Source organism: Castor canadensis, chromosome 3 (assembly GCF_047511655.1).
Source record: "Castor canadensis chromosome 3, mCasCan1.hap1v2, whole genome shotgun sequence".
Classification (NCBI taxonomy): domain Eukaryota; kingdom Metazoa; phylum Chordata; class Mammalia; order Rodentia; family Castoridae; genus Castor; species Castor canadensis.
The window spans coordinates 17405160-17476125 of NC_133388.1; the positions used below are offsets into that span (position 1 = coordinate 17405160).

The following is a 70966-nucleotide window of genomic DNA, read 5'->3' on the forward strand; positions in this document are numbered from 1 at the left end:
GAAGAAACACCACCCCTTTCTGGCTCAGGTAGGAAATGCAACAGAAGTATAGAGCCCTTTGGTTCCAAAACAGTTGATTCAAGGATCCTTAGAAATGTGTATAATCTTAGAATTTCAGTTAGTATACATTTTGACTAAGTGATCAAATAAAAGGTATGGGGCTGGTCACTGATATTTGAGTCACTCTGGCAATCTGTAATAAGGAAGGCCCTCGGTGTATTCTCCCTACAGCGACCATTGCTAACATTTCAGAGATAATATGCTCAGTGTCCGTTACATCTTCTGTTTGTTTGTTTATTCTTGTTTTGAGAAGGAGTCTCCTATGTTGCCCAGGCTGGTCTCAAACTCCTGGACTTCAGGATCATCCCACCTCAGCTTCCCAAGTAGCTGAGATCACAGGCACACACCACCATACACCCACCATTCCTGGCATTATTTATTTTTGAGTGGAAGGCGTATTGAACACTCTTTTTTTTTTTTTTTTTTTTTTTAGCAACTGCATATGAGAAGAGAAAATGTCACACTGGGTTTAAGAAGGAGACGCTTGGGCTGAGGCCTGGTTCAAGTGGTAGAGCACCTGCCCAGCCATCGTGAGGCCCTGAATGAAGGCCTGGTGCTCACGGCTCACAGCTGTAATCCTAGCTACTTGAAAGGTTAGATTGGGAGAATTGTAGTTTGAGGCTAGCCCAGGCAAATAGTTTGTGAGACCCCCATCTCCAAAGTAACCAGAGCAAAAAGGACTGGATATGTGGCTCAAGCAGTAGAGGGCCTCAAAACCCTGAGTTCAAACCCAAGTCCCACCAAAAAAAAAAAAGAGTCAGAAAAATAAAAACATTTTCAGACAAATAGAAACTAAAAGAGTATTCTGGTAGTGTGTTCTCACTATAGAAAGTTATAAAAGATCCATTTCAGGCAGAAGGAAAATGATTCCAGATGAAGAGTCTGAGTTGGAAGAAAAATAATGAAGGGTAAAAATATAATAAATGGGTGAGTAACTTTAAATGTCTTGTAGGGTTTTAAATAGACATTTCATGCAAATATTAATTGAGATAGTTGATTTGGCCCCAAATAGACATGACCAGAAAAGAACCTCTCCACATCACATTATAGTTAAAATGTAATAACAGAATAAAGAATCCTGAAAGTTGCAAGAGAAAAGTGCCAAGTTATATGCACAGGCAAACTCATCAGAGTAACAGCAGACTTCTTAGAAACCTCAAAGACCAGGACATCACAGAATGATGTATTTCAAGTCATCAGAAAATAATTGCCAACCAAGATTATTATATCCAGCAGTTATCCTTTAAAATTAAAGGAAAAATAAGGACCCTCAAAGATAAGCATAAATTAAAGCAATTAGCCAGCATTGCAGAAAATACTTTAAAGGAATACTACACGCAAAAGAAGAAGGACATATCCAGTCATGAGAGCTTGGGAAAGAATAATTCTCACTAGAATAGAAAAACAAAGGAGAATTAGAAAAGAATAAAACATTACTAACCCAGTCAACCAGCAAAACTCTAACATGAATGAAAGAGAAATGAAACAACCAGAAAAAAGAAAAAAAAAAAAAAGGAAAAAAAGAAAAAAAGAGAGGAAAAAAAACCATTAAGAAGAAAAGGTAACAGGAATTAGTCCATACCTGTCAATAATGACCTACAAGTAAATGGTTAACTCTCCAACAGAAAGACACAGATTGGCTACTTGGATTTAAAAAAAAGAAAAAGAAAACAAGACTCATCCTGGCACCTGGCACTGGTGCTCACGCCTAGGAAGCTGTGATCAGGAGGATGAAAGTTTAAGGCTAGCCAAGGCAAATAGTTCATGAGACCCCCATCTCCAAAATAACCAGAGCAAAATGGACTGGAGGTGTAGCTCAAGAGGTAGAGCTCCTGCTTTACAAAGACAAAGCCCTGAGTTCAAACCCCAGTTCCACCCCCAAAAAAAAAAAATCAACTCAAAATGATCAAAGACCTTAATGTAGGAGTTGAAGCTACTAGAGAACACAGGAGAGATACTTCAAGATGTAAGCATAGCATGTGTAAATATGGCAATATATCCCCCTTTACAACTATTATATGCTAATAAATTATAATAATGACAAGTAATAAATGTTAGCATATTATATATTTTTTAAAAGATGTAGCATAGGCAGCAACTTTCTGAATAGCTCCTGTATAGCTCCAAGAGCTCAGGAAACAATAGTGAGGTTTGACAACAAGTTCGTATCAAATTAAAAAGCTTCTGCACAGCAAAGGGAACAGCAGAATGGAGAGAAAGCATGCAGCATGGGAGAAAATCCTTGCCAGATACTCTTGTGATAGGGGATTAATATAAAATATATAAAGAGGACTAGCAGAGTGGCTCAAGTGGTAGAGCACCTGCCTAGCAAGTGTGAGGCCCTGAGTTCAAACCCCAGTGCCACCAAAAAAAATATATATGTGTGTGTGTGTGTGTGTGTGTGTGTGTGTATGTCTATACATATATATGTACTGAAAACAATTAAGTATTAAAAGAACAAACAATAAAATAAGACAATCAATAAGTGGACAAATGAGCTAAGCAGACACTTTTCAAGACAAGAAGTACAAATTGTCAATAAACACACGAGGAACAAGCAAATGAAACTACAGTGAGTTTCCTTCTCTCCCCAATCAGAATGGTAGTCATCAAGAAAATGAACAACAACAATGCTGGTGAGGATTCACAGAAAATGGAGCCCTCATTGAGGAAGTCAGCATGGAGAAGAAACTGAAAATAGAGTGGGCGGAGTGGGTCAAGCTGTAAGAGCACCTGCCTAGCAAGCATGAGACCCTGAGTTCAAACCCCAGTGCCACCAAAAGGAAGGAAGGGAGGGAGGAAGGGAGGGAAGGAAGGGAAAATAGAACTACCAGATGATCCTGCTATACCACTCCTGGGTGTATACTGAAGGAATCAAAGTTAGCCAATTATAGAGATACCTGGACACCCATGTTTATTGCGGTACTGTTCACAATAGCCAAGTTGTGGGAGTAGCCTAGGCGCCCATCAATGGGTTGATGGATAAAGAAAATGTTTTATATATGGAGGCGGCCATGTCACACCTCCCCTGTGTCTTCTCCTTTCCCCATCTTATGCTACATGCACTAGTGGGAAGGCTAAAACTGCCATTTGGACAGTACATGTTCCCATCAGTACCAAGACACTATAAAACCTGACATATTGGGAATAAGATAGCACACAGGATGGCTCTGGGACCCTATATCACACCTGTGATTGCCTCACTGTGACTCACGGGAGGAAAGCCAGAGGGAGAAGGGACCACCTTGAGACACATGTGGTAGGAGCTGGCACATGAGCCCTGGATTCACAGCAGTGGGCTGTGTGGAAAACACCCATGCCAGAGGCGTGGCTCTCCTGTCTCAGAATTGTCTGGGTTCCATCTCCTAGGCTTCTGCTGTTGACTACAGCAAGGCATTCTCCTGCTTGGCCCTGGTCTTTCTTCGTGGCCTCCCAGGTCAGACTTGGCTGAGGATCAGCCTCTTGGACCATGAACTCTCTCCTTTCCCACACTAATCTTACAAGCCCCCACTCTCAGCTTTAATTAGCCTTGCACAGAGGCTGGAGAAAATACTACTGACCTTTAACTGCTGCGCCAACAAAACACAGTGTTCCCATTTAGTTACAGATCAAAAGAAGGTCCTAGGCTCCTTTTTCTTCTTCTTCTTCTTCTTTTTTTTTAACCTCTTGAGACAGGGTCTTGCTGTGTAGCCCAGGCCACTCTCAAACTCACGATCCTCCCGCCTCCACTTCCCAAGAGAAAAAAAAAAAAGCTCCCACAGTTTCCAATATAAGGAAGTACACGTGTGGTTCAGTAACATCTGATCTCTCTTTTACCCAATCAAATCTTGGAGCCAGAGATCTAGACTGTGCTCAAACATCTATCGCTTATAGTCATTGTATTTCTTAAAAGTTTTATCAGAGATATGAGATATGTCAGAAGTTTTTTGAAAATACAAACTATTGGGGGCCAGGGATGTAGCTCAGAGGCAGAATGCTTGCCTGGCACTGGGGTTTAGTCTCCCAGTACCATAAATAATAAAATACAGACTATTTCATCTCATCCATCTTTGAAAAAAATGTACTCCTACCCACATCTTTTTGAGATTACAATCAGTTACCCAAGGGAAGAATGTTCTAATTACTATGCTGTGTAATAAATTACCTCCAAATTTAGTGATCAAAAGCAGACATTTTATTTTGCAACCCTTGCATGGGTCAGGGGTTGAGGAGGCGTTTGGCCGGGCAGTTGTGGTTTGAGGTCTGTCCTGCAGTGCAGTCAGATGTCACCTGGGCTTCTGAGGATGTCTGAGATGGGACATTCGCCTGGTTGCCAGCTAGGAGCTCAGCCAGGACTCTGCCAGAGCCTCTACGAGTGGCCTTTGTTGGAGAGCACCGAACCTCTTATTTGGCGGCTGGTTTCCCACAGAAAGCACCCAAGACAGTTGCCTGCCTTTCCCAACCTAGCCACTGGTGTCATGTGGCATTACTTCTGCTTCATTCTATTGAGTACAAATGAGTCACTGAGACCAGCCCAGATTTAAGAAAAGGGGAGAGACTCCATTTTTAAAATTTTTTTGGTGGTACTGGGGTTTGAACTCAGGGCCTCATGATTGCTAGGCCACTTGAGCCACTTCGCCAGCTCTGTTTTGTGTTGGATGTTTTTCAGGTAGGGTCTCACAAACTATTTGCATGAGCTGGCCTTGAGCCATGATCCTCCTGATCTCTGCCTCCTGAATATCTAGGATTACAGGCATGAGCCACCAGGCACCTGGCGAAATTAGAATTCTTATGAAAGGACAAAGTAGCTGAGTGCTGGTACCTAGCAAGCATGAGGCCTTGAGTTCAAACTTCAGCACTACCACCAAGAAAAAAAAAAGAGTGATTTGTTAGAGAGGCGAAAGTCCACCTTGGCATGTGAGGTGGGCAGTTGAATTTAAAAGCCAAAAACACCTAGCCTTCTTTCTTTGCATAGCTAACCTGATGCCTGACATTCAGTTTTTCAAATCTAAACAGCATATTGTTTAGAAATTCATACATTGGTCAAGCATGGTGGTAAAGACCCATAATCTCAGGACTTGGGAGGCAGAGGCAGGAAGTTCTCAAGACTGAGGCCAGCACAGGCTATATGGCCAGTTGGAGGGGTCTTGGGAGGAATTTAAGTCACTCTGAAGTTAGGTCACTAGCCTGAGCTAAGTAATAAGACCCTGTCTGGAAAAAAAAAAAAAAGAAGGGGAGGAATAGGGGAGAGGAGGGAAAAGAGGGGAAGGAAATGAAAGGGGAGGAAGGTGGTTCTCCTGAGGGAAGATGAAAGAGGACGGTGACACAGGTGTTCCTCAGATACTCAGGTAATGGCCGATTGTAGATGGCAATTCAGAGATGCTCATTTTAGCCAGGCATGGTGGCACATGGCTGTCATCTGAGCACTCTGGAGACTGAGCCAGGAGGATAGAGAGTTCAAGGCTAGCTTGAGCAACATAGGGAGTTCAAGGTCAGTCTGTGTTACACAGCAAAGACCATTTCAAAGAACCAAACCAAACACAAAAAAAGCGCTCATTTTATTGTTACTCAATAAACTGTGCGTCGTGTTTTTGTTTATGTATTGTTTATGTATTATGTATGTTTATGTTTTTGTGTATGTATAACACATTTCTTAATTTGAAACGGATAGACTTTAGCCTTATCTGATAAACAACTCTCTTGTACCTTGGATCTCAAAATGTTTAGGGAAGCTGGCCGCTAGTGGCTCACGCCTGTAATCCTAGCTACTCAGGAGGCAGAGACCAGGAGGATGCAGTTCGAAGCCAGCCTGGGTAAATAGTTAACGAGACTCCATCTTGAAAAAACCCATCACAAAAAAGGTCTGGCAGTGTAGTTCAACTGGTAGAAACGAGCATCTGCCTAGCAAGTATGAGGCCCTGAGTTCAAACACCAAACTGCCAAAAAGAAAAAAGAAAGAAAAAAAAGAAGAAACTTAGAGAAAGAAACAACAAAACATGGCAAAATGCAGTCTGAATTCAGAACTGCTCTTTGCCCCACTAGGGAACTTTGGTACTGCAAATAATCCAGGACACAAAGAGTTGACTAAGCTGCACCTAGATCAAAAGTCAAACGATTGCTTCACAGTCATTTAATCAAAACCATTACTTCTTTTTTTTTTTTCATAGTACTGGAGCTTAAACTCAGGGCCTGCACCTTGAGCCACTCCACCAGCCTTTGCTGGTGATGGGTTTTTTTCGAGATAGTGTCATACAAACTCTTTGCAGGGGGCTGGCTTCAAACTGTAATCCTCCTGATCTCTGCCTCCTCAGAAGCTAGGATTATAGGTCTGAGCTACCGGTGCCCCAATGCTCTGGTTATTTAGGAAATGGGGTCTCATGAACTATTCGCCCAGACTGGCCTGAACCGCCATCCTCCCATTTTTACCCTCCTCCCAATTATCTAGGATTATAGATGTAAGCCACTAGCTTCCAGCTATGTTTTGGCAGCCTTGGGGTTGGAACTCAGGGCCTCACATTTGCTAGGCAGGCCCTCTACCACTTAAGCCATTCCACCAGCCCAGCTATGTTTTGCTTTTGAGATGATCTCACCATTACCTTTGTCTAGGCTAGCCTAGCCTTGAACTCTTTTTTTTTTTTTTTTGACAGTACTGGGGTTTGAACTTAGGGCTTCATGCTTGCTAAGTAGGTGCTCTACCACTTATTTCACTCTGCCAGGCCTGTTTTGTATTAGGTATTTTTGGAATAGGGTCTCTCAAGAACTATTTGGCTGGGGCTGGCTTTGAACTGTGATCCTCCTGATCTCTGCCTCCTGAGTAGCAAACACCACCAGGCCCAGCTAAAATACAATTTTTATATCTATTTTTATAGTCAGCTCTAGGTCTAACAGACATATTTTCAACTGCTATCTACCCTTGCTGCTGGTAGCTGTGGGAACCTAGACCAAGACCTGGTCCTTTTTTTTTTTTTCTTTTTCTGGCTAGCATCTGTTCTAGCTCAATAAACCCTTTGATTTCAGAGATCACCCTGTCTTGCAGGCTTTGATCGAACACCATATTTAACAAGTATCATGATCATTTTTTCTTTAAGAATTTTGTCACCAATATCACATAGTACTTTACATATTTCTGTAACTTATGAAAATAATTTAGAATAAAAAAGGAGGGGGGCTGGCAGAATGGTTCAAGTGGTAGAGTGCCTGCCTAGCAAGTGGGAAGCTCGGAGTTCAAACCCCAGCCCCACCAAAAAAAAAAAAAAAATCATGTTGTCTAGAAGGGGGCATAGCTCCTAGCAACTGCAACACCCTGGGTTCAATCCCTAATACAAAAAAAAAGAAAAAATTTTTAAAAAATCTTGTCAGAGTGGGGCACCAGTGGCTCATACCTGTAACCCTAGCTTGGGAGGCTGAGATCAGGAGGATGGTGATTTGAGGCTAGACCAGGCAAACAGTTCTAGAGACCCAATCTCCAAATGGACTGGAGGTGTGGCTCAAGTGATAGAATGCCTGCTTTGCAAGCACGAAGCCCTGAATTCAAACCCTAGTCCCACTCAAAAAAATAAACAAATAAATAAATAAATAAAGCCAGCCTGAGCAAATATGTCACAAGACCCTAAATGGAAAAAAATCATCACCAAAAAAGGGCTGGAGTGGCTCAAGGTGTAGGCCCTGAGTTCAAGCCCCAGTACTGCTAAATAAATAACTAAAGCAAGCTTGTGGGGGCCCCTACCCTCACCTGATTCTGTCCTTCAGCCTACTTGTGGAGAGCTTGACATTTTATGAGAGGTGACTCAGAAAACCTCACAGAGTTGACATTTAAATTTTTTGGTGAAGTAAAAGCCACATAACATTTATTAGCTTAACCACTTTTTTTTTTTTTCAGTACTGGGGTTTGAATTCAGGGCCTACACCTTGAGCCACTCCACCAGCCCTTTTGGGGATGGGTTTTTCGAGGTAGGGTCTCATGAACTATTTGCCTGGGCTGGCTTTGAACCATGATCTTCCTGATCTCTGCCTCCTGAGTAGCTAGGATTATAGGCGTGAGCCACCGGTGACTGGCTGTTTAACCATTCTTACATGTATGATGTATGGTGGTTTTCATAGTGCTGTGCACCCCTCCCTATTGTCTATTCACAGAGCTCCTTTACCTCCCCCAACTGAAACTGTACCCGTAAAACTGTGACTCCCCTTACCCTCCTCCCAGTTCCTGTCAACCACCATTCTGTTTTCTGTGTCTATGATTTTAACTATTCTAGGAAACTCATGTAAGTGGAACTGTACAGTATTTGGGTTGGGTTTTTGTTTTTGCAATGCTGGGGATCTACTCAGGAACTTGTGCATACTAGGTAAGTGCTCTGGCACTGAGTCACACCCCTGCTTCCAGTATTTTTTTTTTTAATGACTGGGTTATTTCACTTAGAATATTTCCAAGGTTGTTACATCCTAAAGCTAAGTGAAGAAGTGAGCCAGGTGGCTGTCCAAGGGCTGGGAAGGGTGATACATGCTTATAATCCAAGCTACCAGGTAGGCAGAGGTCCGAGTCTAGCCTGGGCAAAAGTGTGAGACCCTATCTGAAAAACAAACAAAAACACAAGCATGGCTCAAGTGAAGAGTGCCTGCCTAGCAATCACAAAGCCCTGAGTTCAAAGCTCAGTACCACTACCACAAAAAAAAAAAAAAGTCAGTACAGTGGAGGAGAGTAATATCAGTAAGTATTGAGACAAGGTTTTGCCATGTAGCCCAGGCTGCCCTCAAACTCACAATCTTCCTGCTTCAGCCTCCCAAGTGCTGAGATTATAGGTGTGTGCCACCACACCAGCTGAAGAATCAAATCCTGCAGCATATTAGGACTTTCACTTTTACTCTCAGTGAGATAGGAAGCCATTGGAAGGCTTTGAGCAGAGGGGTGGTGGGATTGGACTTCAACTTATTTATTTTCTTTTTCTCCTTTTCTTGATGCTGGGGATTGAAGCCAGGGCCTGGCACATACCAAGCAAGTGCTCTACCTCTGAGCTACCCCCACCTTGCCCCAGCCTGACCTCCACATTTCTGCTGCACCTCCTTGTTGAAACAGGTTGGAGGGGAGCAAGCAAAGAACAGGGAGGCCAGTGAAGAGGCTATTGCTTCTCACATGGTCTGAAGGGCCAAAGAAGCCTTCCTGGGAAGGGACTTTCAATATGAGATGGGAAATTTGAATAGGAATTGACAAGGTGAGAGACTGTGTCTATGTGTTGGAAGGTGAGTGTGGATTTAAATGTTCCAGGTGAAGGGCACAGCTTATGTAATGGCCATGAAACTTGATTGGCAGGTGGGGCATGATAGCTAATATCTGTAATCCCATCTACTTAGGGGGCTGAGATAGGGAGGACCTGGTCTCAGGTCACCCTGGGGCAAAAAACTTGAGATCTGAAAAATAACTAAAGCAAAAAGAACTGGAGGTAAGGCTTAAGTGGTACAGCACCTGCCTACAAGTACAAGTCTTTGAGCTGGGCACAGGTGGCTCATGCCTGTAATCCAAGCTACTCAGGAGGCAGAGATCAGGATGATCACGGTTCAAAGCCAGCCCAGGGAAATAGTTCATGTGCCCCTATCTTGAAAGAACCCTTCACAAAAAAGGGCTGGTGGAGTGTCTCAAGGTGTAGGCCCTGAGTTCAAACCCCACTACCACAAAAAAAAAAAAAAAGAAAGAAAGAAAGAAAGAAAAGAAAACCCAATACACAGACAAAAAAAAAAAAATCCCACCTAGGGACCTCCTCAGTTTTTTTGCCTCTCTCCTATCTTCACTCTCACCCTTTTCCAGAGAAATTCTCAGGTCTCCTTCACCTAAAATGAAATAAGAAATTCCTCCATCCTGTTTTGTCTTCAACTGCTATTGTATCTTTCTCCTTCCCTTCACAGCCAAACTTCTAAAAATTAGTGTGGATTGCTTCTTGGCCTTTTGGCTAAGGTCAAGTAAAAAAATCAGTACTTTGTTATTACTTGGTGCTAGGGATTGAACCAAGGATCCTCTCCCACACTAAGCACTTGCTCTACAAGGAGTTATACCCCCAGTCTAAAATTCATTTTTAAAGAAAAATTATAAAAAGTTCATTGTCCATTTTCAAAATAAAAATCCAAAAAATATGTAAGATTCTTCTTAACTCTTACAGAAGCCAGCCCTAAGAAGAGCTTCTCATGTATCCATTTTTAAAAAAATAATTTTCTATGGATTTTAAAAACATGTACATGGCTATCCATTTTTCTTTTTTCTTTTTTTTGGCAGTACTGGCTTTGAACTCAGGGCCCTGCACTTGCTAGGCAGGTGCTCTACCACTTGAGCCACTCTACCAGCCCCAAATAACCACTGTTGTTTATTTTGTGTGGTACTGAGGTTTGAACTCAGGGTCTCATACTTGCTAGGCAGATGCTCTATTGCTTGAGCCATGTCTGCAGCCCTCCATTTTTCTTAATGTGTCCAATCTTGGATACATTTCCATTTCAGTACAGCTCTGCAGTGGTATTTATAATGTCTACATAACATCCCCAGGTGTGCCTGCTATAGTTACCTAGCCTTCTATTGATGAGCCTGGAAGTTCCTTCCACTTAAGCTGTCTATAAAATGCAGAATAACTATCCGCTCCATAGGTCTCTGTGCATAAAGCTTTAGAAGGGAGACTCAGGTGTGGGAACCACCCATATGGAAATAACATTTGTAGGCTAATTTCTTGGAAGTGGAATTGTAGGGTAAAAGCTATGTGCATTTTTAATTTTCAGAAATTCTGGCTAATCATCATTTTAAAATTGTACCTAATTACACTGGTGACTTTTGATAGTTCGGCCAAATGTATTCAAATTGACTTTTTTTAGTGGTACTGAGGTGTGCACTCAGGACTTCACATTTGCTATATAGGTGCTCTACCAGTTGAGCCATGCCTCCAGCCCGACTTTCTTTTTTGACAGTACTGGGAATTGAACTTGGGGCCATACACTTGCTAGGCAAGCTCTCTACCACTTGAGCCATGCCTCCAGCCAACTCTCTCCTTTCTAAAATAACCTTGTCCTGGATTTCATGGCGACATACTTGCCTGGTTTTCCTCTGGCCATGTTCTCTCTCCTGTGCCTGCTTTTTATTTAAGTTTTTGGTGGGACTGGGGTTTGGACTCAGGGCTTCGAGTTTGCAAAGCAGATGCTCTACCACTTGAGTCCACTTTGTTCTGGTTATTGTGGAGATGGGGGGTGGGTCTCTCGAACTATCTTGCTTTTCAATGCCGGTGCTGTTCAGGGCTTCAATACAGATTTTACAAGCTTTGTTACATATGCAGTAAAGGCACAATGGTTCACTCAGAAAGCAGTAGTTTACAGCACAGGAGGAATCAGTATCTCTCTTAATCCCAACAACAGTCCACAAGTTATTATTTATATCCTACAGATGAGGAAACTAAGACACACAGAGTTGAAGAGACTGGCAAAGGTCACACAGCTACTAAGAAGCAGACTCTGGATTCACAACCCAAAACGCTCATACCCTTGACCACTCTAACGAGTTTCAATCTTTTGTGATATTCAACCCACCTTGTTGAATTCCATTAGGAATGTTTGTAATTGTATCACCATTACAGATGATTGAGAATAGGTCCAAGTATCATCTTATTTACTATTGTTTGGTTAGTGTCCTAGCAGTTTGATTAGGTTATCCAGTTATCCTATTAAACACTAACCTAGGTGTTGCTGTGGGGTGCTTGTAGATCTACAATTGGTTGACTTGAAGAAATTTATCCTTGATAATTTGGGTGGGTCTCATCTAATCAGTTAAAGGCTCAAGAACCCTGAGGAGGAAGCAATCCTATCTATAGACTGCCCTGGGGGGTCTGCTCACCTGGACTCTGAGTTTCTAGTTTGCCTACCATACCCCATTGTCATGGAAACCAATTCTCTGAGCACTGTTTGTTTCTCTGGTACAACCCTGTCTGATACACTGCTACTTAGGATTGTGGTTATAAACTTATTTAAATCTAATCTTGGGTATTATTTGTAACATAATTTTAAAAATCTTTTCCCATTTAATAAATAATTCCTGCTATTTAATTTGCTTTAATGATATTTCTGCAAGTTATTGCATGTTGGACATAAAAAAATTAACATGTTTTACTGCATCGAAAATAGACAAAATTGCTCTCATGTCCTTGTAGGAAAGTTCAAACTTTCCTTCTGAAGTTTGGCAATTGAATCTACTGAAATAAACTGACAACAAAGGAATAGAAGAACCATAACAAATTTATGACAATTTGCATTGTCAAAGGACAATATTACAATTAAACATTTTAATTGGCCTTATTTTCCATTCCACAGACTTTAATTTCATAAAATAGAAAAAAATGCGAAATTGCTTCCATAGACAGAGAAGGACTAAATAAAATAGAAACAAAGACCAAAAAGTGGATTGGTCATTTCAAACTTACTTACTTTCCTTATAAGGAAGGGACTGGCTGGGTGGGGGTGAGACTAGAACAAGCAGGAGTTAATTAATAACTGATTAGTTAACATCAGTATCAAAATTAAAACAGAGGAAACTTCATTATCATGATGACTTAAACTATACCATGTGGGAAATCTGGCTTTTAACTTTTTTCCCCTAGGTTTTTTACTGTACACTAGATGACAGGAACTTTAGCATGAGTGACTCCATTTTGATTTTCAGTCTGACCTTTTGAGGCCTAATTCAAGAGCTTAATTCAAAACGATGACCTATAATTTTCATTTAACATGTAAATTTATTTGTGTGTATTGTGTTCTATACAAAACATGGAACTCATAGAAGGGCCTGATGGTTGAGGCTTAAATACCCTGTCAGGGAGATGGAAATGGAGAGTATAGGCAGGTTAGAAAAAGAATGACTTTAGGGGAGATGTGTGGACCTAGGAGACAAAAATTAGCTTGTAAATGATTCCCTTTGAAATTTGAATGAGAGTTAGACCGACAATGTCTGTTTAGGTGTGGTTTCCTTCCTGTCTTCTCTCCTGCAACAGTGGCATTTCAGGGAGGGGTTGGGAGGCAATGGTACTCTATTTGATGGGTACAGTATTAAGGCAGGTGGGGACTGTCAATGTCTTCTCTTCCAGCATCTGCTGAGCTCTTTAATTTAAAATAATCAGCATACCAGGGAACCATACCTTTGGGTGACAATCCCTGGACTCCTTCATGCTTGAATTGAGCAATTGATTTGCTTTCATAATTTTCCAGATTTATTTGCAAATGAGTTTTATTTTTGCAAGCACATGTCTCTGAAGTAGAGCGGGTAGAAGGTCCTAACTTCTGATAGGAAATCCAAAAGTTTGGGGTCCTGGAAACCCCTAAGCCCTGGTCATGCTGTAGCAGGGAGAAGGATCAAAAGAAAACAGACTAGACCTGAGTCCTGAGAAAGTAGCAGGGAGGTTGGGATGGCACAGCAGAGAGATAAAACCTGAGAAATCTGAACATGAGGAAGGTCACATAGCACTGGGGAAGGGAAAAAGTCACGTAGCTAGGGTAAAGTAGCCTATAAAATTAAATATAACCATATATGGATTAGACCTTGCTTTTTGCTTCTGTAACCTGCTTGCAAGGGTATATAAGGTGAGACCCCTTTGTTCTCAGGGCTCAGCCTTTGGACACGAGTTCGGTGGGTCTGTGCTGGCACAATAAAACATTGCTTCCTGCTAAATGGCCTCAATGTCTCCTATCTCAGCTAGCAACTTCCTGCAACAATGCTATCCACCCCTTTTGTGAATAGGTGGGAAATTCTGATAGTGTGGTAGTGCTAAGCTGACAACTGACAACTGCAGCCACCAGCCACATGCAGTGACTGAGCCTTTAACTGTGGCTCCTGTGACTGAGTAAAGTTTTAACTCTAATCTGAATTTAAAAATTTTGAAGCTGGATGAAGTGTCAAGAAAGGTATGTATTTTTGGGTCTCAATTTTATGTTGACCATTACATTGTCTTGAAAATATTGCAACAAAAAATTGAAATAAATTTCATCAGTATTCTTGTACTTTAAAAAATGGGTACTATAAAATTTAAAGTTACAGATGTAACTCGTGTTATATTTCTAGTGGCTAGGATAGACCTAGATGACCTGGCAAACAGCAAAAGCCCGTCAAATGGTGGCTGTTACTTGAAGAGTAGCAGCGCTTTAAATAGGTGTCAAAAGACCAGTATTACCCATCTTGAGAATGACTCATCCCGATTCCACACTACCGCATTTATCTCACACTACCGCATTTATCTTTGCAAGAAAGAGGACCAGGAAACATCAATTGGGATATAAGGCAGAGGAATGGAGCCGACAGCTGCATGGTAAAGACAGGTTTCAGAATTTGCACCAGGAGCCAGGCGCTAGTGGCTCATGCCTGATATCCTAGTTACTTGGGAGGCAGAGATCGGGAGGATCTCGGTTGGAGGCCATCAAGGACAAATAATTCCGAGACCCCCCCCACCCCAACACACACACTATTACCAAACTAACCACAGCAAAATGGACTGGAGCAGCGGCTCAAGCGGTAGAGCGCCCGCTTTGCAAAGGCAAGGCTCAAGTTCAAACCCCAGTCCCACCAAGAAAAAACGAATTGTCACTGGGGCTCAATCCCAGGCCAGGAGAACGAGAGACGTCCCGCTTCCACACTCGCCATTTCATCTCAAAACTGAACCCTGAAGTCCGCGAGGCCGGGACAACCCGGAATCCCGCGCTCCGAGTGGGTCCCTAGGCCCGCCCCATCGCGACCCGGAGAAGACACCGGGACTCAGCAGCGGGTACGGCCCAGGCCAAAACCGCGAGCCTCGGAGCCTAAACGCCAGACGCGCGGCGGACTGAGATCCGGGTAAGCGCTGAAGACTCCACGCCCCTCCCCACCCAGAGCAGGGCTGATGACGAACACAGAGCGCGACGGACGCACACGCCGTGCTCGCACGACGGCGCGTGTAGGGAAGCGCGAGGGAGTCCCGGGCCGTCACCGGCGCGACCAGCGTCCCGCCTCCTCCGCTCCCGCCACCTCGGCAGCTCGGCGCCCGCCTCCCGCCTCCCGCCTCCGTCCGAAGCCTCCGCCGCAGCAAAGCTGCCGGCCTCGCTCCTGTCTCTTTAAATGGTGGGGCCGACAGGCCGCCCCTGCCGCTGCTGCCTGGGTGGCCCCGCGCGCCGCTTTTGAGGGGCGAGCCAAGATGGCGGCGGCTTTGGCTCTGTGAGGAAGACGGAAGAGGCGGCGGCGACGGGAAAGCCACTTCCAACAGTCAGGAGCGCTCGGGCGGCTCGGGGGGCGTTCGCAGTCTCCCGGGCAGCTCTTGAAGCTGCAGCAGGAGCAGGCGTTCGTCGGCTGCAGACACTTCAAGTGAACAGGAGCGGAGCAGAGCCACCGGTCGCGGTGGCAGGGCCAGGTACAAGGAAGGAAAACATGGCGGCGGCGGCGGCCTGAGGAGGCGGCGGCGCGGGAAGCGGCTCGGTGGAGCTCATGGCGGAGGCGGGAGCGGGGCAGTGAGCGGAGCCCGGCGTTCGCAGCGCGGCGGGGCGGGAGGCTGCGCGGCGCTGCGCGTCCCTCTCGGGGCTGCCAGGCGGCCGCGCTTGCCAGGCTCGGACAATAGCGGCGAGGGAAGGCGGCGGCCCGAGTCCGGGCCATGCGAGCGGCGGCGCGGCCCCGCGGCGGCCAGCGGCGGCAGTGAAACCCGGGAGCCCTCCGCTTGCGGACGCCCCCCTCTTCCGGACCCAGTTCTTGGGCGATTTCGGCGGGGCCCCTGGCCCGGCCCCCGGGCGACACGATGACTGACACCCGGCGGCGGGTGAAGGTCTACACGCTCAACGAGGACCGGCAGTGGGATGACCGGGGCACCGGCCATGTGTCGTCCGGTTACGTGGAGCGGCTGAAGGGCATGTCCCTGCTCGTCAGGGCCGAGAGCGACGGTAAGGGCGGCGGGTGGCGGCGGGGTCCGGGCCCGCGGGAGCCTCTGGGGCTCGAGCAGAGCCGAGCCGCCCGTTAGGAGGGTAGAGGTCGGGGACCCGGATCGGGAGCCCCAGGGTGCTGTGCCTCGGCACCAGTGACCTTGAGTAAGGCGCGGACCGCGGCCGATCTCGCGTCTCGGTTCACCCGGCTGCAGAGCTGGCGTGGAACTTTGCTGCTGGGAGCTCAGAAAGTTCCTCGCAGTTGCTCGCTGAGGAAAGATGATGCTGTGCTGTTTTTCCCCCCCTTTAATATCTCGGTTCAAACACGGTTTGGCGAATCTGGCAACTTAGCGAGTTGTGGTTTTCATGGGAATGGAGGGTTTGGTGGTGGTGTGTGGCTGTATAAACGTTCTGCAAATCTGGTATCTTTTTTTTTTTTTTTTTTTTTTTTGCGAGACTTTTTGGGATGCTTAAGCATACGTCCGTGATTTGGTTCCGTCAACAGGTGGGAAGAAGTTGGCGGATATTTTTAAAACCTTTCGGATCTGCCCCAGGGACTTCACTGGGCCTATTTTGAAATGGCCCTCAAGGTCCAAAGGCCAACTTGTTTGGAAATAACAGGGTTTCACATTTTAAAAGATTGTAGACTTTGCCAATTTCCTGGGTGACATTCTATGAATTTCACTTTATGTTAAAAAAAAAAAAAGTAAGTTACAGTTGGGTAACTATTTTCAAACTGTTTCTTGTGAATATAAAAAGTTATCTTACACCTTTCTTGTTACATTAGTCTGTAATTTTACAGTGGGTAACAATGTCAGTTTATTATGATTGTAGTGTTTCTGTATCTGAATTATTACAAACTCATTTCAAGGAATTTTCTTTGGACTGTACCCCGAACTGAAATTCCATGAAAAATAAGATTCTCTTCTGTAATTGAAGATTCTAGGAACATTGATGTTTAATTTGATTTGCAAAAATGCTAATTTAGTATATATTGCCCACAGGTTATAAAGCTACCAAAGATAACTTAAAACTGAGAAAAAATTATTTCCCTTCGAGGGCATTTTAACGGTTTCTTGAAACAGTGGGTGTAATTTTCAGAGACTTGAGTTTCCCTGTTAAAATACAAGGCTCAGAGATGGTGAGTGTAAGTTGGGGCCAGTTCAGTCTAGGATGGTGGTCTGAATTTGAGTGAGAAATCCAGCCTAAGGCTTAAAACTAGTGTCAGTAATGTTTACAACATATTTAAACTCATAGCACTGTCTATTTGCATTTGCTGCTTTATTTTTGGCCTAAGACTTATTTCAAAGAAAATGAAAATAGTTTTTAGACTAAAGATATTTAAGATGAAAGAATATCTACAGGCCACATGTGAAAGTTACTGCTGTGTCCACTACTAGCTGGGGTCACCCATTATTGTGTGTTCCCCTCCCCCACCCATTCTTCATTACAGTATAGTTGAGGATTTTCTTTGTTGTGATGAGCAAAATAGGAAGTCTATCTGATTTTCCATGAAGTGAGTTTATTTATGCAGTAGAAATTTAAGGTTTGAACTCAGGGTTTTATGCTTGCAAAGGAGACATTCCACCACTTGAGCCACTCTTCAGTCCATTTTGCTCTGGGGTTTGTGTTTTTTTGTGTTTGTGGGGTTTTTTTTGTTTTGTTTTGTTTTTGAGATGGAGGTCTATTGCCTGGGTTGACCTCAAACCTTGATCCTCTCAAGTAGCTAAGGACTACAGTTGTGAGCCATCAGCACCCCAGCCACAGGGCTCTGTTGATGCTTAGGCAAGCAGTCAGCCAACTGGGCTATCCCAGTGCCATGATCTCTTTTCTTTTTTGAGACAAGATCTGACTATGTAGCCTACCCAGGGTGACCTCAAGCTCCAGGTTTACCTGTCTCAGCCTCCTGGTGCTAGAATTGCAGGCATGAGGTGCCACACCCAGCCATTAACTTTTTCTCTCTTTTTTTTGCTGTGCTGGGGCTTGAACTCAGGGCCTTCACCTTGAGCCACTCCACCAGCCCTATTTTTGTGAAGGGTTTTTCAAGATAGCTTCTTTTGAACTATTTACAAGCTGGCTTTGTTGAACCACGATCCTCCTGACCTCTGCCTCCTGAGTAGCTTGGATTATAGGTGTGAGCCACTGGTGCTCACCTCATTAACCCATTTTTGATGGTGTTTTCTTTTTGCTGATGAAACATAGCACCTAAGTCCCTGCCCTTAGCTTTGAGTATTAGTGAAGACAGTATTCTGGAGAAGCTGAGGTTGAGCTGCTTAGGAGTGAATGACAAAGCTGGAGCTATTTATTAAAATTTTGTAGTACTTGTCCATATTACAACTAAAGCCAGGACCAAAATTTCTTTTCTTTTTTTTTTTCCTCTGAATGTGGCTCTGGGGCTAGAACCTAAGGCCCTAGCTTGTTAGGCAGGCACTCTACCACCTGAGCCACTCCACCAGCCCTTTTTTGTGTTGGGTATTTTCAAGATAGGGTATAGGATGTCCTGAACTGTTTGCCAGGCCAGGATTGGCCTTGAACCATGATCCATGATCCATGATCCATCTGATCTCTGCCTCCCAGGTAGCTAGGATTACAGAAGGACCACAGGTGCAAGCCACTGGCACCTGGTGAGACTGGGGAAATGGAGTTTGAACTCAGGGCTTTACAATTGCAAAGCAGGCTCTCTACTGCTTGAGCCACAGCTCTAGCCCATTTTGCTCAGATTATTTTGGAGATGGAGTCTGCTTGCCTAGGCTGGCTGAGCTCAGATTTTTTTCTCTTTTTCTTTTTTTTTTTTTTGCAGCACTGGGGCTTGAATTCAGGGCCTCACACTTGCAATGCAGGCACTTTTACCACTGGAGCCACTCCACCAGCCCCCCTCCCCCCTTTTTTTTTCCTGAGATAGGGGCTCTTGAACTATTTGCCTGGGCTGGCTTCGAATTGCAATCCTTCCTGATCACTGACTCCTGATTAGCTAGAATTATAGGCAAGAGCCACTGGCACCTGGCTGGGCTGAAATTTCTTAACCTGAAACATTCTCATACTGCCTGATTTGTTGACATTGAGGCTAGACCAATAAAAATAACAGGAATTCTCTACTAACTTGTTTCTCTAGTGAACAGAAGCAAGATCTATATATAAGGGTTTGTCCCAGCTCAATAAAGCTATATACTAGAAGTTTTAAAATGTCAACAAATTTTATGGAATGTTTACTTTGCTAAACAGTATAATGAACCTGTGTTGGTTAACCTTTCACTTGTAATGTGATTCTGGATCATCTTTATCAAAGTTCATTTTCCTACTGCAAATGATCAGAACACCAGTTAAATGATAGTGCATGCACTAGCCATTCCAAGTGTTGAATGCTGGTTATGTACTAGCTATTGGGGTAGACACTTAGGTATAAATTTTCAGCTAACACCCATCCCTGTCCTTTGAGGTAGAGTCTGTTTTTCCTTACCATAAGTCTTGGTGAATTTATTCTTTGAATAGTTTACGTTAGTGGATCTTTTTTCTTTCTTTCTTTTTTTTTTTTCTGTACCTAACCAGAGATCGAGATTTTGTTTTTAATTTGAAGTCTTTCCAGTCTGTAGTTGCGCAGTGGCCACTAGTTTTGAGTTCCCCGATTATTGAAGCTTTTTGTGAATGATATCTTACTGTGCACTACTAGTCCACAGAAATGTTTGTTTCATTTCAGTGAGGGTTGGTTACAGGTTTTAAGAAGGGTCCTCACATCTTATTTTGTAGGAGAAACCAAGATGTCATGAAGCAGGGAGCATTTTTAATGACCTAATTATTATACTAATAGCTGTACTATTACAGCTTTACTCTTTGTTAACTGTATATGACACCTACCTTCATTTGCCTTAGTGACATTCTGAGTGGACATACCTTTATTATCGGTACATTTTGGGTATCTGTTTGAGTAGGGATATATAGATCTCTCTCACTTAAAAGCAGTGCAATATTCCATATGTATTTAATTTACACAGTACCCTGTTGGTGGTGTTTCCCAAACTTCTTTCCCTCAGGATACATTTTATGTTCTTAAATTTTATTTATTTTTTTTTATAGTACTGCGTTTTGAATTCAGGGCCTCACAACTTGCTAGGCAGGCATTCCACACTTGAGCCACTCCCCCAGCCCTACATTTATGTTCTTAAATTGGGAACTTCGACTCATTTGGGTTTTCTCTATTGATATTTATTATATTAGCAATTTAGAATGAGATTTAAAAGAAACATTTTCTTACCTAAAAATGTTTTCGTTAGTATTAAATATTAACAAAATGTTTTAAGGACCATAACTCACAAAGCAAGAATTTAGTAAGAATGTCATTATATATGTGTGTGTGTTTATGTATATCTCTGGTGTCTGGTTTAATTTTTAAAAAAAAACAAACCAGGGTTCTCATCTGCGCCTTTTGCATTCAATCTATTACAGTATCATTGTGGACTGCAAGAAAATTAAGAGTGAAAAAGGCGAAGTGCTTGCAAAGCAGGCACTCTACCACTTGAGCCACACCTCCAACTCATACTGCTCTGGTTAATTTGGATATGTAGTCTTGAACTGCGTACCCTGGGGCTGGCCTCAAATCTTAATCCTCCTGGTTTCAGCCTCCCAAGTAGCTAGGATTATAGGCGTGAGTCACAGCCAGCAAATAAATTCTTAGTATTGTGAAATTAGTTTTGACATTCCAAACTCCTAATGTCCCCAAATCCATATTCTCTCTCTCCCCTCCTCTCCCTTACCTCCACCATTACAAACAATGCTAGTAAGTCTTTATTCACCTTTTTGCACCCACGTGAAGGTGTAGGGTGATTGCATAGAAGGTTGGTTGGACCAAAGGGTAGTGCATATTTAAAAGTTTGGTAGATGAATGTGAATGGCCTTCTAAAAATTGGGTGGTACCTGCTTAGCAAGTGTGAAACCCAGAGTTCAAACCCAGGACCACCAAAAAAAGAGGGTGCTAATTTTCAGTCTTGGTCAGAGCACATGAGAATTAAAGATTTCCTTTTGTTATTTTGGGGAAGTACATATGCAAATATCAATTAGTACACTTACCACAACTTCTTGGGAAAGGACTCTCAAGTATTTGCTATGCCAGGGCTACTTTTGAGTTTATGCTGAAGATGGTTGAGTTTCCTGATGACCTGAAGTCATTGATTCCACAGTGACAAAGTTAGTTACATATACTGGTGTATTCCTCTTAGCTTGACCATACTCTTGATTTTTGCCTTGTTTCTGCATTACTTTCCTAGTCTTTCAAGTTGGAAGTGGGGAGACCCTTCTCCAGTGTTGATATTGAAGTTTCTGTGTAGGATTGCCTTTATTTGGTCTGTGTGACTAGGTGTCCTCCTCAGTTGTGAGGGAGGTGTCATGGTGGAGCATGTGAAATGAGAAAGGAGACTGTCTCAAATGTGTGTCTCAGTTATTAAGTTACCTTGGGTATTCCCTTTATCAGAAGTGTGTATTAACACTTTGTGAGAACCTTCTCTACCTCTCCCTTAATATTACTAAGTCTCCTATTAAGGATCATTCTTAGTTCTCCCCTGTCGGCATTGTGAATACCTCTCACCTAAAGTTACTCTCTATCCCCATCCATACCTGTACATTATTAGGATAGAATTAATGTTCCTCATATTGTTAACCATAACAACTGATACAAGTAAACTTGTTGGAAGGAAGGATTGTGTTAATTCATATTAACACTAAATGGAGCTTTTTCAGTTGATTGGAGAAGTGTTCATAGTTTGGCCCAATAGGAACTAGTAGCTGAGCCATGCTGGTGGCTCATGCCTATAATTCTAGCTATTTAGGGGGCAGAGATCAAGAGAATTGAGGTTCCAAGTCCATTTGTGACACCGTATCGACAACACCCAACACAAAAAGGGCTGGTGAAGTGGCTGAGTGTCTGCTTAACAAATATGAGGTACTGAGTTCAAACCCTAGTACATAACAAAAAGAAGAGAAACAAGTAGATGTCCGAGGGGAAGCCTAGATGGCCTAGGAGTAAAACTAGTAGTAATATATCTTAAGTTGTTTTCTTGCTTAGCCTCTAAACTAAAAGACTGATTCCCATGTCTTAGCCTACTTACCTCTTAGGGGATATGATATTAGAGACCAAATTAGACTTCCTAAAGTGATATCTTAGACTTGGGTCATGGAATATACCTGAAATGGATTTTAGAAGAGCTATCCTAAATAACCAACCCTTCCCCACTCTACCCCCACCCCCCCAAAAGAAAAAAGAAAAATTGCAACACCAGAAGCTTCCAGTGTGTTCTTGTTGTAGCCAGGACTTTGAGATAGAACACTTTAAGCTTTCAAGTTGTAATTTTTTCCTAATTTTCTTGACCCTATAACACAGCTGAGAGTTTTGAAGAACATGCAAAAGGAACATAAAAAACAATTTTTGGTGGGGAGAGGGGAGAGCAGTACTGGGGTTTGAACTCACAGGGTCTCATGTTGCTAGGCAGGCACTCTACCACTTGAATCATTCCATCAGCGCTGTTTTGCATTGGATTTTTTTTGAGGTAGGGTCTCCTGAAGTATTTGCTTAGGCTGACTTTGAACTATGATCCCCCTGATCTCTGCCTCCTAAGTGACTAGAATTACAGGCAAGAGCCAGTGGCAATGAAAAATAATTGTTAATACAGATTAGGTAGCCGAGAATGTCATACCATTGCCTTTCTGTTGTTGTTTGTCTTAACAGTTGTCAAGACAAGTGTGTTTCTTGTCTTCTCTCTTTTGTGGTGCTGGAGATCAAATCTAGGGTCTTGCATATACTAGGCAAGTGCTCAACTGCTGAAGTATGCTTTCAGCCCCATTCTTTCTTTCAGTTTGTGTTCATTACTAGTGCTTCCATATACAGAGCATTTGGTAACAGTTAGTGACAAGTTTTTCAAACACCAACTACCAATCTTTTCTGGTAAATGCAGAAATTTTTTTATTTTAACCTTTTTTTTTTTCTCCTTTGGCCTTTTTTTTTTCCCCCCTCCTTTGACCACTTGAGCCACGCCCCCAGCCCCTAAATACTGATTTTACCCAGACAAAATAACCAAACAATACAACTTCAGAACATAGTGATACCACCACCATAATTCACCCAAATGACAAAGATAACAATACTTAAAATCATGCACATTATTTTACTGTTTCATCAAACTTTTTAAACAGACATTCTCACAGTATAGAAAGACTTCTCAAAAACTATGTGACAGTTTTATAGAATTCACTTTCAAAAAGTGAGGAATTATTTTTTTAACTTTGTTTAAAATTTTAAAAATCTGCCATTCAGCATAATGATGCTTTCCAAAGACACATTCCACTCTGTAACAGAGGAGGGAAGGATCTCCAGGAAGGAAAGTGAAAGCCTGGCCTCTGGACCCAGACAGACCTAGTTTTCTGCCTAGCCCCAGCATAACTGCCTCACAGCTGGGTGACCCACATGTTACCAATCCTCCTTGAGCCACAGGTTTTTCCTCTGGAAATGGGGTTAAATGTGAGATTGTTGCAAGGGCTAAGTAAGTGAACGAACATGAAGTGTTCAACTAGTGTCAAGAATATATTCAGACCCTGAGTTCAGACCTCAGTATCTCCAAAAAAAAGAAAAAAACAACCACATCTGACAGGTATTGATGAAAAAATAAAAATCTGCTGTATATTGAGAGAGAACAAAGAACTTTTAGTTGATGGATTCATCATGTCTGAAAGTACTTGGGTTATGTAAAGAGAAATTTTCAAAAGCAAGAATTTTTTTTATAAACGTGATCCAGATGAGTAGTTCTTGCACCAGTTGTACCCATGGGAGAGATGTCTTGGAAGAATGTTTGTAGAATCTTTTGTAAGCTGAGCATGGTGGTGCGTGCCTATAATCTCAGTATTCAGGAAGCTGAGGCAGCAAGGTTGAGGCCTTGCTGCATAGTGAGACCCTGTATTTTAAAAAAGCCTATGTAGCCTTGGCTGTCTCTAATAAACCATCTTTTACTAAAATACCATAAAAGCCCATGTGCTTTTCTAAAAACTCTACATCCATTATGTTATGTATGTATTTCAGTATGTGTTCAACCTTGATTCTTAATTCTGCCATTCTTAAATTTCCTTTGGAGTCCCTAGCATATGTTGCTGTTGTCTTTACATTTACCGTACTGCAGTCTTCAAGGCACATGGATTCCCCTTTTAATCCTGTGAGCACCCCATTTTCATTAAAATCCATGGAGTTGAATGCTACTTTGACATCTGGATGATAAACACCAACTTAACAGGTAATTTCTCCAGTACATCACTGATAACCAGCCAAAAACATGAACAAAGATACTGTGTTGTAGTTTGTCAAAAGAAATTCTCATATCCTTCCTTGAGAGAAACAGATGCTGCCACAATTTTTTGAAGTTTATCTTTTGGTAAAGCTCACTGAACAAACCAATTGATTTAGTGTACTATTCTCTCTTGTAACAGTTATTTTTCTTTTTCACTAAGAACAGTCACTTCAGTAGCATTGTTTTTCCTTTGTTATAATAACTTGTTTCAGCATTGATCTGTACCTTCTTATAGTTGTCAGTGATATTGTGACATATAGGACGCCTTTTCCCTTTGTAGAAAAGTCTTAGTGTCATAACAGAAAGTCTTGTTACTACCTGAAGTTTGGCAGTTCCTTTATGAGAAAATACACAGATAATTTATTTCAATTTCATAGGATTCTTAGTGTGAATTGAACTTTTTGGGAATTCTAACATCATTTTCATGTATGCAGTAGACTTTTGAGACAGGGTTTCACTTTGCGGCTCAGTCTGGCCTTGAACTGGTGATACTCCTGCCTTAGCCTCCAAGTGCTGGGGCTGTGTGTCCCCATGCTCAGCTACAGCTCTTGATTAGTCATTTCTTGATTATCCAGTCCTCATCTCAGTGGTCTTGATCTTCTGGCTTTTCTTTCCTTTTCAAGGTGAAGCATGTACTGGACCAGTATCATCTCAACTATTCAGGCACACACATTAGCACTCCATACCACATCCATTCTCACCACAGCCTCCCAGTTCATGGACTGGCCGTTTTGTACTTCCTGGTGGAAGAAGAAGAGGCCACACGTGATAACTGTAAGCTTCAGAAGCATGAAGTGATCCTTGCTTGTGCCATAGAGAAGCCTGTGGTGCACCAAGGTGTGTGTTTCTTTGAAGCACAACCTGATGTCATAACTCCAGTCCCCTGTGCCATTGGTCTTTTTAAACAAAAACAAACAAAAGAAAAAGCTGGCGCCAGTGGCGCAGTCCTGTAATCCTAGCTACTCAAGAAGCAGAGATCAGGAGGATTGTGGTTCGAAGCCAGCCCAGGCAACTAGTTCATGAGATCCTATCAAAAAAAACTTTCACATAAAAGGGCTGGTGGAGTGGTTCAAGGTGAAAGCCCTTAGTTCAAACCCCAGTACTGCCAAAAAAAAAAAAAAAGTGAGTGGCTCATTTCTGTAATCTCAGCTACTTGGGAGGTGTTGATCAGGACAATTGCAGTTTGAGGCCAGCCAGACAAAAAGTTAGGGAAACCTCATACTGTTCAACAGGCTGGCCGTGATGGCATGAGTCTGTAATCCAAGATGCTCAGGAGGCATAGCAGGAGGATTTAGGTCTGGGACAAAAAAAATGGAGGCGTAGCTCAAGTGGTAGAGCACCTGCCTAGCAAATGTAAGGCCCTGAGTTCAAACTCCAGTACCACCAAAAAATGAATAAATATAATACAGCAAAAAGGTACACAGATGAATTTTCACAAACTAACCAACACATAGATGAATAACAGAATGTAAACAGCACTTAGCCTACTACTTCCTTTTCACTTACCCCCCATGACTGCAAAACTAACCATAGATTAATTTTTGCTACATTTTGAACTTCATGTAAAATGACATTTTATGGTATATGCCTTTGTCTCTGATTTCTTTCACTCATGTCTGTAAGATTCACATCGATGTTGCATCGACCCATTGTTACCTGGTATTCAGTTGTATGTATATTTGCATGTTGACTTTTTTCCTCTTTGTCTAGTCTTCATTGTGTTTGGCTGATAACAGCATGGCAGCAAGGTTAAATCAGTAATGTAGTATTATACAAATTTGGAGTGCTTCCCCTTGCACTGAAGTAACAGACTCTTTTCTTCCATTGTTTTTTCTGGTGGGACTGGAGTTTGCAAAGCAGGTGCTCTATCACTAGCCACTCCTCCAGTCCATTTTGCTCTGGTTAGGCTAGAGGTGGGATTTCCTATGAACTATTTGCCCACCTGGGCTGGAACCTCCATCCTCCTGACCTAACCTCTCGAGCACCTAGAATTACAGACATGAGCCACCAGTGCCCGAAACACTTTTAACTTTTTAAAGTGGTTTTTACAAACTTAGTTCACCTGTTCTAAGTGTAGAGTTTTGTTTTGTTTTGTTTTTTAATACCCACAACTTTGCAGCCATCACCACAATCTAATTTTAGAACATTTTATCCCGAAATAAATCAAACTCCCTGCCAGGCACTGGTGGCGCATGCCTGTAATCCTAACTACAGGAGGCAGAGATTAGGAGGATTGTGACTCAAGCCCCCCCACCCCCCCACACACACAAAATAACCAACAGAAAACGGCTGGTGGAGTGGTTCAAATGGTAGAGCACCTGCCGAACAAATTCGAGGCCATAGGTTCAAACTCCAGTAAAAAAAAAAAAAAAAAAATTCCTCTAGCCTTAAATAGCCACTAGTCTATTTTCTGCCTTTGAATTTACCTGTTCTGGACTTTTCATATAAATGCAATCATGTGGTCTTTTGTGACTGACTTCATTTAGCATATGATTCAAGGTTCATTTATGTTGAGCATGTGTCAGAATTCATTTTGTATAGCTGAGTAGCGTTTTATTGTATGACTATATCATATTTTACGTATCTGTTCATCAGTTGATGTGCATTTGGGTTTGCATTTTTTGCTGTTATAAATCATCCTGCTACAAACATAGATGAGCAGATTTTTGTGGGGGCATGTTTTCATTTCTCTTGGGTATGTATACCTAGGAACGGAATTGTTGGGTAACTGCTTAACTTTTTTCCTTTGGTGGGAGGGGAGGGGTCGTTAGACGCTGGGGATTGAACCCAGGTCCTCCTATGCTAAGTCCATATTCTACTACTGAGCTACCTATCCCCTCCCAGCCTCTGCCTAACTTTTTGAGGAACTGCCACTGTTTTGCAAAGTGGATGTGGCATTTTACCTTCCCACAGCATCGTGAAGGTTACAGTTTCTTTACATTGTTTCCAATACTTGCTGTTGTGTCTTTGATTGTAGATATCCTAGTGAGTGTGAAATGTATCTCATTTGTGATTTTGATTGGCATTTCCCTAATGACTGTGATGAGCAAGTGTCTTTTCATACCCTTATTGGCTGTATATCTTTTTTGGAGGAATGTCTACTCAAGTCTGCTGCCCACTTTTTTGTGTTGTCTTTATTACAGTTATAATTCATTTATTCTGGATGTGAGCCCTTTTTCAGATTCATGATTTACAAATATTTTCCCCATTCTGTGTCCAGGTTATTATTTACCACAGGATGTGCAAATTTTGGGGGGGCGGGGGGAGGAGTAGGTTTTATTTTGTGCAATTTAACATTTTTTTTTCCAGTATTGGGGTTTGAACTCAGAGCCTACACCTTGAGCCACTCCACCAGCCCTTTTTTTGTCATGGGTTTTTCCCAGATAGGGTTTTTTTTTTTTTTTTTTAATTCGTATGTACATATGATGAACCCAGATAGGGTCTTGAAAACTGTTTGCTCAGGCTGGCTTTGAGCTGCGATCCTCCTGATCACTGTCTCCCGAGTAGCTAGGATTACAGACATGAGCTCCCGGCCCACAGCTTAATTTTTAAAGAGCATTTGCTCGCTGGGCCCCAAGTGGCTCACACCTAAAATCCTAGCTATTTGGGAGGCTGAGATTGGTATGATCATTGTTTTAAGCCATTCCAGCCAAATAGTTCATGAGACTCCTTGAAAATAACCAAAGCAAAAATGTACTGTAGGTACGACTCAAGGAGTAGAGCACCTGTTTTGCAAGTACAAAGCCCTGAATTCAAACCCCTCCCACAAAAATAAAAGTAAAGAACATTTTACTTTCTCTGCTTGGTTCTGAGCATAATTACATATGTACCCTCACCAGTCTTTAAAAAGTAAGTTCTAGGGTCTAGGTGTGGTAGTATATGTTTGTAATACCAACTACTTTGAAGCAGAGATCAGGAGGACCTGGATTGGAGGCCAGACCCAAGGGCAAAAAAGTTAGCAAGACCCCATCTAAACCAACAAGCCATGCCTAAGTGGTTCATGTCTAATCCAAGCTATGTGGGAGGTCCAAGGCTGGTCTATAAGGCACAGGGGCTAGAGGCATGACTAAAGCGATAGGACACTTGTTTGAGGCCCTGATTTCAGATCCCAGTACTCCCAAAAATAAATAATGTGTCTGGTATAGTTATGATTTCAGTGGAGAAAAACAAGTTTTGTTCTGGTAAGCAAAACAAACACTAAAAGAACATGTTATAAAGATCATTGAAGACTTGTTTTTTTAGTGAATGATGCTAGGGATTATACATGCTAAATGAGCCTGTGTTCTATCACTGAGGTATATTCCTCTACCCCCTGATTTTTAGTATTTTTAAGGGGTTATAGACATCTGTTAATTCACCTGCTACATTTTTTCTTCTTAGGAATATTAATACCATAGCTTTTAATATCTCCAAAATTAAAAACTGATAATTGTATAGATAGAATTGTACAGGTAGAACCAATAATAGAGTGTTTAGTAATCTTCAGAGATGAGAGAGAGATTTCTGAGTTAAATCAAGACAACTGTGCACAGTAGGACATTCACTGACTGAGACATCACAGTTTGGTAAACGCTGGGTTTTTCCTGTGTTCCGTGTCAATTAGTACTGTTCTGAGCAGAGAGTTGTGAATGGTTAATAGATCACTAACCTTGCACAGTATCATAAAATTAATAAATGATTTTTAACTTAAAGACAAAGTACATTGGAAGTGTTAAGAGTACTGACTCTTGTTAATTGTCTAGCCACTATTTGAAATGGATAAAGCAACTATCTAGTATAATATGAGAAGAAATGGAAGCACTGTATTAGAAGTAGACAGCTGCAGAGAAAACTACTGCTTCTCAAGCATTTGGGGCCAGAACTTGTCTTTAGGTACTGTGTCTGGATAAACTGGAACAGGTTGATGAAAGCATGGGTATAATTTTATTCTTAAACTTTGCTTTTTCACGTAAAGCGGTAATTATTTTCTAAATATTATGAGTCTTATACTGGTAGGGTAAAACCAGAAATGTGCAAGCTATCTTACTATGCAGAATAAATTTATTATTTGATATGGAGAAGTATGACAATTCCTTCTTTAAGAAATAGATATATTGGCTCAGCACAGTGTGCATGCTTGTGGTCACAGCTACTCAGGAGGATGAGGCAGGAGTATTGAATGGCTGGCTATATTGGAAGACCATGTCTCAAAACAAAACCAAGAAAAGCAAACAGTAAGGAAGGGAGGGAAGGAAAAGAAATGAAAAAAAAATATGGGACTTCCTGAAGGTGACATGTAATTTGGTGGTATAATTAGGTAGTGGTTTGTATGATTGATGTTACCAAATTTTACAAGTGAACTCTTTTATTCTTAGTCTTGACATTTTTCACATTTTGTTAACAATCCTTATTTGCACATTTTAAAGTATTTCTGTAAGTCACATAGTACCTCAAAGACTTGAGCAATAGAGCATTTGGAGGCCCTGAGTTCAGTACCTCGTACTGTAAAATAAATAAAATAACCCATATGATCTGAGAGGAGCTCAGAAACTTGATGAGGAGATGGAAATACCAATTATCCTGATTTGATCAGTACACCTTATATACATGTATAGAGTGATTGCATTGCCCCATAAATACATACAATAATAAAGTAATGATTTAAAAAATAAACCTAGATCATCTGGCTTTATATTTTCCTATTTTTGCTACCCGTGCTGCCTATAAGCTGTTAGATTCCAGCATTTACTCTGTTACCATGTCTGCATTGTGAAAAGTAAGCCTAAGCCTTATGTAGAGCTTGGACTTAGTAGTATAGCACTTGCCTAGACTCAAGCCTCCCCCTCCCACCCCAAGAAAAGAAAAAACCACAAAAAGGTAAGCATGTATAAAATAATTTCTTAGGTTACAAGTCACTGTATTTAAGCTTATATTTCTTTCCTTAACTAAAGTTATATGTACATCTAGTGTTTTAAAAAGAAATACATGTATTTGTAAGGATATAATTTTACTGTTTTGCAATAACATAATGTAATATTTTTGTTTGTTTCATAGGTTCTCTGCTTTTAGAGTCCAAAATAAATCCTAACACCGCATACCAGAAACAACAGGTAAAAAAATAAAAAATACTGAAGCTGTTGCATCTTATCATGTATATTATCCTTTCAGCTTAGTAATTAAGTGAAAATTCACCACCTCAATCTTTACAATGAAAAACTCAGAATACAATGTATTTTTTCAGTCTCAATTCTAAAATAGGGTTTCTGCCGATCTGAATAATGTTTAAAGCAAATTTTCCCTCTTTGTATTGGTGTATATTAATTGTATAAAGGGGTCTCATGATATTTCCATACATGCATATTGTACTTTGATCATGTTCACCCCCCTTGTTACTCTTTTCTAAATGATGGCGATTCTTTTCTGTGCTGTTTCTTGTCAGTACTCCTGCACACAAACATTAGTATGTCCCTATAGAGCAGGAGTGTAAATAGGAATCTTTATAACCTCAATAGCATTAAGACTTTGAGTGTACTCTCACTCTCTCACACTCTTTTAAATGTACAAAGAATATCAGAAAGTAAATTTTCTCTCTTGTGCTGGGCACTATCATCAAATGGTATTCTGTGCACACACACAGAATATACTGAGGACAGTACAAAGCCAGTGAAATCGGTCCTTTATTACCCTCCCTAAAGGTGTAGATACAAAATAACATTTAGAAGATAAATTAGAGGATAAATTAGTGCATAAATACAGTGCGTTGCCTCATTTGACCATTAATCTAGTACTCAAAGTTAGTATTGGTTTTATTTTGCCTATTAGATAGCTCTAAAGATTGCTGTTTGCTTGATATCACACAGTAAATAGAAAAGCTGATATTAACTCCCAAAACAAATGTTTTCTTGATAGTTTGATGGTCTGTTGACACTTTGTTACATTTTAGGTTTGATTGAAATAGCTGTAGATTCACGTTTGACTTTATTTATTCCATAATTAAATACAGGGGTTTGAGGTTTTACTCAGTTTAAGAGTAAAAATACAACCTGAAAAATAGGAGAAATGGAACTTATTTTGAGAATGAATGAACAAAAACTTTGTCTCAGTCTGTAGGCTAGATGATTTGGTGAACATTCAGCTCTTCAAGGCAAACAAAAGATCATTTTCTAAAAATTTCAAAATTTGTTAGATGAGTAACAATGAGCTTACTATCCTCTGATTTAAGCTTCAGTCTCCAAGTGATTCTGAATATGTTAAAGCAGTTGCATATTAATCAGAATTTTGGGAGCTGTCTGGTTTGGGGAAGATGTCTCTCAGTCTTTCAAAATACCATTTCCCTCAACATTATTCCCAGGAAGTGTTACTTATTTTCATAACAGTATATATCATTTTCATTCTACAGATGAGGAAACTGAGGCTCTAGGGTATTACATAGCTTTCTTGGCATCACCCACCAAGTAGATGGTGATATTAAAATTCATACCTTGGCTTCTTTCCCTCTTAAATCTTGTAGTATTTTTATTCCATACTATCTTTGAGGAGAAGTAACAATTTTAATTTTGCCTCACAAGGAGCTTTATATGTAAGTGCTCAATTAACATCTGTTGAGCAAATAATTTTATGAAGTATGTAGGCCATAAGGATTACAGGTAAATTGCAGATTCTTCTACAACCAGTTACTCGGCATTGGTGAGTTACAAGGTAAGGTAAGAATGCAACATGACTAACTTCTGGCATGTCTGTCTTTAAAGTTAACGTAAATTATTTTTATCCATAGTAACTGTGGATCCGATTTTCTGGGTAGGCTTTGATCTCTGGAAAAGCTGGACCTTGAGATATTCTTTTAAAATCTGAAAAAAAATTGTATTTATCCTATTAGTAATGCTGCACAGCCTAAACAAATGACCACTTCTTTTTCTAGCTGGTGTCGTTTCAGTAGTCAGGAGATCACTGGTCTCCTGATTGACAGTTGGGTAAATGAACAGTTATTGTGCAGTTTAGTGGATACACTTTATTGTTATGAGTTTATTGTGAAAAGAACTCTAAAATAATTAATTGATAACACTTTTTTGTGACACTTTGGCTTGAACTCAGGGCTTTGTGCTTGCTAGGCAGGTGCTCTCCCATTTCAGCCACTCCAACAGCCCTTTTTTGTCATGGGTTTTTTTTGAGATAGGGTTTTGTAAACTATTTGATCAAGCTGGCTTCTAACCATGATCTTCATACTCCCTGCCTCCTGAGTAGCTAGGATTACACTCATGAGCCACTGGCGCCCGGCTGTGTTGGGTGTTTTTGAGATAGCATCTTGAGAACTGTTTGCCAGGGCTGGCCTTGAACTAAGGTCCTCCTGATCTCTGCCTCTTGAGTAGAAGGATTACAGGCATGAACCACCGGCCCCTAGCTAATTTAGTCACTTTTGCCATGCTGTTTATTTTTTTTCTTTTGATAGTACTGGAGTTTGAACTCAGGTCTTGTGCTTGTTAGGCATGCACTCTACCACTTGACCTGTGCCCTCATCTTTTTTTGCTGCAGTTATTTTTCTGATAAGGTCTTGTGTTTTTGCCCAGGGCAGGTCTTGGACCATGAGCCTCCTACCTGTGTCTCCTGCATTGACTGGGATTACAGCTATGAACCACTACACTTGGTTTATTTGTTGATAATGGGGTCTCACTAGCTTTATGCCTGAATGGCCTTGAACTGTGCTATGATCCTCCTGATCTCATCCACCCAAATAGCTGGGATTACAGGCATGCACCAACACATCTGGCCTGCCACAGTCATTTCTTTTTTGTTATTCATTTATTCACATGTACATACATTGTTTGGGTCATTTCTCCTCCTACCCCCCCACCCCCTCTCGCTTCCAGGCAGAACCTGTTCTGCCCTTATCTCTAATTTTGTTGAAGAGAAAACAAAAGCATAAGAAAAAGACAAAGCATTTTTGCTAGTTAAGTTAAGGGTAGCTATACAGAGAGATTCCTAGCATTGCTTCCCTTGACAAATGTGTTTCAACCCAAGTTGATTCATCTCTAACTGATCTTTACACTGGTGCTTGATCCCCTTGTCATATCGACCTCTGTCGCTTTAAGGTTTCTATATTAGTTCCTCTGAAGTGGGGACATCAAATGTTTTCATGTTTTGGGTTTTCTACCTATCCCTATACCTCCCATATGTGTTCTCCCCTTGTCATGTGACCTAAGTCCAACAACATTGCTGTATTTGCCCTAGGTCTAAAGTCTGCATATGAGGGAGAACACATGATTTTTGGTCTTTTGGGCCAGGCTTACCTTGCTCAGAATGATGTTCTCCAGTTCCATCCATTTACTTGCTAATGATAGGATTTCATTCTTCTTCATGGCTGAGTAAAATTCCATTATGTATAAATATCACATTTTCTTGATCCATTTGTCAGTAGTGGGTATCTTGGTTGTTTCCATAACTTGGCTATTGTGAATAGTGCTGCAATAAACGTGGGTGTGCAGGTGCCTTTGGAGTAGCGTGTGTTGCATTCCTTTGGGTATATCCCCAGGAGTGGGATTGCTGGATCATATAGCAGATCTATGTTTAGATTTTTAAGAAGCCTCCAAATTTTTTTCCAGAGTGGTTGTACTAGTTTACATTCCCACCAGCAGTGTATGAGGGTTCCTTTTTCCCCACATCCTCGCCAACACCTGTTGGTGGTGGTGTGTTTGATGATGGCTATTCTAACGGGTGAGGTGGAATCTTAGTGTGGTTTTGATTTGCATTTCCTTTATGGCTAGAAATGGTGAGCATTTTTTCATGTGTTTTTTGGCCATCTGAATTTCTTCTTTTGAGAAAGTTCTGTTTAGTTCAGTTGCCCATTTCTTAATTGGTTCACTGATTTGGGGAGAGTTTAGTTTTTTAAGTTTCCCGTATTTTCTGGTTATCAGTCCTTTGTCTGATGTATAGCTGGCAAATATTTTTTCCCACTCTGTGGGTGGTCTCTTTCAGTTTTTTAGAGACCATTTCTTTTGTTGTAAAGAAGCTTTTTAATGTTATGAAGTCCCTTTTGTCCATTCTTTCTCTTAGTTGCTGGGCTGCAGGGGTTCTATTGAGGAAGTCCTTGCCTATACCTATTAGTTCCAGAGTGTTTCCTGCTCCTTCCTGTACTAACTTGAGAGTTTCGGGTCTGCTATTAAGGTCTTTGGTCCATTTTGAGTTGATAGTAGTACAGGGTGATAAACATGGATCTAGTTTCAGTTTCTTGCAGATGGATAACCACTTTTCCCAGCAACATTTGTTGAAGAGGCTGTCTTTTCTCCATCATATATTTTTTGGCACCTTTGTCAAAAATAAGGTGGGCATAACTGTGTGGATTCATATTTGGGTTCTCTATTCTGTTCCACTGGTCTTCATATCTGTTTTTGTGCCAGTACCATGCTGTTTTTATTGCTATTTGTAATATAGTTTGAAGTCGGGTATTCTGATACCTCCAGCATTGCTCTTTTTGCTGAGTATTGCCTGGGCTATTCGAGGTCTCTTGTGTTTCCAAGTGAACTTAAGGTTAGATTTTTCAGTCTCTGTGATGAAAGTCATTGGGATTTTGATGGGACTTATATTAAACATGTAGATTGCTTTTGGTAGTATAGCCATTTTTACTATGTTGATTCTACCAATCCATTAGCACGGGAGATTTCTCCGTCTTCTGTAGTCTTCCTCGATTTCTTTCTTCATGGGTTTGTAGTTCTCCTTGTAGAGGTCATTCACATCCTTTGTTAAGTTTACTCCTAGGTATTTGATTTTTTTTTTTTTTTTGAGGCTATTGTACCACAGTAATTTCTAACTCATGTAATACTGATTTCATCAGCAAATTTTTAAACATGGGATCCATTTGTATACAATAGACGTGTCATTGATAGAGAAAAGGATTAGAAACTGCTGCAGTAGAATCATGGGCATTTAAAAAATAATCTAGTTAGGTTTCCTTTTCTATATAGGAACCTTTATCATCCTGATAAGGGATCATCCAGCTTGTGTGTTTCCCCTTTTGGTTTCTTATCAGTTGGATTTAATATTTTCTTTATATTGAGCACAGATCTATCTAATACTTAAATTTATTCTCTGGCCTCTTTGGACCAATTTGAAAAAATGGAGAGTGACAGCTCCTCAAATTTTGAAGATAGCTATTGTGTATCCCTTCAGCCTTCCTTAAAGTAACTTCTCCCTTGCAGCATTTCTTGAATGAGGTGATCTAAAAGCCTCTCCAGAAAGAGGTCCTTTTGTTGAAATGGTAGGCTGCTGTGAAGCAGTGTATGTATTTACCATGGAGAAATTTGAGAGGCTAGGTGCTAGTGGCTCACTCCTGTAATCCTAGCTACTCAGGAGGGAGAGATCAGGAGGATTGAGGTTCAAAGCCAGCCTGGGCAAATAGTTTGAGAGATCCTATCGAAAAAATCCTTCACAAAAAAGGGCTGGTGTAGTGGCTCAAGGTGTAGGCCCTGAGTTCAAGCCCCAGTATGATTAAAAAAAAAAGAAGAAGAAGAAGAAGAAAGAAATTTGAGAGAATTTCTTAAATCCTGTAAATATTTTTCCTAAACCATGCATGAAGTAGAATATAGATGCTTTCCACTATCAGGAATATAAGACAGTCTCAGCATTATTTGTGTAGGGTCTTGATAAGACTTCATCTTTAAAAATTGTTGAGCTATTTATTAAACTTCCTATTGTTTGAAAATTAAAAAGTTCAGAGCCAGGTCAGTGTCATGCTCTTGTAATCCCAACTACACTGGAGGCTGAGGCAGGAGGATGGCTTGAGCCCAGGAGTTCCAGACTAGCTTGGGCAATGCAGCAAGATCCCATCTCAAAATAATTAAAGTTCTGTCAGAATAGGACTAAAGGATGGTAGGAGTTAGGAACGTGTTGCCTTCTCAAAACATAGCACTTTTGTCATAGTTAAAGATGTCTGTGTTGATAAGTATTCACATACTAAAATTCAGCCAGCAGTTTCAAGGGCTCATGGACCTTACATGCCCCAGCTAAAGAATACCTGTTGACAGCAGAGGGGAGGGAGAAGTGTTGTGTATTAATCCTGTCCTGACACACAGAAATTATTACATACTTCCTCTTCAGGAACTTTAAAGATAGCATAAAATGTAACTTAATGAGGGTTTTTCATATACTGGTCAAACTTAAATAAAGCATGTTTTCACTTTATGGATTTGACAGAGTGTAACTATAAGTATCAATATTGCAAAAAGTAAAAAGTGAGGTTTTCAATGCCCATTGCTTTGATCATTTGCTATATACTTTGAAGTAATTTTTGATAATGTATGTTAATCAGATTTTTTTTTTTTTTTTAATCCAAAGGACACTCTCATTGTGTGGTCTGAAGCAGAAAATTATGACTTGGCCCTTAGCTTCCAAGAAAAAGCTGGATGTGATGAGATTTGGGAGAAAATATGTCAGGTAATTTAAAAAATATATAAAAAATATGCTGTCTTTAAAGTTTGTTTTTGCTCAGCATTGTGATGCATGCCTCTATTCCCAGCACTTGAGACTGAGGCAAGAAGATGACCAGTTTGAGGCCAGACTGGAGTACATAGTGACAGCCTTTCTCCAAAAAAAAAAAACCCAGAAACTTGTGGGTCATTTTTATCGTTCTTTTGTCTCTAACATCCATTCAGTCCCTCAATAATAAATCCTGAATCCATTCTCTTCTTTTTCTCCACTATCAAGCTACCATCATTTCTTGCTTGGTTTATTGGTTTCACTTTCACTGGTCATCCCACATTCCCATTGTAAGTATAATAATCTTAAAAATTCAAGTCTGATCTCATCACTTTTTATTTTTGTGACTCTTGAAATAAAACCTACCTTTGCACTGGTGTTGAACATTATGACTCTTGACTACCCAACCTCTTTGCCTCTAAGGTTAAATGCACTTAATTCATTCCAGAGTTCCCCTACTCCCTCTGGTGGTGCTTCATTCTAGTAACATAATCTCTGCTGGAGAATAATCTACTAGACTTTTTAGTTCATTAGTTCTCAAAATGTGTTCCTCAAACCAGTAGCAGGAGTGTGACCTGGGAGCTGTTGGAAGTGTAAATTTTGAGTCACCACAGGCCAGGGCTACTAAATCAGAAAGTAGGATCCTATTGTTATGTCTTAACACGCTGTCTAGGTCAGACTTCCTGTGTAAAGAACAAGATAATAAATATTTTAAGCTTTACAGGCTCTGCAGTTTCACAGCCATGGACAGCCCAAGAATGACTGGGCATGGCTGTCTTCTAGGAGAACTTTTGCTCACAAAAACAGATGATCAACTGAGTGTGGCTATAGTTTGTCAACCCCTGGTTTGATGATTTGGGTTCACTCTGAAGTTTGAGAGTCATGGCCTTCATAAAAGCTACAGTGCCTTTGAAGCATGTTTTTTTCCTTGACTTGTAGAATTTATTTCTCCTATATATTCTACTCAGCTGTGTTTTTCATAAATTAACCTGCCTTTTAAACTGTCTTTCCTTCTCTAGAACATGAAGGACCGACATCTGTGTTGGAATGCCTTTTATTCTTTCTTTGTTCTCTGTTCAGTAGTTATTTGCATGGCAGTATCCATCTATGTTTTGTCCTATAGAGTTTTACCATGGAAAGAGATGAGATTAATGAGTTTAGGCTATGCAGAAAACATCCATTATTCTGACATGCTGCTCTTGTTTGTCATTGAGCTGAATAAACTTACCCTGGACACAGTCTTCTGTTAGGCCAATATTTAATCCAAATCTGGACTTAAATCTGTAACTACTGGGCTTGGGTCTTTTTTAATACTGTCTGATCTTTACCTTTCTGTAATCTTTAATGCCATGAATTTTCAGTTATCTTCATTTGGGTCACAGGTGATGTAGTACTGTATGCTTTCTCTGCAATAACTTACCCTAGGAATCACTGGGTGTTTTATGTTGTAATCATTTTCTGAATTCTGGTTTATTCCAAAGCAAGATTTTTTTCAAAATCTGCTTTTGAGATCTTGCATGTCTTTCTTAATCCTGTCTACTTTTTTTTTTTTTTTTTTATCTAGAAATAGCTAAAAATCTCTCCCATTTTCAAGTACCCTTCTTGATAGTTACTGGGTCTGAACTCAGTAAGATAGTATTCTCATTTTTGTCCCTTTTAATTTGGTTTATTGATTAAAATCTGCCAGTTTTCTGTGGGGAAAGCCATAGCTTGGGTGTTAGGAACCTAAAGCTATAATGAGAACTTAAGGAATTAACAAATCTAGAGCCAATTTGATGAGATGTGCCAGGTACAAACTGTGAATGTGCCTAGCCTCCTTTCAGTAGTGCTAAGCACTGGGTTAAAGTCAAGACCTTGTATCGTATTTCCAGAAAGATATTTCAGGCAGTCTTCTGATATCCATGAGCAGTGTCCCTTAACCATGCTAAGCAATTTCATATAAAGCCTAACTTTTCCATCTCTTTCCCACTACAGGTCTGTTGGACTGCTTTTAGTGCTCGGTGTTTCACATTCTGGGGCTAAGATAACAAACTTGTTTTATTGCAAAATCTGCTACCTTAAAATATATTTAACTTTTTGTAATTAGAGCTTCTATAGTGATTGAAAGTTGGGATTTATGACAAAGGTTTTTGGGAGATTATGAAGGCTGCAGGTTTGGGGAACTTTTTCAAAAACTATTCCTGGGAGACATCTTATAAGTTGCACTTTATATGTGGCTTCATTTTTGTGTAGGTGCATGTGTATCCTAGCCAGTTTTTCTTCATCATCAGTTTACCATCTTGCATTTACAGCAAATCATTGACCCACTTTGGTTCAAAGCCAGTTTGCATGTGCTCTTTGACCTTTGGCTTCTAGGATCATTTGACATGAAGTATTTTCCTTTGTGCTCATAATTATATATTTACTATCATCAGAACATTGTGGTATTTGATACTTATTTGAATTTTTCTTAAATATTGAAGAGCTTGGTAGTGTCTATCCTGCAGGAGATTGCTGAGGGGTGTTTTGGCATCATGCTGTGGGTCTGTAACTGACCCTTGACAGTCAGAGTTACTCTTAACATCTTGTACTTTAGAAGAAGGTTCAGTCTCTGAACTTTGAATTAACTTGCATAAAATTGAAAATATATGTTATTTGGAGAGATGTAATTGGAAAAGTAGGTAGCTAGAAAAAACTTTTTTTTTTTTTTTTTGTGGCACTGGGGTTTGAACTCAGGGCTTCATGCTTGCTAAGTGTGCGCTCTTACACTTTAAAAGATTCTTAAACTTGAAAATTATCATTATAGTTTTCTTATAATGTCTCTTACATTCATTTAGCAGTACAATTTAGGTTTGCTGCCTGTGTTTTGTCAGCTACCACAAGTTTCTTATTTTACAGGTTCAAGGAAAGGACCCATCAGTGGACATCACTCAGGACCTTGTGGATGAATCTGAAGAGGAGAGATTTGATGATATGTCATCACCAGGCTTAGAATTGCCATCTTGTGAATTAAGTCGCCTTGAGGAGATTGCAGAGCTTGTGGCATCGTCTTTACCTTCCCCCCTGCGTCGTGAGAAACTTGCACTAGCATTGGAAAATGAGGGTTATATTAAAAAGCTCTTAGAGCTTTTTCATGTGTGTGAGGATTTGGAAAATATCGAAGGACTGCACCACTTGTATGAAATTATCAAAGGCATCTTCCTCTTGAATCGAACTGCTCTTTTTGAGGTTATGTTCTCTGAAGAATGTATAATGGACGTCATTGGATGCTTAGAATACGATCCTGCTTTATCACAACCACGAAAACACAGGGAATTTCTAACAAAAACAGCCAAGTTTAAAGAAGTGATTCCCATATCAGATCCTGAATTGAAACAAAAAATTCATCAAACATACAGAGTTCAGTATATACAAGATATGGTTCTCCCTACCCCTTCTGTCTTTGAAGAAAACATGTTATCAACACTTCACTCCTTTATCTTTTTCAATAAGGTAGAGATTGTTGGTATGTTACAGGTAAGTTAGATCATTCTTTTTTTCCCCCACTTACAAAGGTATTTGCTTGATACTGATACTATTGAAATTGCCAGTTACCTTAAGAAAAAAAAATTTTTCCAGGCCCTCTCTCCCACTAGGCTGTGGGGGTTATTGTTCTCCTCAGCCAGGCAGGAGACAAAGATCAGCGTCATGGACCATCGTCAGGACTGCTCCTAGCCAGGCAGCCCTGTTTTCCTCCCTCACACATTTGTAAAAAGAAAAAAATTTTTCCTTTTAAATCCTTGAAGTGGTTTTAATTTTGTTAAAGTTAAAATATTACAATAAATAATTATTCTTTGAGACCAGAACACTGTTGTTTTGGGGGTAGGGAAGGTAAGTATAAAAAAAAGCACTTGTTTACCATGCACTGGGGCCCTCAACTAAATCCCCAACACCACCAAAAAAACAAAAGAAATCTATTTTGAAGAAATGGCAGGGGAATAATAAAATAATAATATTGGGGATATCAATGTATCAAATATAAATAGCAGAACAGACTAGATTGGAAGAGGAAAGAGAAGAAGAAAGCCAAGAGAAAGAGGAATGTCATTAGAGTACAAACTCTAGGATTTGTGGAAATTCGTGGCAATGTTATGGTAAAGGACTAGTTTTCAGGTCAAAGGAATACATAGCAGAGTAGGTAAATCACATTTGCAGGATACATATCTTCTCAAAGGCCTGTTTTTGTAATGGGCAAGAGTGTGGGGGAGTTAAACAGGTGAGTATCCATTCCACTGTGACTCGGAGAGCTTTCTAAACCTTTTAAGACTTCAGTTTCTCCATCCAAAGACAGTGATATTAGTGCCTTACCCTATAAAGCTGTGTGAAGATTAACGAATATATAGATGTAAAGTGTTGAACATATGAGGCAAGATGTTGGGCTTTTTTAAAATGTATCTATTGATTAGTGAATTGAATGTGAACTGTGTCACATACTGTGTGAATTGGTCTTCTCTAACTGAAATAGAAGGTTGTATAATGCAAAAAAAGATTATTTTCACCTCTCAGGATTGGTTGTTTCTTTGATGCCCATGATATTGTAAGAATAACAGATAAGTGTGCTATGACATGGAAGATGTCTTAAGACTTCACCTCAGACCTTCCAGTAAAATATTTAAAAGCTGCATTTGTTAATACTAACAGACCAATAAGTAAATACCAGTAAGGGCTCCTTGGCAGCCTATAGTACAAATAAAGCAGTATGTTAAATCTTGGTGTCTGAGCCTCCAGAAAATTTCTGTACTTTCTGTGTCCTTACTATGTCAAAGTATGAATTAAAACATTTCACTTATTTAGCTGGGCGCCAGTAGCTCACGCGGCCTATAATCATAGATAGTTCTGAGTTCTACTAACCTTTTCTTTTGCTCCATATGGTTTTATTTTTGTTTTGCAGGGATTTGTTAAAATCTTTGCTTCCTTATGATATGTTCTTTCTGTTGAGGCTATGTCCTTAATTTCCAAAGTTCTGTGAAAGCAGGAGCATTTTTGAGGAACAATTTTTAAAAAGTTTCTACCAGACTTGTGTTCGTGCATGCATACAGACAACCTTGACTACTACTTCTGTAATACCAGTAAACATTCTTTCCTCTTCCAATCTAGTCTGTTCTCTGATAGAATAATGGTTAGGTTAATATCCCTAAAATTTGATGGCATTATTCCACTGCAATTTCTTCAAAATAATCTGGAGTACATCTTGTAATTATATATCATCTGGTAACAAAACCGTATGTAATGAGGTCTAGCTTATTTGTACATTTTAGGAAAAGTAAATACAGAAGTAGCCAACTAATTTAGTATCTTAGAGAAAATGTTTCCCGAGTACCTACCATAGTGAATATAGCTTATAATGTAGTGAGAGGTTGTATACACACTTAAGAGTACATATTTACACTTCAGCGTGTCTAGGGCTAAAGTAGTCTTGAATCTACTTCTGCTGAGGAAGTATATAATTGAAATGTTAATTAAAATCTTGATGAAAAAATAGTGATAAAGTAAATTGAAGGGCCGCAAGGAAGAATCTATACAATCTGTTCATCGGTAATTTGATGAGACTTAATAAATTTCTTGATCTGTGTCTCGATTATAAGGAGCCTAACATAAAGTAATATCAAAAATTCTTTTTAAGTTCTGTACTTTTATTTACCCAGATAAGTATTGTGTGAGAGTTTTGAGTCCTTTTCAAAAGAATTGAACATACATGTCTGCGTAATGGTTATCTCCAAATAACAGATATATCTTTAAAAGCTTTAAAGTTAGCTTTTTAAATAATTGAATCATTTTCTGTATTGTTGAGACCTGAAGAAAGCTTTATCTTCATTCTTACTGGAAAAGTTGTAAAACCCTGACTATTTAAAAATAAATATTTTTATTTAAAGGTTCTGGAAAGTGAACTATTTGCAACTGGTATACAAACTAATAAAAAAAATCTCAATTACTAGGCATGCAGACTGAGTACTAGGAGTGAACCTTGCATGTGGTGGGCTCCTTGGATCTTATCAGACACCATATTTCTTCCCATATGCAAACTTTGCCCATCATTGTGAACTTAAATATTGTAACCATCTAGCACCACCATGTCTTTTAAATCCCCTTTAAACCTCATTACGCTACACACCTTTAAAAAATTTAGCCTAATCTAGTTAAATATTTTTGCTGTTACACAGGGACACCAAGTCAAAAGTGATTTTAATCACATAGTCACAAAGTTACACATGTGAGGCTCCTTGATCAGAGCTACTTATATGTGGTGGAAACTGGAGTTCATCTGTAAAATAGGAGTATAGCACCCACCTCAGAGTTGTGAGAATTAAATGAAAGGGGTGCCTGAAGCACTGCCATATTGCCCTGTCGCCACCAACACTGTTCTACTGCCTTAGCTCTGTGGTGGTACTACATGGAAGAATATTAGAGGCACTTTCCTGTTGTAACTGTAGAGTGGTAATTGGTGTAAATCAGTTGAAATACCAGCTTCCATGACCTGTACCTGTACTTTTCAACATGTGCTTCAAACTGAGGCAGCTGCATCTTTGGGACCAAGGTTGCTCCTGGTTGGGATTCTTGTACCCACAGGTTAAGCCTGGTCCATCCACCAAGCCCTTGGGACAGAAAGGCAAAGTTAGTTTATAAGAGCTTGTACAATTGAGGGGTTTATAAACTCCGGCCATGCCTGTTTTTGTAAATGGCTTTATTTGAACCCAGCCACACTCATTTATATATTGTCTGACTGCTTTCGCACTGAAAGTAGAGCAGGTGTAAAACTACATGGCCTCCAAAGCCTAAAATATTTACTGTCTGGCCCTTAGTAGGCTTAGGAAATGGATCCTTGCCAAAATATAATGGTCTTTCTGACAGTAATCTCCAATTTAATCTTGATAAGTTGATTCGTCAACTTTTTTTTTGGAGAACAACATTGTATCTTTTTCCATTTATTACAGTTTATATCTTAATGCATACCGAAATTGTATTTTTATACACTGTTACCACTATCATAATTTTGTCCTTTATTCATAGGAAGATGAAAAATTTCTGACAGATTTGTTTGCACAACTAACAGATGAAGCAACAGATGAGGAAAAGCGGCAGGAATTGGTAAGTAATTAGGTATTATTAAAAGTGTAAAGTAAAACAACATACCTTCTTTTATATTCATTTATCCTTTTTCCTAATTTCAGGTTAACTTTTTAAAAGAATTTTGTGCGTTTTCCCAAACGCTCCAACCCCAAAATAGAGATGCTTTTTTCAAGACTTTGTCGAACATGGGCATATTACCAGCTTTAGAAGTCATCCTTGTAAGTTTGCTTCTCTTTGTTTTTAATTACCATTCACACACACAAAATTGTATTTTTATGTTAACATGCAAGTATTTGATCATAGGCAGTTTTGATATTAGCTATGTATTACATAAAGTTAAAAGGAACACTAAAAGTCCAGTATTAGTCCTTGCATTGTATTGAAGGAATGTTTAGTTAAAGGAATTTTCCACTACCATAACCCCCTTCTTTTTTTTTTTTTTTTTTTTTTGGCGATACTGGGGTTTGAACTTGGTCTCATGCATGCTAGGCTTAAGGCGCTCTATCACTTAAGCTACATCCTCAGTCCTTTTTCGATATAGTTACTTTTTTAGTAAGTCTCAACTTTTTGCCAGGGGCCAGTTTCTGGCTGCTACCCTGGCATAGCTATGGTTACTGGTGTGTGCTACCACGGCTGGCTTATTGGTTGAGATGGGGTCTTGTTAATTTTTTGCCTGAGCCAGCCACAAACTGTGACCTACCAAGCTCTACCTCCCGAATAGGTGGGATTACATCCATGTGCTACCATGCCCAGCCTTTTGCATTTTTCTGCCTATTTTTTTGTTTTTTTCTTTTTATTTGCCTGTTTTTTGTTAGCATATAATCGTTGTATGGGGGATACATTGTGATATTTACATATGTGCTTACAGTATGTTTTAGATTTATTCCTCCATTGTTCCTTCCTCTCCCCACTTCACTTTCACATCGCCCCATCACACTAGAGTTTGAACTCAGGGTCCTTACACTTGCTAGACATGCATTCTTGCCCTTGAGCTACTTCACCAGCCCCGATTTCTCTCTCTCTCTCTCTTATTTGAACTCAGGGCAGAGCAGGTGATCTACCACTTGGGCTACACCTCCAGCTCCATTCCTTTAATAAGAATTTTAACTTTGCAGCACATTAAGTCAAATGTTAAAATAGAAAAGCTCACAGTAGTAGGTGACTTAGAAAGTATTTTATCCATAGAAAGAGAGTTTTATATGCAGCAGAATTTCTTAGACATTTCTTTTATATTGTGGTATTTTGTTATAATATGTTATGTTTTAGATATTTATATTGCTATAAGTTTCACATTTATGAGAATAAGTGCTTTTTCTCTTCAGGGCATGGATGATACACAGGTGCGAAGTGCTGCTACTGATATATTCTCATACTTGGTTGAATATAATCCATCCATGGTACGAGAGTTTGTCATGCAGGAGGCACAACAGAATGATGATGTAAGTAAGAAGTTAACAGAGCAAAAAATAACCAGCAAGGTAAATATTATTTGTACTAATAGTAAGTATTTATACATAGGAGGCTACGTTTATTATTCATTTTTAAGATTAAATTACTGTTTTTTGGGAAAATCATAGCCATAATATCAACTGGCTTGTTCTTCTCCTAAACTAGCTCCGGTCTTAGTTTATAAATTTATTGTCTTACATGCAATTTTTTAAGTTCAACTTTCTTTGAAAATATTTTGATATCAACTTTTTTAATTCTGGTGTTAACTTGCTGTATTGTTTTATTTAAACCATTAAATTAACTGATTATTCTTCTACAATAATGAGTAACTTTATGAAAGCATTGACTTTGCTAGGGGCAGATTCTCAGAATCATTAAGAATGAAGGGATGAAACAGTCTCTTACAGTATTTAGAGAGCTATTTCTCTACTGCTCAACCATAAAATACTAGCTGCTGTTGTGTACACCCATGTATATTCACACATATTCTCTCATATTAGTAGTTATGAGAAATTATAATCGATCAATCAGTCTTGAATTTGAAAAATTTCTTTGGTGGTACTGGGATTTGAACTCAGGGCCTCATGCTTGCTAGGCAGGCAATCTACCACTTGAGAGCCTCTCTGCCAGCCCCAGGCAAGTCAATTTTAAAGTATCAGAATATCCTGCTAATGTGAAAGGCACCAAATTGTCTGGTGCTTAATGTATGTGGGAGCCTAAGTGTGTGTGTGCTTTGTTTTCATATAACTAAGCCTGTAGTTCTGATTTTTTTCCTCCTCCTCCAATAAAATTTTGGAAGTAGACTAAGTTAGTTTGCCTTCAACTCCTTCTTGAGAGAGGGAGAAAGGAGAAAGATGTCCCCTTACTAAAAAATTTGCAGAATTCCAGCCTATGTGGTTGGTTTTTGTGTGTGTGTGGCTACCTATGGTATTTCTTACAAAATGAGAAAATAGCCTTTGTTACTTTTTGAAAAGATCTTAATGTGCCAAACTGAAGTGGAATGCCTATATTTAAGAATTTATATGCCAGGGTAGGCGCAGAAAAGTACCAGTTTAAACTGTTGAATGTTGTGTCATGTTTTTCGTCTGTAAAAAAGAGGTATTCTTGCTGGCCCTGTAACTGAGCACTATTCTAGCTGACTAGAATAGTACTTTATAATACTGCCCTCAGATCAGGCATGTTGATTTCCACTCTTGATCATTTGCATATGCAGTGTCCATTTTCTCTGTTCTTACTCCATTGCATATGCAGGCAAGTGTAGGGAATCCCTCTCAATGAGGAACGTTAGAAGTTATAGGGCTTCAGAAGAACTAGTGGTCTATTTTCTTTTATGTTTGGAACCTGTATAATCTACTTACTGTTCTGTACACTCTTCTAAATACTAGAGTTTCATTTCCTTCAACTTTAGACATTAAGATACCAACTATTCCTAAGTTTATTTAAAAAGGGAACAATATTATTTCCATAAATGGAGAACAGTTATAATTTCTCAAAAATAGAGGGAATCTATGAAAACAAATTAAATGACCATTAGAACAGTGTTAAACTTAAGTGCTGCGTTAAAATTATGAATGTATAGTTCATGAGCTTTCTGCATTAGATAGATGGCATTATTAGAGGACATAAACATCTATTAATGCCAAACTAAAACTTTTTACTTAAATCAGAGGAATTGTAAGATAAATAGAAAAATTTTATTTTCAGTCTATTTAGTGTAATTTCTCTGTACCACCTTTACACCACCATATATATCCTGCTAAAGAAGTAAATCAGGCATTGTATTTTATTTGTACTTAACAAGACAACTAGAGCTAGCTATAAAGTTATAATGTGTGTTGTAGTGATCCTTATGTGTATTTTTCTTACCAGGACATTTTGCTCATCAACCTCATTATAGAACACATGATTTGTGATACAGATCCTGAACTTGGAGGAGCAGTCCAACTTATGGGCCTGCTTCGAACTTTAGTTGACCCAGAGAACATGCTAGCCACTGCCAATGTAAGCCGTGGGCATTTTCCCTCTTTTCCGTAGCTTGTATATTATTTATTGCTGGTAGGAACCAGTGCAGTTAAAGTTCATGGAAGTGTTTTTGATTCCTTAGAAAACAGAAAAGACTGAATTTCTGGGTTTCTTCTACAAGCACTGTATGCATGTTCTCACTGCTCCCTTACTAGCAAATACAACCGAAGACAAGCCTAGTAAAGGTAAGTTAATACAGGTTGGTAGTTACATTCTCTGTTTTAAGTAACAGTGTTTAGATTGAGACAGTGGGGAAGGGAAGAAGGGCAGCAGGATGTACTCTAAAATGGAAGTGACTTACTTTTTTTTTTTTTTTTTTTTGAGAGGGTTTTGCTTTGTAGCCTAGGCAGACCTGGAATTCATCAGGTCTTGCCTCAGCCTCTCAAGTGCTAGGATTACAGGCATGTACCACCATGCTCTGCTCAAAAGTGATAGTCATTAAGATGTCAAACCATTAGATTAATGCTCAAGGTAAAATTTGTTTTAAAAGTACTATAGTCGGAAATAAACATGTGAAAGAAGAAACGACAATTATTTTGGGGTTTAATTTTTCCTTTATTTTTCTCTTTTGTTGTCATTGTTTTGGTTTTTAGACAGGGTCTTGCTGTATAGCCCAGACTGACCTTGAACCTGACCCTCCTGCTCAGTCTCTCGAATGCTGGGAGTTTATTTTTGCATTACAACATGCATCGAGTTATTTGTATTTTATTCTGTGGTACTGGGGTTTGAACTCAGGGGCTACAAATTGAACCACTCCATCAGTACTTTTTTTGTGTTGGTTTTTTTCGAGATAGGATCCCATGAACTGTTTCCCCAGGCTGGCTTTGAACCATGATCCTCCTGATACCTACCTCCTATGTAGCTAAGTTTAGAGGCATGAGCCACTGGTGCCTGGCCATATTTTCTTTTACTATATTATATTTTAGGGTTTTAGCTTGTATGCGTGTTTAGGAAGTAGCTTTAGAGTCTTCATTAGTAAATTACTTATTGATGCTCTAGGAATAAAAATATTTTGTCAGGAATTTGCAATATTGTAAATTTAACTTACAGCACCACTTATAAAAATACATGCTAAATTTACTTTTGTATGGCTCTAGAATGAAGTTTTTAAAATGTGAAAATTGATTTTTCTTGTCTGTTTTGTTCATACTGGGTTCAGTCCATTCAATACTAGTTAGAACTTGTTTTAGAAGGCACAACAAGAATTAAAAAAGTATGTAAAATGCTTTCAGAGGCTTGCTGGTTGGTGAGCAATAAAAGTAAGGCAGTAATTTTAATTTATAATTATAATTTGATGTGGAAGAACAAAACACTGAAGTCAAGGGGAGCAAAGAAAGGGCAATTGCACTGAAAATGAGACAGTGTCTGGCAGGCAGGCCTGACTATGCTATGTTTATATCAGTCACATGCAATTGTGTTCTGTTTGTTTTAGATGATTTTCAAACTGCACAGTTATTGGCACTTGTATTGGAATTGTTAACATTTTGTGTGGAACACCATACCTACCACATAAAGAACTACATTATCAACAAGGATATCCTCCGAAGAGTGCTAGTTCTTATGGCCTCCAAGCATGCTTTCTTGGCATTATGTAAGTGTTGCTTCTGATAGAATTATTTACTCTTTCTTTCCATATTATCATGCTGCTGATATCTTTAAATCTTGTTGTCTAGGAAGATCACTGCATATAGGTCAGAGGACCTAGGCTCTTTATACTAGTTCTGCACCCTTATTATATGCAGGTTATTGAGCAGGTGGTCTTATTTGTAAGCAGCAAAAGGGTTAAGAGAAATCTGCAAATTTAAGATGTACATTTCTAGTGTTAGCATAGCACCTTTGTTATTTTAGAGCCTAAGTACAGAACTACAGCTTTGCCCAAATCTAGTCTGTGGCTTGTTTTTGTACAACCCATAAACTGAAAGAACATCTTTATGGCTTGGGTTTTTTTGTTGTTGTTGTTTTGGGGGTTTTGTTTGTTTGTAGTGCTGGGAATTGAACCTAAGACCTCACACTTGCTCAACAGCTGCTGCTTTACCACTTGAGCTATGTCCTTAGTTCAGGGTGGTTTCTGAAACTTGGAGTGCCTCTGTTGGTTGTGAGCCACTCTGCCAACTTTTGGGTTTCTAAAGAGTGGCTTAAGAAAAGAAAAAATATCCTACAGAGACCATATGTAGACCATGATGCCTAAAAAAAATCACGTGATATGTATGATACACTTTTTAGTATGGGAATTGACTTGGGGTCTCCAGCATGATAAATATGTGCTCTACCATTTACACCCCCAGCCCTAAAGCAACAGAGCTTTTAACAAGACTATTTGTTTAGCATACTTTTTTTTTTTATTTAATTGTGTTCCCCTGAGTTCTTAAGATCCATATTTGTGAATTGAAAATTGGCTAATCCATTGTCTGGGTCATGCAGCAGCCAGACTTTGTATGTAGGTTTAGGTTTCCATAATTAAACTGTCCTTATTGGTAAGTTAGCAGATCAAGTTAGGGTATTCTGGAGGCTGAAGAGATACCTGCTGGCAACTAATTTTTGACTTTTGATTTTTAAAGGTAAGTTGGGATGTTAAAAGTTTCTAAGAAATTTAGCTATCAGGGTGGCATTTGTCTTTTTCCTGACTTAATTTTTTTTTCAGAAAATATGCACCCTGCAATATGTAAATACTGAAAATATGTGTGATCGGAGCATATTTTCTGCTTGCAACTTGCCAGTTACTTTTGGCTTATTATTCAGGGTCTTTAATGTTAACTTGAGTCATCTTTTTCAGCCAAAAGTAAAATAGGTAACATTTGTGGTGTTAACTTTAGACTTTCTAAGGACAGCAAGAAATAAATCATTATTTATGTTCTACTTACTATTATTTACATCTGTGAGCTCAGCACTTGAAAAAGAAGGGTTTTTAAAATCATAATCCATCTTACTAATATACTTAGCAAAAGTAAGATACCAACACCAAATTTATAGGAAGTTCAAACTTTGAATCTTTAGTCCTGACATAAAGGGTTTTGAGTATGGAAAAGGGAGTTTGGAGATGGGAAAAACTAATAAATGAAGAAGTTTAAACACTTTTATACAAATAAATACACTGATTCTAAGATCTATATCTTTACACATTTATCATCTCTGAAATGAAGGTGAGTCTTACAGTTAATGGCCTACCATTATAACTGGTAGCTCTCTTTTTGTTTCCTTAGTAGTATAGAAAAAAAATAAAAAAATTTTCCTATCAGTGGCATCTTAGAGTTGATCATACTACATTTCTCTGGTACTGACAAAGTGAAGATTAAGATGAAGCCAGGTATGGTGATAATAGGTCTGTAATCCCAGCAACTTGGGAGGCAGAGATAAGATCCAGGTTAAGGCCAGCCCTCAAAAACAAGCTGGCCATGGTGGTACACAACTATAATTCCAGATATTCAGGAGGAGTAAGGCGGATTTCATGTAGTCCAAAACTGGGTTTAGCAAAAGCAGATGAACCTCCCGAAAAAACAAACTTAAAAGCAAAGGGACCGGGATCTGGGGACATGGTTCAATCCCCAGTATCTCAGAAAAGGAGGAGAAGATGATTAGGACCTGGACTCAGATCTGGAGGATCATGGTTCGAGGCCAGCCCGGGCAAATAGTTTGAGAGGACCCCTCCACCACCACCACCACCACCGCTGTTGCTGCCATGTCCAAAATAACCAGAACAAAATGGACTGGAGGTGTGGCTTAAGCAGCAGAGCTCTTCTGTATACAACTGAAGGTTTTGTCAAGGATTTCTAAGAACTGGACATAAATTTGGGGAAATAAACCAAATTTGTGGTTCTGAGAAAAATACACTGAAACAAAATATTAAGCATAGTATTTCAAGAAAACGTTTTTACAAATACTTAAATGCACATGTGTAAGTACAAAAGATAATGACTGTACAGCTTGGGAACTTAGGAAACTTTTAAATCTGTTGCTTCTTAATTAGTGCACTTTGTTATATTAAGCAAGTATGTAGATAAAACCAGCAATCCTCCTAAACTGTTTATATAAGCTGGGTACTCATTCAGTTAGTCTGTTTACTTGGTCTTTTCAAGATTCTTTGATCTTAAAGTCCATTAGCTCAAACTTTTATGTTGTCTGGGGCTTTTTATTGTTGTCAGATGTGAAAATCTATAAAAGTAATGAAATTTTTTAAAGCTGTATTGTAGGGCTGGGGATGTATCTTGTTGGTAGAGCACTTGCCTAGCATGCCCAAGGCCCTGGGTTCGATCCCCAGCACCAAAAAAAAGATGATTGAAATTGAGTTACAGGGGCTTCCTGGCATGCTGATGAAGGTTAGCAATGCTATGAGTGGAGGCAGAGTGCACTTTTACTCTGAAAAACACTATGGTGATGCCAGTTTAGCTTATTCTCAAAAAGCTTGCTCTAATCTCCTTTGAGTGACTGGCTTCATAGAACCCACTGTGAAATTTGGAAAGCAACTTTTTATTCAATAGCAAAGAGTAGTGGTTGTATATTTTTGATGCAGATTTCTTTTGGAAGATAGGTTTGAATGGAAAGGACAGGTACTGATATAAATGAGGTAAATGAAAATGAAGACCCTCCCTACACCTAAAACAAAATAAAAATAAAGACCACTAGAATCATCTTCTATCTACATGAGCATTTTCTGCATAGAAGTATTTTTGAGGACATAAAGTATCAACTATATGCCCTAATCTGAGGTATTTCCAGAAAAGGAGGAATTTGTTTTCACATACCAGAGAGGTTGGCAAGTGTGTGTTTTAGTAGGACTCAAGTCCCCGAAAAGCCTACAGAACTGGAATCAATGCTTAGAATAATAGTAGCTTTTGCCTTAATTACTGGAAAGTTAAAATTTGACCTATTAGCATGAATATTCATTTTTATTCTAACAAGTGGAACTGTCTTGCTAAGTTCCTTTGTCAGTTAACCAAAAAATAACAAAAAACAACTGAAATCACTGTTTTAGAAAATAAACCCATATTAAGGCTTATATTTACCACACAGAAAGATGCCTCTTACTGTTTAAAATTATTTCACCATGTTTATGTCTTTGAAAATACTCAGTAATTTAAAAAATTAAATGCAGTTACACTATTTTGAAACTCCCTGCCCAGAGTGTTTCTTTAGGAAAGATACACTCTTAATTAAGTTGGATTGTTAAAGCAGTTTATAATCAACTGTACCTGATTGGGCATTCACTTGTGGACCTCTTTTCTGCCAACTAAAGAAAAATTGAGCTGCTTTACTCCTCTGCCTTCCCACCCAGAAACCGTGTCAGCATGGTTGCCTGGCTACCTGCTCATGAAGGACTTGATTAATAACAAATTGGCAATTTAACGAGCCACTTCCATGATCTCCAAAGAAACCAAAATACAAACACAATATTTAATCTTGCCAACCGAAGACGATGTGACTGCATGAAGTGAGTATGCTTTTTTGAACTGTTTACAATGACTGGGGCATTAACTTACTGATAATTCCCTGTAGGTAAACGAGGGCTTTGCTGAGTCTAGCTGTCTGAGTATATTTGGATCTTGATGAATGGTGACTTGAATAACTCCCCATACCTCAAGATGCAAATAATACCCTTTAATCTGTAAGTTAAAGCCTAACTAATTGTAAAAAGAAAAACTAGGACAAAATTAAAAAGCATACTCGCTGCAATAAGCATAGAGGACCACATTTTAAACAACCTCCTCTAAATTTATTTATAAACTATGGGAAGGCAAAATTTGGGGTTGCAGATATTTATGGGTTTGCAGCCTTTACAACCCCATCCACAAATAAATCAATGTAAATCCATGAGCTCTAATTTGAAATAATAAAAGAGTGTCCAAAACTACTAAAGATCAAATTATTATATAATATACAGTGGATTGCCCTAATAAAAACATGTTTTTTTTTTTTTAAATGTTGTTTTAAAAATGTATGTAAAAAAAAAATTTTTTTTTTTTTCACCTAAAGTAGTATGATAGTCATCGCCTATTTTAGGTGTAAATTATACTTTGGTCATTAATAACTAGCTTATTTCCAGAATTTTTCTGACTTTCTAAGACTTGGGTTCTATGATGACATACACTACTTCTAGAATACATTCTCTGCTAACACTTTTAAAATCATTATCTTTAGGTTCATTTTTATGGAAGTGCTAACATACCACTGTGCACAAAGAACACTGATATTTGTTAAAAAGGTTTTGTTTATTATTTTGGTAAGTTTGAAATCTGGAAATGTGGTATGTGACTTTCACAACATTGCCTCTGTTTTTCAGGTGCCCTTCGTTTTAAGAGAAAGATTATTGGATTAAAAGATGAGTTTTATAACCGCTACATAATGAAAAGTTTTTTGTTTGAACCTGTAGTGAAAGCATTTCTCAACAATGGATCCCGCTACAATTTGATGAATTCTGCCATAATAGAAATGTTTGAATTTATTAGAGTGGTAGGTTCTGTATTTTTACCTAGAATTTTGGTTGTGATTGAGAAAACTGAATATGTATTACTGGTATTTTGGCCTGGTGATTATATGTGGTTTTTTTGGGTTTTGTGTTTTTTTTTTTTTTTTTTTTTAAATACTGGGGCTTGAGCTTAGGACCTTACAATTACTAAGTAGGTGCTCTATCACTTGAGCCACTCCACCATCCCTTTTTTTTTGGGCCCTTTTTAGGGCCTCCTGAGCTATTTGCCCCAGCTGGCCTTGAACTATGATCCTCCTGATCTCTGCCTCCTGAGTAGCCACCAGCGCCTGGCTAGACATAATCTTCAAAAAGAAAACCATGTTGCCAAAAAAAATAAAAGATCTTACAAGAAATTCCATATAGACAAATAATCTTTCAGTAATTTTTTATTTTATTTTATTTTTGGGGGGGAACTAGGTTTTGTGCTTACAAAGCAAGTGTTCTGCCACTTGAACCACACCTCAAGCCCTCTTAGTAATCTTTATAAGATGGTTTGAAAACAAGTTTAACACTGTCATTTTAAGAAAATGAAAACTGCCGGGTGCTGGTGGCTCACATCTGTAATATCCTAGCTGCTCAGGATCATAAAGATTCAAAGCCAGCTCCAGACAAGTAGTTGGAGAGACGCAGATCCTATCTTGAAAAAAACCCATCACAAAAAGAGGCCTGGCATAGCGGTAAGAGTGCCTGTTTTAGCAAGCATGAGGCCCTGCCTGAGTTCAAACTTTAATGCTGCCAAAAAAATAAATATTTTCAGACAAACATTTGAGTGTCTTCTGCACTTTCAAATGCAACCAGTGCCTGGTCTGTGGCCCGCTCTTAAAATACACATGCCCAGAATCGGAGAGTGAACATTGCTAGGTAGGACCTGCACATTTACTTTGGAAAAAGTAGTATGAACAGTTCTGAGTGATACCAAAAACTGCTCAAGTAGCCAGTGTTTGTTATTCCTGTTTTCACTGATTGTCTCTTAAGATTGTATAATAATTTTATGCAAGTAAACATTAAAGAGCCTCATCTAGTTAAAACTGTATTTGCTTTCTTCTTTTTTTTTTTTTTTTGTACTACTGGGGCTTGAACTCAGGGCCTTCACCTTCAGCCACTCCACCAACCTGATTTTTTGTGATTGAGTAAACAGTTGACAAGTCGAGTCCCTAGCTCGAAAAACTGTGCTTTCTCGGGCTGGCTTTGAACTGTGATCATCCTGATCTCTGCTTCCTGAGTAGCTAGGATTACAGGTGTGAACCACCAGTGCCTGCCTAAAATGATACTTTCTTATCTCATTGATTTCATTACAATTCTTTCCTATAGGAAGATATAAAATCATTAACTGCTCATGTAATTGAGAATTATTGGAAAGCACTGGAAGATGTAGATTATGTGCAGACATTCAAAGGATTAAAACTGAGATTTGAACAACAAAGAGAAAGGCAAGACAACCCCAAACTTGACAGGTAAATTACCACACATTTGAAACTGTTCTTCATTCAGTCATGAGTTGTGTGATGCTGGCTCTTACAGCTTTGATAGGGAAGAGGGAGACAGACAGATAGTAGACAAAAGTTAGTTTTTTCTAACTAGTTATAGGTAGATGCAGTGAGGCTCCAGGGATTGAAAAATAAGTTAGGATACTGTCCTACTTGCTTTCAATTACAAATTATTCTTTAAAATATTGTATATTATACTAAGTGCTTGAATTCATATTGTATATTATATAAGTGCTTGAATTCATATTTATAGTATATCTTAAAATCTAAATTATTTGTTGTTAATTCTTAACAAGCTTAATAGCTGATCTGTAACAGGACAGTTTTGATAATACAAGGTTTTGCTTTCCGCTAGTTAATAGTTGATATGGAAGATTGTGTTTTTTTAAATTACATGTATGGTGAAACCTGACTTTCCTCAGCTTCTGTATATGTATTAACCTATTAAGGTTATATCAATATATTGGGAAGATACTTGAAGACTATCTTTTAAGTCCTACAATAATACTTACTTTATTCTCATCACTCATAGTATGCGTTCCATCTTGAGGAATCATAGATACCGTCGAGATGCCAGAACACTAGAAGATGAAGAAGAGATGTGGTTTAATACAGATGAAGATGACATGGAAGATGGAGAAGCTGTAATGTCTCCATCTGACAAAGCTAAAAATGATGATGATATTATGGACCCAATAAGTAAATTCATGGAAAGGAAGAAATGTACGTTGAAAGATGGGCAAGGAAAAATGATGGCTTTCTCACTTATTTCTTGACAACATTAGAATCTGCTTTGAATGTATGCTGCTTTTTAGGGGGTGGCTGAAGCTGTTATGACAGTGTAGGCTGAGTTTTTAGAATTTTAATTGAGTGAATATGGAAGAGTGTATTATTTCATGTAATAATACATGAAAGTTTCATTTCTTCCATTATAAAATCCAGTGGATAATGATGAATGCTTTGGTAAGTTTTGTTCATAAATTGAACCTCAGAGTTGCTCCTCAACAAAGGAGAAAGCCAGTTGGTCATGTTTTAGTTTAAAAAAAAAAAAAAAAACTACTAGTATGAGTGACAGCTATTATCATACTTTCTTGTTTTTTAGTAAAAGAAAGTGAGGAAAAGGAGGTGCTTCTGAAAACGAATCTTTCTGGACGGCAGAGCCCAAGTTTCAAGCTTTCTCTATCCAGTGGGACAAAGACTAACCTCACCAGCCAGTCATCTGCAAACTTGCCTGGTTCTCCAGGATCACCTGGATCCCCAGGATCTCCAGGCTCTCCTGGATCTGTCCCTAAAAGTACATCTCAGACGGCAGCTATTACCACAAAGGTACATTTCTGACTCCTGGACTCCTATTTCCATTTTACTCTTAAAGTATCTCAATTATAATTTTAACTGAGATTCACTTTGGTTGGTTCTTTCTTCTGGAACCAGTTGAACACTTGTGAATTAGAAAACAGGTCCACTCCACAGCCACCACCTGGATTTACTTATGAGGAATTTCACAAGAGTTTCTCATGATGAAGACAAAAGTCTAGTTTTGGGGGAAAGCATTTTTCATTTTAGAGCTACAGGTTCATGTTATTTACTTGATCAGCTTTCCCAATTAGTACTCAGATAAAGACTTTGTGGGAAAAGGGGAATGAAATATGGTTGGTGGGTTTTTTTTTTTTTTTTTTTTTTTTTTTTTGGTGTACTGGGGTTTGAACTCAGGGCCTTACTGCTTGCTAGGCAGGTGCTCTACCACTTGAGCTACTCCATGAGCCCTGTTTTGTGTTGGGTGTTTTCAGGATAAGGTTTCAGGAACTATTTGCCTGGGACTGGCTTCAAACCCTTATCCTGTGGATCTCTGCCTCTTGAGTAGCTAGTATTGTATGAGCCACTGAAGACCTGCCAGGGACAAAATTTTAATACCAAAAATGTAGGGAAAGAAAACATAAAATGTCAGAATAAAAACCTTTCTTTCTCCTTCTTCTTTCCATGTTGAAATTACGGCCTTGCATTTGCTTAGGCAGGCACTCTACCACTTGAGTCAGCTGGTATTAAGGTTGAACTTAGGGCCTTGTATTTGCTAAGCAGGTGCTTTGTCACTTGAGCCTCTCCTGTACTCGTTAAGTGTAAAATGCCTTAATTATTGGACTAGCGATTAACAGACTGGCACGGGGGAGTCGTTATCTAAACCAGGAATAGAGTGCCCATTCATAGTATCTTTTCCCCTGATATTAGCAGGAGAACCCCAAAAGGCTAAGTCATAGAGAAGCTGAAATGAAGGGGCAGGCTAAGTGCAAAGGAATGTGAATTCTCTGTGGTCATCTAAATAAGTGAGCTGGAGAGGTTTCTGGTTGAAGGAGCAGAGCTAAAAGGACGCCCTGATGAGAAACTGAGGATAAGAATTTTCTTAGCTGCAGTAACCTATCAGTCCATATTTTGTGTATTCAACCTTCTATAGTTGGCTGTGTGTGTGTGTGTGAGAGAGAGAGAGACACTGGGGTTTGAACTCGGGGCCTCAGGCTTGCTAGGCAAGTGCTTTTACCTCTTGAGCTACTCCACCAGCCTGCAATTTGCATTTTGATATTATTAGATGTTATAGTTTAAAATGAATATACTACACTGTTGGGCCTTATAATTCGGTGATGTTTCTATCTCCTGGATGATTTGCTAGGATCATGAAGTATTCTTAAATCTTTGTCTTAATTTTAAACAGCTTAAAATTTTCTCTTTCTGGGCATCAGTGGCTCACACCTATAGTTCTAGCTTCTTGGGAGACTGAGATTGGGAGGATTTTGGTTCAAGGGCAGCCAGGCAAAAAAAAAGTTTGCAAGTCCTTATCTCAGTGAATGGTATGCTGTCATTACAGCAATCATGGGAAGCTTAAAATAGGATCGTGGTCCAGGTCGGCCCAGGCAAAAATCGAGACTGTATTTTGAATGTAATGAGCAAAAAGGGCTTTAGGCATGGCTTGCAAGCCTAAAGCCCTGAGTATCAAACCCCAGTATTTTTTTAAAAAAAGGAACATTTAGGAAATGCATAAAAATTTCAGTTGCATACAATTCCATTGCCTAGAAATAACCATGGATAATATGTTGGGTTATGGGGTTATGATCTACGCTTTCTCTAGTCTTTAACCACAGGTATTTTTTTAGATACGGAGTTTTGTCCTTTCAGTAAATCCTTATTTCTCTATAGGGAGGCCTCGTGGGTCTGGTAGATTATCCTGATGATGATGAAGATGATGATGAGGATGAAGACAAGGAAGACACTCTACCATTGTCAAAGAAAGCAAAATTTGAGTCATAATAATGGCAACTGCCTTTGATCAGTACCTGTTGACAGAACTGGTTCTCTACTCCCACCCTACAAAGATCACAACAAAGTGCAGTGGTGTCTGTGAATGAATGACACAGATCAGTGCGCACACTGGACTTCTGCTCATCAAGTGCCAATTCAACAGAGCAGGAGGAGGAGATACCATGCATTTAGGGGAAAGACTTAAGCCTTTGAGCTCTCCAGCTTGGACCACACATTGCCCTTTTCTCAGGGAAGGATGGAAACAAAAAGCCAACAGGGCAGGGGTTTTGTGAGTGGAACTCTGGATTGACTGTCAGTTGCTACAATCAGAATATGCTTTCTTGGACCATGTTTGAGACTTGGAAGAATGGGCCTTTCTGCCATAGTTCTTCACTGGATAAGAATGCCAGCAGTTTCTTTGTATAAAGAGACCTGCCTTTAAAATCATACATTCTGAACATTTTAGTCAAGCTACAACAGGTTTGGGAAAACCTCTGTGGGGGAGGGGCAAAAAAGTTTCCTCTTTTTTATCTGTTCCCTTTGCCCTTCAAACTGCAGATTTTTTTTTTTTTAAAGTGGGGATTTGTCCCTACTTGATTAAAGATTGAGTGGAATTCTAGATGTGGTCATTTGTGTCATAATTTTTTTGTTTGTTTCATTTTGTTTTTGATTTTTTTCCTCCCCTGAATGTATGCTTAGTTGTTGGAATATATATATTTGGGACCATTAAAACTTTTTTTGATGTAATATAACCTAACGTTGTGCTGGTACCTGTTTTACCATGTGTAATTTTTGTTCTACATCACAGTTCTTAATTTGTTTAGAGTTTTATGAAAGATGGTATAGTTTTTATTGACAAAAACAAATTAATCTTACAACTATGTGCATACAAAAGCAATACTATTTTGTGACTAAGTATTTTATATTAAAATTTACATCAGCAACTGTCTTGAGATTTCAGGGAATAGAGTGGAATTTAAAACTTAAAACAGTTTTGTTAAACCTAGAAACATGAAATTAGTATTCCAAAGAGATTCTGAAATTTCGTATCTTGGGGAAATGACGGTACATTAAATCAAAATTGAGAATGGATGATTAAAAATAACATTTGACTTTTGAATAATAAAAAGAAAAGTGAAGAGTAATAGAAATTGTATTAGTTGTATGTTTCTTTCTTTTTTTAAAAAATACTCCCTTTGGAATACCAGCTGTAATTAGGGTTCCTATATAGAATTAAGGAGCATCAGATATCACCTTACTAAAACAGTATTTAGGGGTTGGGGGGAGAAGTTACTGGAAGAGGACTTCCCTAGTACTAGGTACAAGGCCTGGGCCTCCAAATCCACACCACTTAAAAAAAAAGTTTTAAAATAGGCTCTTTTTGTTAGATTAATAAAATTATTTCAAGTTCAAGGAAATGCAAATAAATATAAATAGTTCTACATACCCTCAATTTTTTTTAAAAAATGAAGAGTTTAGAATTTATCAAAGAATGTATTTGCAAATGTAAATAAAACTTCATTTTCAGGAAATGATAGTATCATACTGTAACTGAATATCAAAGTGCTATGTTTGGGAAATTTGTAATACTGAAAATACAACCCTTGAACTGATACAGTTACGTCTGACTCAGAAGTCCACCCTTCCCTACCCTCTATGCTTTGGATTACATGCTAAGCACTCACTCTACCACTGAGCTACACCCCTCATTTAACTCAAAAGTCCATACATAATACTACTGACTATCTTGGTAACTGATGTGAAAATGGCTGTAAGTTCCACTTTTTTTGTTTTGGTTTTTGAACTAGGGACCCTGCACTTGCTAGGCAGGTATAGACAGGTATTCTACCACTTGAGCCATACCCCCAGCCCTCGTTCTGTCTTTAATGATACCAGTCTGCTCATTTTGCAGTGTTTGAAATGGAGGAATAAAGATTAGTCTCCCAGAGTGATTCTCCAACAATTTCTGAAAAATATTTATAATTACTGCAGGAAGCATCTTGACATTCTCTCTTGTCCACAAATGCTACCCTGGCATTTTTAAAATAGAATTGTACTCAGATCTTGTAATTTTCATCAGAACTCCAGTTTGCAATTTGATATTTAAAAATGTGGAAACGAGACATGGAGCAGGGAAGAACATTCTTGCTACTGTTTTTGATTTAAACAGTAGTTGTAAAGGTTTGCAACACAACAGCAACAAGTTTAAACTGGAAGATTACAGTGAAACACCTCAGGTTGTCATCAGGTTTCTAGGAGTTAAATGGCATTGTCAAAAGCACTTGGGAGGAAAATTTAGGATCTTCAAAATTCTCCCATCCAGGTTACATTAAAATCTATTTCAAGCAAGAGAATCCAAATTTCCATGGTCTGGATTACTGTCACTCACAGGAACACAGAACAACGTGAGGATTACAAAGTGTAATCCCAGCTCCTTGAGAGGCTGAGATTAGAGGATTACGATCAGCCTGGGCAAACAGTTCACAAGACCTCATCTCCAAAATAGCCAGAACAAAATGGATTGGAGATTTGGCTTAAGTGGTAGATCGCCTGCTTTGCAAGTGTGAAGCCCTGAGCTCAAATGTTAGTCCCAATCAAAAATAAAAAGATAGGTGGGATGTCTTAACTACTGGATCCTATATCTTCATCCTTAAAAGTAGCTCTGGTTGGAGATACAACTTCCCTTGACCTCCGTCTCCCAGTAAATTCCTCCACAGACTTAAGGGGAAGTGGATTTTTTCCAACATGCCAGTTTTTGTTTGCTTTTTAAATTTCACTGGCAGCATCATTCCAAACTACTCTGGTGTAAGTCATATCGAACCTGCAAATTCAGTGGACCCTGGTACCATCCTTATGTGGCTTGACACAGGCGACATTGGCTCCCAGCCAGTCTTGATACCTTGGCTCTTGTAATAGCACTGTACTTTAAAATGGCTGATCTATCTACTGAGCACTCACTCCCCAAGCTCCATCCAGGTTACTTTTTTTTTTTTTCTTTTTTTGTTGGTACCGGAGTTTGAACCCAGGGCCTCACGCTTGCTAGGCAGGCACTTTTACCACTTACGCCATTCCACCAGCTCTTGTGCCCCTTTTCTTGAATGCTCTTCTCCCTGCCTTGGCTGATGAACACATTCATCTCAACATTTAGAAGTATTCTTCAAGCCAATGTGCTCATGCACATGCACTGTAAACCTAGCTTCTTGGGAGGTAGAAATTAGGATTGAGATTTGAGGTCAGCCAGGGCAAATAGTTCCTGAGACCCTATCTTGAAAATACCCACCAGGAAAAACGGTTGGCAGAGTGGCTCGAGGAGTAGTGGGCCTGCTTAGCAAGTGTGAAGAAACACTGCTTCTAAAATTCACATGGATCGAGGGTGTAGGCATGTGGTAGAGCACACCCTTAGCATATACATAGCCCAGGGCTTGATCTCCAGCACCAAATGAAATCCATAAAATGAAATCCATAGGAAGTTGCAAGGGACTCAGAATAGTAAAAATAATCTTCAAAAGAACCTGAGTTTATAGCTCAATGGTAGAGCATGTGCTCGGCCCTAGGTTCAAAACCCAGCACCACAAAAACAAAGCAACTTAGGGCTGGGGATGTAGCTGGGTGTTCTGGCACTTGCCTGACCTGTGACAGGCCCTGGGTTCAATGGATAATACTGCAAGCAAACAAGCAAAAAAGGCACAAACCAGTAGTAATCAAGATAGTGTGGACTGGCATACAGACATACAGATCAACTGAAATTGAATTCAGGCAATTTGAAAAGGCTAAAATGGACAGTCACATGCAAAAGAAAGCAGTTATGCACTTACCTCATATGAAAACTGAGAATGAATCAAAGACCTAAATGCAAGTGCTAAAAGCATGCAGTCATTCCAAGAAAACAGGTAAATACTTATGATCTTGGATCAGGCAATTAGATGATAGATCTAACTAGGAGGGCTGGGGTGAAGGTCAGGGGCAGGACCCTTGCCTAGCATGTTCAAGACCCTAGGTGTGGCTCAAGAGGCAGAGCATCTGCCTTGCAAGCATGAAGCCCTGAGTTTAAGCCCCAGTCCCACCAAAAACCAACCAATCAAAAACCAAGCCAGGTGCCGGTGGCTCACATTTATAATTCTAGCTACTCAGGAGGCAGAGATCAGAAGGATCTCGATTTGAAGCCAGCCTGGGCAAATAGTTCTTGAGACACTATCTTGAAAAAACCCATCATGAAAAAGGGCTGGTGGAGTGGCTCAAGTTGTAGGCCTCGAGTTCAAACCCCAGTACTGCAAAAAAAACCCAAAAGACCTCAGGTTTGCTGGGTGCCAGGGGGTCACACCTACAATCCTAGCTACTTGGGAGGCTGAGTGAGATAGGGAGGATTGCAGTTCTGGTCCACCCCAGGCAAATAGTTCTCAAGACCCCATCTCCAAAATAACCACAGCAAAATGGAATGCAGGTGAGGCTCAAGCATAAAGCCCTGAGTTCAAACTCAGTCCTACCCAAAAAGAAAAAAACCCAGATAACCTGATCAATTTGTATCTATTATAGAAATAGAATTTGTAGTGAAAAAACTGCCTAGCACCCAAGATGGCAGGCCCAAATGTCTTCACTGGCAAATTCTACCAAATAATACTGAAGGACAGAGCAATATCAACTCTATGCCAGTCTTCTGGGATACAAAGAGGAAGGGTGGTAACGAGCCCTGGGTTCCATCCCAACATGGGGAGAAAAGTAGAGAGAAAAGAAAGCAGGAAACACTTTTATTTTATGATGTCAACATCACCTAATCCCCAAACCAAAGACAATACCAAAAAAACTGTAGACTAATATCCCACCTCATCGTAGATGTGAACATTCTCACAAATCACTAGCAAACTAAATCCAACAACACATAAAAAGCATAAATCATCAGGGCCAACTAAGGTTTGCCCCAAGAAGGCCAGGCCGGTTCAGCAACCAGAGGCAATGAAATCCACCATATTGATCAATGTGATTATAGAATAATACATAAGGGTTTTTTTTTTGTAGCAAAAATACCAAAAGCAAACTCAAGCTAAATGGTAAACTGGTAGAAAATATGTGCAAATGTAGCAGACTGAAAGGCAAGAGCCCTCATTTATATTAAAAAATTTGTTTTTGTTTTGTTTTGGGAATAGGGTCTCACTAGATAGCCCAGGCAGTCCTCAAATTCACAGCCCTCTTGCCTCAGCCTTCCAAGTGCTGGGATTATAAGCATGTACCACCATGCCTGACTTATGTTAAGAATTCTTAAAAGTAATTAAGTTATCCAAAAATCCTACAGAAAAATGGACAAATGACATTCAGTCAGCTCACAAATACAGATATTAAAAGATGGCCTAGAGACATAGGGTGTTCAGGCTAGGGAGACAGTTCAGGGTGTAGAGAAGTTGCCTAGCATGTGCTTGGTTTGGTCCCCAGCACTTGGTGGACAAGGGAAATTCTTGTCCAAAACATGATGTTCAAATCCATTCATAAGCCTGGCTGCAGTGGCTCATACCTATATTGTAATCCTAGCTACTCAGGAGGCAGAGATCAGGGGGATCACAGTTCAAAGCCAGCTCCCCCCTCCCTGCCCCACCCCTGGGGAAATAGTTCACAAGACTTTATCTTGAAAAACACCATCACAAAAAAAGGGCTGGTTGAGTGGCTCAAGGTGTAGGCCCTGAGTTCAAACTCCAGTACTGAAAAAAAAAAAAAAAAAAGAAAAGAAACAAACAAATCCACTCATAAACAGCCAAAAGCAAATTCAAACTACAAGTAGCTGTAATCCCAGCTACCTCAGAGGCAGAAAGGATCAAGGTTGGAGGATAGCCTTGGCAAAAAGTTAGTGAGATCCCATCTCAACTGATTAGTGGGGCATGGTGGCACATATCTGTCATCCCAGCTTTGTGGGAGGCATAAATAAGGGGATCATGGGCCAAGCCAGTCTGGGCAAAAACGTGACACCCTATCTGAAAAATAACCAGAGCAAAAGTGCTGAGGGCATGGCTTAAGCTGTAGAGAGTTTGCCTGGCAAGTGCAAGGCCCTGAATTCAACCCTGATGGTGAAGTGACACTTTTGTACATTGTTGCTGATTCTCTTATGTCTTAATATTTAATCAGATCTCCAGAGTTAGGGCCCTCACTCAGAGTCGGTATGGAGTCCTGAAACACCTGTCCTGCTGGCTGTGGGATAGAGGTTTTGAGGTAACTTCTTCAGGGACAAGGTCTTGGAGTCTTTTCCCTGTTGAGTTTTTTAAATGCCCTTAAACAAAGAAGCCAGTGTTGGCTACCTTCTCACAGTGCTGACAGGTAACATGAAAACATGCTTCAAGTCTGGAGTTTTGACATCAATCACCCTCTTTGCTTCTTCCTGCCTGCCATTTACTGATTGTCTCCTGGTGGCCTGTATACTGCTGGTGCCAGACACCATGAACAGGTTTATGCTGTGTTGTGTCCTTCAAACCTGCACCTGCACAGCCAATGGTGGAAACTGAGGCTCGTGATCATGCTGGAGGCCAGGTGGCAAGAGAAGGGAGAAGGAGCAGGGCTCATGGAGCCTTCTTCCTACAGTGCCCAGGAATCTGCTAGAGTCCCATTCACACACAGACTCCATTCAGGTGGGTCTCAGAAGGGCTCGAACTTGCTGTATGCTACTGCTGCTAGTCCCACAGACCAGGCCTGCCAAGCAGGGATGAGACAAATTTGGGTGGGCTCCCAGGGTGGGTGGCATCTCTCTCCTCCACCCCCAGTCAGACCATCCCCAACCCTCTTCTCCATCTCTCCTGCTCTGGTCACCCTTCATCATAGGGATTACTACAAAATCTTCTGATTTATCTCCTGGCCTTTTCCTCTTTTTGTCCATTCCTCAAGGTTGCACAGAGATATCTTCCTAAAATGCAAATTCATCACTGGTGCTGGTGGCTCACTCCTGTAATCCTAGCTACTTAGGAGGCAGAGATCAGGAGAATCTAGGTTCAAAGCCAGTCCAGGCAAATAGATCATGAGACCCTATTTTGAAAATACCCAACACAATAAAGGGCTGGTGGAGTGGCTCAAGTGGTAGAGCGCCTGCTTAGCAACTGTGAGGCCTGAGTTCAAACGTCAGTACTGCCAAAAAAAAAAAAAAAAAACAATAAACAAAGCCAATCAAGTCCCTCCCCATCCTTTTTCTTAAGAGGGCCCAGGAGGCCCCTCAGAAGTGGGCCCGCCCCTGCCTCGCTGGCATCACAGCCCTCTACGTCTCAGCCATGGGGACTATGCAGTGCCTTAAGCAGCTTTTTTTTTTTTTTTTTTTTTGCAATACTGGGGCTTGAACTCAGGGCCTACACCTTGAGCCGTTCCACTAACCCTTTCTGTGTTAGGTATTTTTGAGATAGGGTCTCATGAACTTATTTGCCTGGGCTGGCTTCAAACAGCAATCCTCCTGATCTCTGCCTCCTGAGAAGCTAGGGTTAAAGGCGTGAGCCACTGGCCCCCGGCCTCTTAGCAGCTTCTACCTGGTGTGCCCTCCACATGGAACATCTTCCTACCTCTCTGTGGGACAAACGCTTTTTCACCCTATACACTCTGGGCAAAAGCAAGAGTCAAATCCACCCTCCTTGGTACTATTCCTGGATCTTACTTCCCAAGACACTTTTATAACTGGCACAGTGCCTGTGTCTGCAGTCCCAGCTACTCGGGAGGCTGAGGTAGGAGGATGGCTTGAGCTCAGGAGTTCCAGGCCAGCCTGGGCAGCATAGCAAGATCCTGTTAGGGGACAAAACACAAAAACCAAAAAACCTGAGAATTTATTTACAAGTCACCTCTGCTCTGCACAGTAAGGCTTTTAAAGTCAAGGCCACGCTTGATCTTCGTTATGCCCACAGTGAGTGCAGTTCGGAGCCGATGCTCGCCTTTACAACAAAGCACGTGTCTCCGTGCGGGTAGTCATCAAGAAAGAGCCCAGCCTCCCGAATCAGCTGAGAAAGTTCGGAGGGATCACATTAACCCACCTATGTCCTCCACTGAAATGCTCTGACATCACACAAGGACGTGTGCTTGGAACGACGGCAGGTGTTCTCATCATTCTGGCAATGTAATGATTTAACAATTGCTGAGCACTGAGGCGATAGCAAGCAGCACTTTACCCAGATTGTTTCCACGCCTAACAGCCTCCCTGAACACTAGTGGCAGGATACGTGTTGCACTGAACAAAGCACAGTGAAGAGAAGCTAAGAAATCTGCCTCAAGTCACTGGGCTTGCTGCAGCAGCACAGACAGACCCAAACTCTTTCCTAGTTAAGGTCTCCTGTGCCTCTCCTCTAACTCAGCTTCATAAAAAATGACTGAACTTTTATTTTTCTGGATGGCACATTGCTAGGCAAGTGCTCTATAACTGAGTCAACCCCAAACTTTTATTATTTTGATTGACATGTATGTAGCTAGTAAAACTGCTATAGGTTTAACTTTATCTGTGTTCATTTCTTTCTTTTTTTTTTTTGGCAGTACCAGGGTTTGAACTTAGGGCCTCATGCTTGCTAGGCAGCTGCTCTACGCCTGAGTCACTCTGTCAGCCCTTTTATGTGTAGAGTATTTTTGAGATAGAGTCTCAAAACTTATTTGCCTGGGCTGGCTTCGAACATCAATCCTCCTGATCTCTGCCTCCTGAGTAACTAGGATTACTGAGGCACCGGCACCTGGCTGTGTTCATTTTTCAATTCCTTTTTGAGAACAGGTTCACGTCTTCTTGCTTAAGCACTTGGCAGGTGTCCATCACAAAGGCGCGGTCTCCTGATTTTACAACAGGAACAGTGGAAGTACCTGCCTCACAGGGCTGTTCCAAGTGTTAAATCAGCAAAGTGCTTGAATACCGACTATAACCACTCAAGTACTTGCTGTCAGTCATCGTTAGCCTTTAGGATGAGTCATTTGAAGTTGCCATTTTTATAGGACAAACTTTGACAAATAGTTTTATACAGCTCTAGAGAGAGAAGCCGGAAGAAGAAAATGGCTGAAAATCTTTATTTCCATAAATGCGGTACAGGGGTTTGAACTCAGGACCTCCATCACTTGAGCCACTCCACCAGCTAGTGTATTATTTCCGATGTGTGAAAAAACTTCATGGAAGCAGCTTGTTGAAATTGTCCCCAAAGTGGCAGTGTAACATTATGAGTAAGGACCGGGCATGAACATACATATTCTCTTCTGTGTTACTCCCCAAAGGACGCCAAATCCTTTCTTGTATTTCTACTTTCACATTATTAACCTGCAGTATTTTAAGAATGTTCTAAAATGTCTAATCTGTGGAAGAATATAAAATTATGAATATACTTTTTTTCTTTTGGCAGGACTGGGGTTCGAACTCAGGGCTTCGCACTAGCAAAGCAGATGCTCTATCACTGAGCCACACCTCCAGTCCATTTTGCTTTGGTTATATTGGAGATGGGGGTCTCTTGAACTATTTGCCTGGGTTGGCCTCCAACCTCTATCCTCCCTATCTCAGCCTCCCAAGTAGCATAAGGCACCTTATGCCGAATGTACTCTTGTTTATATGTGTGTTTCACTATTTTACACTGATTTATATAGAAATGTATTCTTTAAAATTGTGTTTAAATTGAAGTTTGAAATATCAAAGTGAAGTGGCAAAATTAAATGAGTTCAACTGAGAATTAATAACTTAAAGGAAAAAGACACTTATTACTAACCCAGAAGACACAAATATCCACTCAACTTAATTTTTTTTTCCAGTACTGGGGTTTGAACTCAGGGCCTACACTTTGAGTCACTCCGCCAGCCCTTTTTTGTGATGGTTTTTTGTGAGATAGGGTCTTGCAAACTATTTGCCCAGGCTGGCTTTGTACCCCAATCCTCCTGATCTCTCCTTTTTTTTTTTTTTTTTTTTTTTTTGCAGTACTGGGGCTTAAATTCAACAAGCCCTTATTTATTTATTCATTTGTGAAGGTTTTTTTTCGAGATAGGGTCTCTCAAACTATTTTCCTGGACTGGCGATCTTCCTGATCTCTGCCTCCTGAGTAGCTAGGATTACAGGTGTGACCCACCGGCACCTGGCCATTCAACTTACTTTTAGAGATAAAGTTATTTTCTGAGAACTTAACTTTTACATAGCCACTGTTAGAGGCTAGGGATGTAGCTGAGTGGTAGCATGCTTGCCTGACAGTCATAAGGCCCTGGGTTTGATCCCCACCACTGCTCCACCCCAACTCCAAACCTATGTACATAGACATATATATTTAAATCACAAAAATAATGTCAACTCATTTTAACAACTATCAAATAGAAACACATCTAAAAATGGCCTGGGGGGGCCCTCTGGTGTGGTTAAAATGGTAGAATGCTTGTCAGCAAATGCGAAGCCCTGAGTTCAAACCCCAGTCCCCTCTGTCCCCCCACACCCCCCCAAAAAAATAGCCTCTCCCTCCTTCCCCGAAATTGTAGAAACATTTTAATCTATCAGGTGACATAGAAAAACCACTAGCTAACATTGCCGAGTCAATGTTTCCTGAGAGGGAGGAGAAAATTCCTTTATCAGAATGAGGAACACAATTAAAATATTGCTTCTTATAAAGGAAATGCAAATTAAAACCACACTAAGATTCCACCTCACCCCTGTTAGAATAGCCATCATCAGCAACACCACCAACAACAGGTGTTGGCGAGGATGCGGGGAAAAAGGAACCCTCTTACACTGTTGGTGGGAATGTAGACTAGTACAACCACTCTGGAAAAAAATTTGGAGGCTACTTAAAAAGCTGGACATCGATCTACCATTTGATCCAGCAATACCACTCTTGGGGATATACCCAAAAGACTGTTACTCCAGAGGCACCTGCACATCCATGTTTATTGCGGCACTATTCACAATAGCCAAGTTATGGAAACAGCCAAGATGCCCCAGCACTGACGAATGGATTAAGAAAATGTGGTATCTATACACAATGGAATTTTATGCAGCCATGAAGAAGAACGAAATGTTATCATTCGCTGGTAAATGGATGGAATTGGAGAACATCATTCTGAGTGAGGTTAGCCTGGCCCAAAAGACCAAAAATCGTATGTTCTCCCTCATATGTGGACATTAGATCAAGGGCAAACACAACAAGGGGATTGGACTATGAGCACATGATAAAAGCGAGAGCACACAAGGGAGGGGTGAGGATAGGTAAGACACCTAAAAAACTAGCTAGCATTTGTTGCCCTTAATGCAGAGAAACTAAAGCAGATACCTTAAAGCAACTGAGGCCAATAGGAAAAGGGGACCAGGAACTAGAGAAAAGGTTAGATCAAAAAGAATTAACCTAGAAGGTAACACCCACACACAGGAAATCAATGTGAGTCAATGCCCTGTATAGCTATCCTCATCTCAACCAGCAAAACCCCTTGTTCCTTCCTATTATTGCTTATACTCTCTCTACAACAAAATTAGAGATAAGGGCAAAATAGTTTCTGCTGGGTATTGAGGGGTGGGAGCGGGAGGGGGTGGAGGGGGTGGGGGCAGGGGGGAGAAATGAACCAAGCCTTGTGTGCACATATGAATAATAAAAGAAAATAAATAAATAAATAAATATGTGTGTGTATATACATATGTATATATGTATATATCTCCACATATATATTTCTTTAAAAAAAAATAAAAAAAAAATAAAATATTGCTTCTTTCCAAGAATCTAAGTGTATATACAGAAATGAACAACAAAAAAATAAAACTAAAGAGGTAAGGCTTAGGACTGGGGACAAGGTTTAAGAGGCAGAACACCAACCTAGTTCATTCGCATTCCTGAGTTCACACTAACTCTCCAGTACAAAAAACAAAAAAGAGACAAGGCACAGATGGATGGAACAAAAGCCATGAGGTGCTCTGGAAGGAAGGACGGGGATGGAGAATACCACTTACTGGCTCCTTGAAGCCACTGGCCCCACGGAGGCTTAGGGAATTTTTTTTTCTGATGGTACTGAGGGTTGAATTTAGGGACTCGAGCTTGCCGTGCAGGTGCTCTCTATACCACTTGAGCCACTCTGCCAACTCTGGGGGAAATAATTCTTATTAAAGCAGCCAGGAGATGAGGAAGTGACTAAATATCTTTACAAAGCTCATAGTTTCCACACCCCTTACACAGTCACCACCTTGAACTTCAAACTTACCTTGTAAAATCCATGCATACTCTGACTTCCAGATTGAATCTCCCGATCCATAACCCAGACACCATCCAGTTCACCTGTCCAGCCGTCCATAGGGAATGAGGGGGCTTGGGTTAAACCCCTTTGACCTGGGTGAGGGAATCAGCCAAGGAAGAGGCCAGAACCAACACAGCTAACTGACCCCCAAAATAGAAATGCTGAGGTGGCTGTGGCCCGGGGACTTTTCCCCAATGTTCCCACGGAGAAAGTCCCACACCAGGATGGGAACCCCTCACACCTATCACCAGCCATTTTGTCCAATGCATTTCTTAGTCTGAAAGAGCATGCTGATCAGGTAAGTAACTTTAAAGGTCTTTCCTCATCTTCCCTCAAAA

General features: G+C 39.9%; 1 protein-coding gene and 1 non-coding gene across 6 annotated transcripts; both read left to right on the plus strand.

Annotated features, from left to right (window-relative positions):
- The first annotated feature begins 14974 nt into the window (after window positions 1-14974).
- Ppp4r3a (protein phosphatase 4 regulatory subunit 3A) lies at window positions 14975-59625 on the plus strand. 5 transcript variants are annotated; one of them, XM_020184235.2, is made up of 15 exons: window positions 14975-15939; window positions 30270-30325; window positions 36540-36638; window positions 39558-40175; window positions 43707-43784; window positions 43868-43984; window positions 45089-45244; window positions 47085-47216; window positions 47320-47422; window positions 48670-48828; window positions 53512-53681; window positions 55009-55151; window positions 55717-55907; window positions 56287-56510; window positions 58368-59625. In XM_020184235.2, the coding sequence occupies exons 1-15, from the start codon at window positions 15798-15800 to the stop codon at window positions 58476-58478; spliced, it is 2499 nt and encodes an 832-aa protein (XP_020039824.1). In that variant the 5' UTR covers window positions 14975-15797; the 3' UTR covers window positions 58479-59625. The 5 variants fall into 5 exon arrangements, with proteins under 5 accessions (XP_020039824.1, XP_020039825.1, XP_073923408.1 ...); XM_020184236.2 differs by having other exon boundaries at window positions 45089-45205; XM_074067307.1 differs by having other exon boundaries at window positions 14979-15419.
- Window positions 40281-40406, plus strand: LOC141421820 (small Cajal body-specific RNA 20). Its single transcript, XR_012446510.1, has one exon.
- Window positions 59626-70966: the final 11341 nt, after the last annotated feature.

Excerpts from the sequence above, each read along its gene's own strand:
- Ppp4r3a (XM_020184235.2), top strand. The coding sequence starts at position 15,798 with ATGACTGACACCCGGCGGCGGGTGAAGGTCTACACGCTCAACGAGGAC. Across the intron at positions 30,326-36,539 it reads CCGCATACCAGAAACAACAG|GACACTCTCATTGTGTGGTC; the intron begins GTAAAAAAATAA and ends TTTAATCCAAAG. Across the intron at positions 47,423-48,669 it reads CGAAGACAAGCCTAGTAAAG|ATGATTTTCAAACTGCACAG; the intron begins GTAAGTTAATAC and ends TGTTTGTTTTAG.